This window comes from Sinohyriopsis cumingii, chromosome 4, assembly GCF_028554795.1.
Source record: "Sinohyriopsis cumingii isolate HCF-2022 chromosome 4, ASM2855479v2, whole genome shotgun sequence".
NCBI classification, from domain to species: domain Eukaryota; kingdom Metazoa; phylum Mollusca; class Bivalvia; order Unionida; family Unionidae; genus Sinohyriopsis; species Sinohyriopsis cumingii.
This window is the reverse complement of record NC_142964.1, coordinates 97,981,793-98,042,740: the sequence shown is the minus strand read 5'-3', so window position 1 is coordinate 98,042,740 and position 60,948 is coordinate 97,981,793. Positions and strand designations below refer to the sequence as shown.

At 35.4% G+C, this 60,948-nt stretch overlaps 3 protein-coding genes across 5 annotated transcripts in view; 1 reads left to right on the top strand and 2 right to left on the bottom strand.

Moving 5' to 3' along the window:
- Nucleotides 1–5,825: 5,825 nt before the first annotated feature.
- LOC149801739 (proline-rich protein PRCC-like) lies at nucleotides 5,826–28,183 on the top strand. The gene is made up of 7 exons (XM_089956052.1): nucleotides 5,826–6,146; nucleotides 10,060–10,229; nucleotides 15,019–15,072; nucleotides 16,540–17,202; nucleotides 23,771–23,830; nucleotides 26,884–27,084; nucleotides 28,022–28,183. The coding sequence occupies exons 1-7, from the start codon at nucleotides 5,906–5,908 to the stop codon at nucleotides 28,106–28,108; spliced, it is 1,476 nt and encodes a 491-aa protein (XP_089812178.1). The 5' UTR covers nucleotides 5,826–5,905; the 3' UTR covers nucleotides 28,109–28,183.
- Nucleotides 28,184–37,486: 9,303 nt separating this feature from the next.
- LOC149801738 (uncharacterized) lies at nucleotides 37,487–48,471 on the bottom strand. Of its 3 annotated transcripts, none has more exons than XM_089956051.1 (2): nucleotides 47,976–48,471; nucleotides 37,487–42,285 (listed from the first exon to the last, which is right to left on the bottom strand). In XM_089956051.1, the coding sequence occupies exons 1-2, from the start codon at nucleotides 47,994–47,996 to the stop codon at nucleotides 40,360–40,362; spliced, it is 1,947 nt and encodes a 648-aa protein (XP_089812177.1). In that variant the 5' UTR covers nucleotides 47,997–48,471; the 3' UTR covers nucleotides 37,487–40,359. The 3 variants fall into 3 exon arrangements, with proteins under 3 accessions (XP_089812177.1, XP_089812175.1, XP_089812176.1); XM_089956049.1 differs by having other exon boundaries at nucleotides 47,318–48,468; XM_089956050.1 differs by lacking the exon at nucleotides 47,976–48,471 and adding an exon at nucleotides 44,492–46,781.
- A 10,587-nt stretch (nucleotides 48,472–59,058) lies between these two features.
- LOC149801737 (uncharacterized) overlaps nucleotides 59,059–60,948 on the bottom strand; it is a 10,309-nt gene continuing 8,419 nt past the window's right edge. The window contains exon 2 of the mRNA XM_089956048.1: nucleotides 59,059–60,948. This exon is cut by the window's right edge and continues 4,997 nt beyond it. The gene's annotated coding sequence lies outside the window, so the exon portion shown is untranslated.

Below are 60,948 nucleotides of genomic sequence, written 5' to 3'. Positions count from 1 at the left end.
CAATCTCCGTAACGTTCGATGTCCTCTTGGCTCCACGTCTTGTCGATGGGGTCTAAGACCCATCGAGCGAAATCGGCTAGCATGTTCGGTCCCCGAAAGATTTTTTCACGTCCTCCAGGAATCTAGCTGCAGTGAGGGCAATGACTGAAGATAGGTTCTTGAATACACTTTTCGCACGCTCGATGAGACACGCAAAAATTAGGAATGTGAATGCTGGTCTCTTGCATGCATTCGAAATCAAAAAAGATGAAATTGCCTTCTTCTTGTGACCGTCCTCTTTCTCTGGTGCGGGCTGGTATTTCTGCACATAGCATTCGTGTTCCAAGTCCACGATGTGGTGACAAATGTGACATTTTTTCTTTCCTGAACATATGTGTGTCTTGGCATTATTGGTACGTAGGCCATGTCCACACGTAGGGCACAATCTCAGCAGTTGACAAGCACATTTCTGCTGTGAACCTTGCGTCTTCAGATGTTGTTGGTAACAGGCAGGGCTGACAAACGTGCGCAGACAAGCAGGACAATGTACTCTTTCTTGTCCTTCACTCAGACAGGGTGGAGAGGCCAAACATCCTGAGCATTTCCATCCGCAATGTTTGTGTTGCTCTCGATTATTATAACCATAGTCACATTTCTCACAGTAATATTTGTATCCCAGGAATCCAGTGATGGTGGTAATGGTATCGAAATGGTCATCGTGATAATAAAGGTGAATGTATTTTCCATCCTTAAAGTCTTGGCCTCGAAACAACAGAGGCCGCACTTCTTGAGGGTGCACTTTCAAGGTGTAGAATGGAGCTAGGACATCTTGCAATGTTTGCATTTCAGGAATACCGCAGGCTGTGTCTTTGGACAGGCCAGCTTGTTGTAACAGGAGTTCTGCTTCACTTCGTTGTTTGGCTTGGTTCGATTTCTGAATGTTCTCCCAGGCTCTTTTCCATTCTACCGTGTCGTTCTTGTTGGCATAGGTTCGTCCCACCACGATAGCCCTGGCTAAACACATCTGGTCTTGAGGGTTGTGAATTCGGACGAGGCTCGTTTTGATGATGTGAAGGTTGTTCACCAATAACACCTTATGGCGTTGTCCGGTCCCTTGAGGAGGAGAGACGTGGGTCATGTCCAGTGTGGCTTTTCCATCGGTGATGTCAAACTGGTCGTTGGATTGTTGTACGTGTTGAATCTTGTCCATGACTTTGGAAGCAGTCAATTCTGCAGGGGTGCTAAACTCGATCCAAACAGGGGATTTCAAACCGTCGTGTTGTATGGAAAGTCTCAAGCGATCGTCTTCTTTGGGTTGACATTGTCGCTTGAGTGCGGTGAGCAAAGAATCCCACACCCCAGTGATGAACCCTTCTGCTTTCTCTAACGGTATGTCGGACTTGAAATCTTTAAACTTCACTGAGTATTTGTAAGCTGTGGTTCTAAATTTTCTAGAGAAGCACTTTTCCGTCTCTCGAAAGGAATAGTACTTTTCAGGGTTGACTAAGGGTGGTGAACTTTGTGTAGAGGGTTCGGATTCTGGTTCACTCATGTCCTCTTCAAAATCACTGACATGAATTTGTGCCAAGACTTCAGCCCTGGTACGAGGCGATAGATCACGTTTCTGCCTCTTACTTTCTTCTTCTTTCTTCTCAAATGAATTGGATTGTTTCATCTTGAGTGTAAAACGTCAAATGACTCAAGTTTAAAAACCATAGACTAATTTATAGTCATGGCAGACCAGCGTATATAAAAGGGTGTGTGTCTTGTCCTTTCACTATTCATTTCACTCTCAAACCGAGCACAACGATGGAAGAGACTAGCCAAATTGAACGTTTCATCAGAGATTTGCGAGGGGTCATTAGAAAATTTTCTTCAGACCAGCTGACGGACTATTCTCCTTCCTTTCGAGATGAAAGTGAAGATACTTGCTATATCTGTCAAAAGAAAGGGCATTGGTCTTCAGAGTGTCCAGACCGTCAAAAAAGAAAAACAGGGGCTAGAAAAGACAAAAGTCAAGATACCTGTTATTATTGTCAAGAAAAAGGACATTGGTCTCCAGATTGCCCAAACAAGAAACAAGAGGAGTCAAAAGAAAAAGAGGGATTCTTCAGAAGAAGAGAGGGATTCTTCAGAAGAAGAAAGCAGACAGGTGAAGAAAAAGAAACAGAAGAAAAGAAGGGAAGAAAGTGAGGAGGAAGAAGAGGAAAAGACTGTGACGGTGAAGAAATTGAAAAAACAGAGAGAGTAAACAATGAGATAGAAGTCTATGAACTTTTTAAAGTGTTGTGTTGTGAATTGTGAATTGGAGTGTAACTACTGAGAAAAGAATACATTAATTATATAAGGTAAGTGTCTTTGAGTTTTGATTTTAAAATAAGAAGCTACACTCACGCACTGATATACACGTACTATAGGGGTAAAATGTTTATTTTTTTTTGTTGAATTATTGGCAATTGAAAGTGTATCTCTTTTCGAGAGACTGGGTGAGTTTAAGCAATCAACTTTAACTGCCTTAAGCCTTTGCCACGGCCACGGCCTACTTCTGGACTGCGTACTGTTGATGATGATGATTTGGTTGAAATCACTAAGGGTGGTACGGTAGGCTTAGTCACAGGGTTGACGTGTTTAGCTCGGGAAGGTCGTATTCTCTTCGGTCGTAATAAAGAAGTCTGATACATTTGTTTCAGACTTCTTAACTCCGCTAAAATGTCCAACAGTACCATGACGGTTTGACTTTCACCCTCTTGTTTCTTTGCTGCTACTTCTTGTTGTTGTTTTTTTCTTACCTCTTCTTCTTGCTGCTGTTGCTGTAGGAGAAAAGCTTGTTCCGCTTCCTTTTGTCGTTGTATAAATTTCTCCAATTCTTCTTTCTGTCTCTGTCTAAAATTCTCCACTTGCGGTAATGAAGAGGGAGATGAAGGTTCCAGAACAAATTCTTGCGAGGTAAGAAAATCCACAAAATCCCAATTTACCTCTTCTGAAAGTAAGTCCGGGTCCCTTGGGCGGTCTCCACTGCTGGTGCACCCCAATGGATCGTTTTCTGAGTTTCCGTCATGTTGAATCACTGTTGCATAGTTTGACTGCACACAGGCGCTAGCGAATCTATATAGACCACGTGACGTCACAGACTGCTCTCTTCGGATTGGATGCGGGCTGACTGAATTTTGCAACGTGTGTTTGGATTGGTCAATGAACTCAATCCGTTTCAATCCTTCCTCTACCTATAAATAAGCGCAGTTCACTGCATTGATTCACCTGTTCTCGTCGCCTCAAGATGTGGACCACAGTTGAATTATCCACCCTTGTGTCTTCAATGATGTTTAGGACGGACATGCTAATGTATGTCTGATCCAAGTGGACCGTTGTCCACAGGACAAACACCAGTCTGTGGATATGTAGGATCTACGTAGAAAGACAAGGTTGCCTCAAGAGGACTCTGATTTATGGCCCTACACTAAGACGCAGCTTGAGGACAAGAAGATGCCACAGATGCCCTTTATGTTAAGGGCATATTAACATAAATCCAAAGGCCCTTTTCAGGGCCACTCATAGGTCTCGAAAAGAGATTGACTTTCCATTGCCAACCCTCTTTATTTTTTATTTTATTTTATTTTTTATTTAAAAATCCCATGTTTCAATTGCCTTTGTCCCTAGAATGGATATTTTTTTCTCCCATTGTTCAAATGCCTTTGTCCCTAGAATGGATATTTCCTTTCTCCCATGTTAAATTCCCTTGTCCCCAGAGTGGATACCTTTTTTTTTCCCCATGTTAAATTTATATAGTCCCCAGAGTGGATATTGCTTCCCATGTTAAATTTACGTAGTCCCCAGAGTGGATATTACCTTTTTAACATGGAACTCCCCTAGTCCCTAGACCGTCCCACCTTACTACTAATGTCAGTATCGATTTTAATATACAATACCCATTTCTGCACCCATCTATTTTACTTATAATAATTGATAAAAAGGTCTGCAAGAGAATTTACGAAACACTCATTTGCAAAAGAGATAAACCAGCCTCAACAGAAGGGAATTCTGAATTTTACAATTTAAATTTAAATGAGAATGAATTAAATAAGATTTCTTCCATGCCACACAATATAACCAGATGTTATAGACTTAAACGGTTTAAAACTAAGATTTTAAACAGAATTTGGCAGGAAACAGTTTTGTAACAAAATTTGTACCAAATTAAAAAAATTATACTCTTTTTAAAACTCTGTGGAAGTTTCATCTCATTTCTTAAGGGAAGTGTGTGTCCAAAAACAATCAGTCTTGACAAAGGCTTTATAATGTGGGACATGTTCAAAAACAGAATAAATCTTGTTGGGTTTAATGATTGTGGTGAGTGTCCAAAAACAGAATCAATCTCGATCAGATTTAATGATTTGGGGTGGGGGGGGGGATGTCCAAAAGCTTACTTAATTTTAATTGGATAAAGAGTGAGTGCAGTAGTCAGTACAACTTTTTTTATGCACCAAAGAGAGAATTTCTGCTTATTATGATAGATTAAAAAACATGGCTGATGATGGGATTCACTTATTTATATTACAGTTGAAATTATGTATTTTTAAGTGAAGATTTAATTAATCAATGACCAGCTATGTCTAATTTTAAGAAAGAGTTAAATTGAACTTTGTTAGAAAAGTATTCTAAATACACAATGGAAAATTTTTGATACACAAAAGCGACTATATAAAAAACCATTTTATAAACTGAACATTCACTTATCTCTATTGCTGCTCAATTTAAAGCAAGGTATATGTTTGAGTGCATTAATATGTTAAGTATACATGCCTGTGTATAATAATGCTCTCTGAGGCTGGCCCACCTGTTAGCATGTTTCTATATAGATACAATCCCTGTATTCTAGCCATTCACATTGTCCTGTAGTACCAAGTCTTGGGAGATTTCAAGATTAAGATGTTTATATGCATATATATATATATATATATATATATATATATATATATATATATATATATATATTTGGGTGTGTGTATACAGATATTTACACCATCCAGTACTACTGTTTGCTATCTCAACACAGGCACAAAATGCCTGTATGATGATAATATTGGAACCAGTGTTTTGCTATTCAGATGAATAAAGAATTTAAAAATTCACTTGCTAATATTTATGTTTTTTTTTAAACCATGGACTAGAATTTCCATTTCGATAATTATACGTCACTAAGCAATCATTTTTTTTTAAAATTTCTCTTTAAAATGTGATTTGTGGCAGTAACTTTTTTTTAATGCGAAATCAAATAAAAAATCGCAAATAAATGTCTTCGGTAGATCAAATTATGCCAATGTCTTTTTCGACTTACAAAAATGGTACTAACAGCTGCCTCGCTTGGCGCTCAACATTAAGAGGTTAGTGTTAGGATTGGTCGGCCTGGTGTCAGGATAATGTGACTGGGTGGGACATCATGCTACATGTCTGCGACGTGATGCCCCAGTGCTAGATATCACTATAAACTGTCACACTGCAGACATCGTTGCGATATGACTGAAAAAGTGTTAAAGCTACGTTAAAAATCCAAATCACACACACACACACACACACACACACGTCTTTTTCATAGGTACAGCTTTTCCGTATGAGATGTGGTGCCGGTGATTCGTTTGACATAATTAGTTTAATCAATTTCTGTTGTACCGCTTATATCAGTACATATCGGGACGATTTTCGAAATTAATTTGTAAGCGTATATGATTAAAACTTTTTTGAAAAATGAAATTACGATGCATTTATTCAGCTCTTCTGATCGCTGTTCACTTAAATATAATATCCTTCGTTTGTGGTCCAAACCTAAACAAAAATGTTTTCAAGGATGTACGCGATCCTTAAAGTAGTTATTATTTAGGCTAATACAATCTGAAAAGCCAACATTCTCAGATAAGAAAAGGACACTCAGATGTCTTTAGTCGCATATGATGCAAGCGATGAGAGTGAGTCGGAGGAATTAACTGAAAATTCTCCGTTAACTACTGATAAGAGACAGGTTTTGGAGAGCCATAGTGCTGAAAGGAAAGATGTTTGTTCCTTTAAGCAGGACTCGGTTTCCACGTCTCCGATTTCAGACAGCGATTCCGACTCGGAGGAAAGAAAAGAATCGAGAGACGTATCTACAGAATCAACATCGTCTCTTCTTCTTGGTATGAATAGCAACACTTCGAGGTGCAAGAAAAAAAACAAACAACAAACAAGCAAGAAAACAAGGCAGACTTTCCAGCATTTTTCGTACTTTTATGTTGTCAGACTACCCCTTTTTCCAAATTGGCCATTACTATCAGTACCTTTTTCAGTTTTATTTTAAAAATCGATTGAACACTGCATACATGCAAAACAAGTTCTGATAAGTTCTCTTTGATATGGAGCTGTGTGTTTAGAAAGACCTAGTCCTACAATGTATGACGTATCACGTTATGTTTTAGTCCTACGTATTACTGCCCAAATAACGGCCTTATATAGCGTCTTCTGATGTCGGGTGACATCGGAAAGAGTAGTCAAAGTTTTAGGAATATCTCACACACTTAGCAGCCCTTATCAACACTCTTCCACAAATTGATGTGTAATTAATATACTTACTGTGCTGTTTTTTTCCAAGTGGAATCAAAGTCCGACTCTAGCAAATGGATTTATTTTCATGTTCCATTGACATACATCTGAATTTGTTGAAATGCTACAGTAATCTGGGTATGCCGAAGTATGTTCAGGTGGGGGGAAATGTTTCTTGAACGAAACAAAACATTGCTTACAGTCCCAATAGGCATAATATATTTTTTATTCGTTTCGTTAAAGAATATTACTTCAGCTTAACCTGATTTTGGCATTCCTGGCTTCCATTGCTTTTCAGCCGACTTATGTAGGCCAACGAAACTTGAAAACAGGTCCATTTGCTTCTGTGAGAATTTTAATAGCTTAGGAAAAAGATGTCAGAGTTAGTAAAGTCTGACTAATAAATTATAACTTTAATGTGTAGAAAAGTGCTGATATGGGCTGCCAAGTGTGTGAGATATTCCTGAAAAGTTTGACTTTCATTACACCATCAGTCGACATCAAAACGTACTACACAGCGCTATCATTTTGGCAGTAAGACATCGACACACAAAACATAAAAATCAAGGACAAGGTCTTTCATTTTAGGACTAAGGAAGACCAACAAGTTCGCTGCCTTTTTTTCTGACAAGATTGGTGGTGGAGATAAATCCTGCCAAAAAAAGTCATTGTAATACGTCTCCCCTGATATTTATATTTTTGGGTGTGATGTGTTACTGCCTAAATAATGGCATTGTTTAGACTTCCCTGGTTGTCTGACAGAGGAGTGAGTAGTCCTACAATATCAAACACGTCTCCTGACAGTTGTGTTGTTTAGGTTGTCATCTTAATGCCTAAATAATGGCATTATGTAGAGTGTTCTGAGGTCAGCTAACATTGGAATGAGAAGTCAAATTTTCAGAAGTCGGGAGTGCAGAAATATATGCTTCACTGCTTTTTTCCGTATTTTCACAAGTACGAGACAAATCAGAAAACAACTTTGACCATACAATGCGTGTCACGAATTCCACAACATAGCATTGTCCCATACATTTCAGACCTACATAATTGCATTTGAAAGTCAAGTCTTAAATAACGTAATACTCGGGCTTTGCTTTCTATGAATTGTATATTTTTCTGAATATATTTGCCCAATGATTTATGAAAACAGGCAATCAAATAAACTGGTACTTCCCAGACATGGCGATGTCTGCCATTATTTCCCTGTTACTTGTTCACTTATAGTTTGAAACTAATTTTGTGATTAAATAGTGTACAAGAAGCAGTTAATATATCCAGACCATATCTGATCTTAAAACACAACAACACAAATTGCTATTTACATACTATTGTTAAAGTTTCAAAACACAAGTTTGTATGTTTTTATCATCAAAGGATAACACACAGAAATCAGGCAATGGTAGTTGTTGACTTACTCGGGAAAGGGTTAATGGTCAATCAGCTGTCAAAATACATGCCTCTGAATGAACAAGAGTTTGTCAGCATAATTAATATCAAAACTAGGCCTAGCTACTGATGATTTAATGAATACATTTTGCTACAACACAACAATAGAACTAACCTGGCTACGGTGAGGGGGCATCACAAAAAGTATGTTTGGTCAATGTACCTCTACAAAAGAATCACAGGGAGAAGTCGTTTTTGCTTTCCTAATAGAAGAAGGTGAAGTTTATATTTTTTAGGCAACTTAGTCACCCACTTTGCCTGGTAGTGTGACTCCTGCAGAATAAGTAAAGTCAGACTAAAGCAACATGACTTTAATTTGTGGAAAAGCATCAATATGTGCTGTGATTTTTGTGCAATATTCCTGCAAATTTGGCCTCTCATTCCCCAGTAGAACACACTATAGAACACCATTATTTAGGCAGTAAGCTGTCGCACCCCAAAAAGATGAATATCACAGAAGATATCTTACATGGTATGACTAGTGGTGGAGAAGAACTGTATGTTGACATAATCCATTTTGGAGGGTCCACTTGTTATGCATGTGGATTATTGTGCCATTTGGTGCTAATTAATAAATTTATTTAGAGTGACTTTTTTTATCAACATGGAAAGTATAAATCCCTTGTCTATTGATTCATAGAATTAAATTCTTAAGAGCACTGATTGTTTAGTATTAACCCCTGTAAAAAAAGATTACCTTTGTATTCATTGGCTGTTGACCTTGGATGTGAATTGCCAATACATAAAGGATGGCAAGTGCAAGGCATCTCAACCGTCCAACACATTAGTTAGTTCCTGTTGATAAAGACGTTGCTAGATGGTTGTGCATATCTACAGGACATCCTCATTCTTATCCCATAGTTTCAAGTCTCTATTGGGGATGGTTAAGAAATCATTTCATAGCACTTTGTATGCATAAATAGGACAGGCAGGGTCACATAATACCATCCTTTGCTTCACAGAATGTTGATAATCTTTCTCAGGACTTAAGGAATTTCATACAAGATGAGCACAAATTTAAGAATTTGTTATTCATATGTTACAACTTTATAATTTTATTCAGTAAGTCCAAAATAATATTGTGACATGACATTGAATTTAAAGTATATTATTTAAACATGCTACATTATGCTTTTCTCTGTTAAGATGCTACATGATGTCTTGTAAGACATCTTTAAATAATATGATACATATCTAATATAAGAAGATAATGTAATTGTTGGGTCACAAAATATAGCTGTCTCATGGGTATTAAATTCGATTCATCTGTCTTGCATTTAGGCACACATACCACTTGATTGAAGGTCTGAAATAACTGGCATTGCTAGTAAGTGGCCATGTATATCCTGAACATTATTCTCCTGCCCCTTTACCTTGATATTTGCTACCAAATGTTGTTCCGATTCACCTCTCGGAACAGCTGAAATGTTGTCTCCAATGCACCACCAGTGTCGGACAAGCCCTCACAAGCAATTCAGAAAGGGACATGAACTTTGAAAAGTTCCTGGTCCTCCAGGTTTGCATTTTTTTGATAAGATTCTAAAATTTAGAGCTGGTCACTTAATAATATTACTGTCCAACAAATATTAAGGTTGGGTAATTAAGCTGGTAGCCCACCATGCAATACATACAGCACCACTGGAAATGGCATGTAACATGAAACTGTTAACTTTAGGACTTCCTTCATTGTTATGAGTGATTAATAATTGTTCCCTTTCATAAATTATTTTAAAGTTGTATACTTTTGAAAATAATGTAATGGTCATGATTCTATTATCATATTGTACTACCAGAATTCAACATACAGTATGTTAGGCATAGAATTCTGATAGATCCTGAGTAATGTACAAAAGATTTGTCAAACACAGTAATAGGAGTTGAGCTTGATTAGGCTTAAGGTTTAACCAAGATGAGTACGATGTTAAAAAGTTTGATAAGTTACAGTAAAATACCAGATATGCATCAAATTTGAGTTTGGTGAAGAAAAGATACTTAACATTGAGTATGTACTTTTCTGTAATTTTGAAGTTGAGTTTTATTATTTTTATGTGTTTTCATTTCTAGGCCTTCCTGAGCCCAAAAGGCCTGAGCACAATGAGAAATTGGCTGTAGAAGAAGATGAATTGGAGGATGAAGTGAAACCAAAGGCATCACAGATGGCCGATGTGCCAAAGCCACCGTCAAAGAAAGTTCATATGCCTGTCAAGATTACCATACCTGCCCTACCAACTTGTGTTAGTGTTTTAGTTGTCATTATAAACATGACATATTTTAGGATTTTGAAAGGGAAAGTCCATTGACATAACTCCTCCAGATCTGAGAAACCAGAATATAGAAAATTATAGACACTCCAGGACCAGAAATGGAAGGTCCTGGAAGCAGGGTCTCTTCACCAGCATTGTACCTAAAATCTGAAGTATAGGGGACACTGTGTCCTTACCCTCCAGATTTGGGGAATGTCCATCACTTCAAAGGAACAAAGGAAAATTGTAGAATATAATACTGTTGTTGTGCTAATAAACATAATCTTATTTGCTTCAACAGTTTAGCCACCTTAACTTTGTGGTCTGCACTATACTGTCTTATTTTCCTTGTATATTTATGTTATTGTAATAAACATTTTATCATGTACTTAGGTAACTCCTGAAAAACTTACTGTGTTTGAATATTAGGTTTACCTGAAATGAGCTACACCATGGAGTTTTCCATTCTGGCTCTTGTTCTCATTTGACTTAAGTGTTCACTCTTTATCTGCCAGCATTTATTATAGTAAATACCTTTGTTTTCCTGACTACTTTTCTCTCTTGAATTGAATAAATCAATAATTAAATGACACATTTTTATTTAGTATAAATTTAGTCAATGTTGTTATTAATTCAGCCCCAAAATAATTAAATTTTTTCCTGTCTAAAGTGTGACTTTAACCTTGAACATATGCTGTGTTTGTAGCTGTCAACCAGCAATGAATGTTTTCATTGCCAGAAACAGCTCTCCCCCAACTTACATGATAGTTGTGTTCCCAATAGTGGTCTTGTAACTTGAAATTACATAACTCCAAATTTTTGGTTTCACTGCCTTTGATTTTAATTGAAAAATACATAATTTAGTTACATCACTTAAGTCAAAATGATGTAAGTTGGCAGATACCTGTACATTGTTTTAAAATAATTATTGCTATCTCATAGTTTTTATCACCTTTAATGACTTTGGCAGTCACTAGTGCCAGCATGGATGTTAATTGACATCCACTAGAGAAAAGTATTGTGGTTTTTAGATTTTTCCTGACGAAAAAGCTTACCCATGGGGGGGCATATGGGAAACCTCTGAGCCCATGTTCAGCGTGCAACACTGACTAACTTTAGAGGGATCTGTTGAAACCCAAATTGACCTGCTTTAATCAAACTAAAATGGGCAAAAACCTGTGAAAAACAGGGTAATTGTAATGTCCATGGAAACAAGACAATAGCGATGGTCCACATTTGTGTTTGATTTGGGAGAAAGAGTCGCCCTGGATTCTGTCATTTCACCTACACATGCCACAAAGTTAAATTCATATCACCTTGCAGAGCTCAGAAAAACCACTTGTCATTTCATCCTGACAGGTGAAAATTGGCTGGGCTGAGTAAAACTTTACTATTTGCCAATCCTCAGTGGGGGCTGAGTAGATGTAGATTCATACCTTGAGAATAAATATGAGTGCATTTTCTACCATTAACAAGTGCTGAAGTTCAACATCGCTTAACATTTGGCATGCCTCAGTTATAAATAGCCTTTTCCTAATTTGCTTGCAAGTTGTCAGCTAAGAACAGGTCACAAAGGAATGACTTAACTTTGTTTTACATACTTATCCAGTATAAGCTTGATATAGGTAATTATTATGAACATATTATGTTGCTCTCAATTCTTAATGGTGTTCACATTTTATACTGACACTTTTGAGAAATTGAGGCCATTTTGATATGGAGAAAGTTTCACTTTCAACAAGCTATCACACATGGGGTACAGTTGCCCCAGGTATAATGTATATTCAGAACTGAAGCTTTTCTTATGTCGAATGGAAGATGCTAACATATCAGTGTAGTGTGTAATTACTTGTCACAAGAAAAATGTTGCTATCTTTGATTCAAAATAAGTATTTTAAGTGTCTAATCTGATTCCTGTATCTTTACTTTGGGGTGTTAGTGTATAAAATATGATGCACAGTCTTGAAACATGCTGTTGTATTCTATTTATAAAGCAGATAATGTGGAGATAATAGCTGGTTGGTTGAAATCTAGCTGGGTAATGATCTAGAAATGTTCCTTGGTCAATTAGCAATCCTCCCTCTTTATGGTACTCGTTTGTAGCTTTCTAGACTGGAGGTTTGACCAAAATGGATAATTTAGTACAAAAGTTGGTGGAAATTGAGACAGTTGGAATTCTTCTTTCAAATGCAAGTGACTGAAAGTTTTCTTGTTAAAAGTAATTACATACTTATAGAAATATTAGTTGTTGTCTTTACTTGCGTGTGGAAATGTATTAAAATGCTGCACAGTCTTAAAAATACTGGTGATCTAAGCATAATAATGATCAGACGAAAATCATAAAATTTTGACATTTTCTGTCTATTGACTTCTTTCATATCTAACTCACAAAAATGTGTGATAGCTTGCTGAAAAGAAAAGTTACAATGCCTAGACAACTGAAAGGTTTCACTTTAAATGCCCATAAGAAAGAGCAATTTGTGCAACTGCAATTTTCTTGCGTTACAAGCATTGTGTCTTATGTGTTTATCTAATGAGCTGTGTATTAGAATATAATATTTTCATGGATTTTATTTATCTTAGTATCAAGTAGGTAGGTACCTGAAGTTATTTTGTAAAAGCAGTGTAGAGGGTAAGTGCAGTCTACTGAATAAAATGAGTACAGGGATGAATACCTTTTGCAACTCACTTGTCCCTAGGATGAATGCATGGGAAATTTGTGATGAGCTCTGTCTTGCCACCTCCTCCCATTTCTTCTTTTCTTTCAGTGCAATGCATTATAAAAGTAAAGCATCCTCTTTTATGTCAGTTTTTCCTTCAAACGTTATGATGGTATGGTTCATAAAAGAAGTTTATGCTCAGAAATTTTTGGTACTAATTTTATGATTGTAAATGCCAGAAATTAAAATTGCCATAGAAAAATGAATTTTTTGTGGCCCAATTGGAAGTGAATTATTACTGAGTGGACTTATTCAGGTCCATTAATAATAAAATTAATCATTTTGTAGAGTGTTGCTTCCTATAATTGTATAAAAAAAAAAGAGGTTTTGTACTGTGGAAACAGCAGCAGAATTTGACTGTAACCAATTTTCAGGATTGTTGACTTTGCAAAGAAAGTACATTTGTTGACCTGATTCATGTTACAACTTGTAAGAAGATAACAGCACTATAATTTTATTACGTAGTTTTAGAATTTTATAAAATCAGTTTATTGTCACAATTGTTATATCTTGTTTCTTATGATATGTTAGCAGCAACCAGAGAAATAGCTGCCAGCATCAAGAAGTGTTTATTTTACAACATTAATTATGCTGTCTATTTACAATTGCCTGATATCATACAAAACACCATTTGTTTTATTGATTGGCAGAAGAAATAGAAGTTTGCCTATATGCAACATTTGCATCTGTGTGAACAATAGTTTGTGTATGGAATTTTTGTATAGTACAGATGGATGATTGAATAAATAGTTATGAGTTGATGAATGATTTTAATTTACATTCAGTTCATGCCAAAATGATTTGAGCATTGCAATTTTAGATAACACTTTCTGAACCTGAAGCATGGATGATTTTATGACAGTAATTCTTTCAGGAAAAAAAAAGAGGAATTATTGTGTACAATGGATATGAATGAAGACATCTGTAAAGGGATTATAAAATTGCCATGATAAAACATGTACCTCACTGTCCCCAGTCCACAGAATGATGAAGTGCAAGTGGGTTTGACATCACATTTATTCGAAAAATAAAACATTAATAGTAATGGCTTATTTTTAAGAGTAACAGATAATGGATAAAATTGAAAGAGTAACAGATAATGGATAAAAATGACCCAGCTTACATTAATTGTTGTAGATGATGTAACAAGATTGTGGGTGATCCCATGCATGTTAGATAAAAAAAAATGCCTCCATATATGTAGCAAGGATAACAAACTTTAAAATGCTGAATATGTATGTAAAGTATTCACTTGGCTTAAATCTTTCAAGTTGATGATTATTGCACTGTGTTTCATAATCCTCAGTAAAAAAGCAAAAATGGTATGCTGTTAAAATCTCTTAGTCATGAATGCTTACAGCTTTCATAAATGATCTTAAGTAAGAAAGGTTTTTGGTGTCTCTGTTATCACCCAATCACAACATCGGTTGGATATTTTCAGTGATGTTGAGAAAACTGTCATACTAGGATCCCATTGGTGACTTACATTAAATTTGTTTCTGAACTAAAAAATTAATTTCTACACAGTAACTATGATAAATCATCTCATTTCATAATCATGTTTGAGAATTAAGTGACTCGAGCAACTTACAACAACTGTGAAAGTTTGAGATGTAACAAGAATGTTATTACACCAAATTCAGTACCATATATCTATATTTAGTAATGTACTACACTTTAAAACAAATATAACTTACTGTGAAATTGTGAATTCACTACTTTTAGTGGATTTTGTGCTTGTCATAACCACATATTTAAAGACCAGCAAACAACAATCCATTTGTAGAAACAGTATTACCCTAACTCCAATTTACAGCTTTATCTATTGATGAAAACTGATTTTTGTTCTAAAACCACAAAAATTTAGACCTATGAAAGGAAAAGAACTTAAAATATTCTTTGCAAATTAGGGATATGCATTGCCAGTTTATTTTCAAGGATTGCAAGAAATACAAGAATGCTGTAATCGTTGCCACCATTTTAATTACTAATACTTTTGTTAGAGTTTTCACTGTGCTCTATATCCATACTTTGTATTCATTGACATTTGTACTCTATAGGACTCAGATGAGGAAACAGATGAACCAGTCAAGAAGAAATTTAAACCTTCCAATGTAAGTACAGTCTATCATTAAATCATAAAGGACCACACATATTAATTCTCACCATATCTTGCCTGCTGAGGCTGCTAATTTTGTTGGATTATTAAAATATGGTATGGTTTTGAGAGGGATAGAGTGCAGGGAAGTTTGCCCATTTTTATGGGTCTGCAAGTAATTTGTAATCAAAAACACTATTTCTCCTTTAAAATCAATGTCTGCATTGTTTCAGTAGTTTTATATCAAACTTAGTTTGCTTCTTTACGTAAATGAAACTGCTGACTAAATTGTTTTGTCATTAATAGCTTGCCATTTAGACCATTTCTAAAAATAGGCCAATTTGACGGAGGTCCTCACTGAACTGGACTAGTTTTCATCATCCACCTCTGTGGCACCATAATTTATTTATCTGAGTGATTTTTAAAAATTTCAGTAAGTGTATTTCCATTTACAGTTTTTGATGTCTAATATGAAGATTTGCCATTGATTTAGAAATGATGCCACAACTTGTTTCAGTTGCTGTCCTCAAAACTGGATCTCAAAAGAACATTAGATCAGCATTATCAGCGGAATAAATGCCATTGCTTACACATAACTTTTTTCTTATTTAATTTTTCAAAAGTGTATATTTGTTTTGCTGTTGATACTATGTACATCTAATAAAACAGTTGTGATTATTTCCCATTATTAGTCTCCTATTATGCATGCATAGACTTGATGTTTACTTATCCCAGCAAAGTAATGTAATCAAGATTGATTCATTCCAGTTCAGGTTTGCTCTTGGAATAAATGCATTTAGAAGTCAATAAATGCATTTAGAAGTCAGTAAATGCAATTAGAAGTCAATAAATGCATTTAGAAGTCAATAAATGCAATTAGAAGTCAATAAATGCATTTAGATGTCAATATTGGTTTTTGATCTTCAACCTGCTTTGAAAGTAACTGAAGGCAAAGAAAACACAGAAGTAGTTCAGATTTTTGAATTTATGCTTTTTGTGAAATGGCTGGTGATAGGAACCAGTATACAGTACAAAGCAAATTTTCTGATCCTATGTCAGTATCAGGTACCTTTCATCTTGTGGTACAAAAAATGATATATAGCCAATGTGATAAGCTGTTAACTATATATATAAGTCTAGTCTTTTGATTGTGTAGTGAAGTGTATAGCTTGGAGCATATGAAGTTGGGAACCATACTAATGGATGCAGTTCATCATGGGAATTCATGCTTTGTCTAACATGGAGGATGCTGGTTACAGTAACTGCAGTTTCATGACCACCAGATGTGTGATGCAGTTGTTAGTGAAACAGAATGATTATAAATAATGCAAGATATATCAGCCAAGTGAGCAAACAACAGCAACTGTGGAAAGCTAAAACATTTTCACAAATTTGGCATTCTTTGCTTGAGAACTTATTGTTGCTCATTCCTGTACTTGAATCATTAGTGCAGGTTTTCATCTACATTTCTTTACTTTTTCAGACAAAATGTGGCCTGACAGACCTTTTACCCATGCCAGTCCATGCTGCCAAAAAAGAAGCTAATAGAGTTTTGCTTCCATACAGCCTAACCAAGAAGCAACAACCACAGGAGAACACTCCAAAAATGGCATCTCTATCTGTTCCCAAAACATCATCATCATCAGCAGCAGCAAAGTCAACCATGTCAGCTCCAATGAAAGCATTGGTTACTGCAACATATAACAGTGACAGTGATGAGGAGGATGGGGAACATGGTAAAAATGTTGGTTCATCAAATTTCTTTTCCCTTGATTCGGGTGAAAGGGTTCAGCAGAGTTTGGCATCATTTGCACCTATTGTCACTCCATTGTCATCAGCCTCAGAACACATATGGACAGACATTAGTGATGTGTCCACTGTTCCTCTTCCTCCATCATTATGTACACGGACTCCAATAAATCTTCCAGCTCCTAAAATGGACATGTCCTCAGCAATGGATGACAGCGACATACCAATATTACCTGCAAAACAACCTGATGCAGATGCCCCACTTAATTTTAATGCTTCTTTCTTACAGAGATCAGGACATATTTCAGCAAATTACAGGCCATCATCAAATTATGCTGACATGGAGGTTTCAGGACAGGATGACACAGAGGTGTATAATTCTGGTACAAATGATCAGGTATTGTATTTTTCTCATTATAGAAAATGTACTGTATATATTTACTTTTAGGTCAAGTCATGCTGTAAACATCATAGACTTGAATAAGCCAGTACACATAGCGCTGACAGATTAGGGTCTGTGTTGTTGATTGTAGATCTGGGTCTGTGTGGTTAACATTGTTTCATGGCTTGTATGTGCTGTGTAATCGTTAGGCTTCTTGGTGTTTCAAAGAGCAGTTTATTCACCAGTTGCAAATGGGATAGGGTAATTGCACAGGTAACTCACACTGCTTAGAATTTAGCCGCTCCAAACCTACAAAATAAAATGATGAATGACACCACTTGTGAATAAATAGTATTTTTTGCACAAACCTTCACACTTCCCACCTCATCTTTAGATGCACAAAAGTCATAGCATTATCCCCAATTACACCACCCAGAAAGTTTTCCCAGTTTACACCATTCAGAACTGATTACAGTCATATATTCCTGATAGTTTAAAAATATTAGGAACATTCTAATGTCCTCTATTTGTCCACCCAGTCTTTTTAAATGTCACCAAACTTCTAAATATAGAAAAATTAACTTTGAAGTTTATAATTGATCATTGTTCGTTCTTAGTTGATTCATCCAATTAAGATTTATTTTCTTCCAATTGATACAGTTCAGCCTATGTCTAGAAGATGCCTTTTCTGATTTAGCATCAGCTGAAATTTATGCTAGACATGTAATTCAATTGCCATCAAAGAGAAACATTAAGATTCAGATGCTTTCCTTTAACACACAATCATACACAGTCTCAAGTGGTGATCATGTGCCATTAATGAAGGAAAGAATGCACACACTCAACTTTTGGCTGAAGAAAAAAAATCACCAATTGCCAGAGTTTTACAGAGTTAGGTAGTGGCATGAAGCAGAGACTAAATCAAATAGGCTAGTGGGCGCTTACAGATATACAGACAGTACTATAGATTATCAACACGTAAAATGTTTGCTTACAGTTTGACCTAAACACAACATATAAGAATGAACGTGAATACCACACACATGTTGTTCCATGTTTAAAACAAGTGTACTTGTCCAATCCTATTAAAAATAGATTTCATTTATAATATGTAGGTTTCAGTACATATCCAGTCCTATAAAGCATACTTTGCCTGCAGCTCAATAAACGGGCAATATATACTGTAATGTTTACTTCTTAAGGTGATTATTGTTGATTATAACTTGTGTATTATAATAAAACATAAAGTTTGATTACTTTCCATATTATACTAACATATGATTTTTTTCTTCTTCACATTTAGGTAGTCAAGCTCTTCATTGAATACATTTTCTCATCATATTAAGATGAGGGACTGTAAGCCTGCTATTTCCTGAATCCAGCCCTGCAGTCTGATTAAAACCCGAACTCCACTCCACGTGAAGATCTGATGATGACCACTTAAAGGTCATGTTCTGGAGACCTTTGAATTAGCCAATGGAAATGCAGCTTTCAAAAATCTGAAAGTGAATCAAATCATTCAGTACACATTCATGCTCTTCATCCACACTGCTTAGTCTCCAAATGTGAAGATACAAGACTTCATCTGATTTGTTGATAAAATTAGCAATTATGGTAATAAATAGGTTACCAGAACCTAAGTGGTCATTGTCAGATCTTCATGTATAACAGTGGAGATCTGATTTTAATCGGATTGCCAGCACTACGAACAGATGAAATTAGTCAAATACCTCATTATATTACACCTCTGAATCAAGCCTTCATGGAAAGATTCAAAATGTCTTTCCATGTGTATGTGTGTGTGTATAGAGAGAGAGAGAGAGAGAGAAAAATACATATACGAAGGGAAGCAACTCTTTCGGGTTAACTCCCCAACTCTACCCACTAGGTTGCTACCATTATAGGATGCACATTACTAATGGCATGGAAAAATGGGAACCAGCCTGGAAATGGGTGAACATAAAATAGAGTATATTTGGGTTAGGCTGACCAGGATTAGTTAATAATGTAAGTTATGTTGTAGGAAGAAGAATCTTTTGAGAGCTTATCCTAGTTGTAAGTGGGAAAAAAATAGAGACATTGTTTTATTGATGGAATTTCAGTCCTTTAGCAGTCTTGAGTTTGGAACACTCATTACTAAAATTAGCACCTGACTCTTTGGTGCAGAATTGAAAGCACATGTTTCAAACACATGCTGGTCCAGAAAATGCCACGGCTCATATCCTTTACTCAACATAGAAGCTGACATCCAGGTTTCATCTATACTGATAAATATAGGTTTGATCATGAGCACTCAAAAATTTTAAGTTATTGAATTTTTAATATCATGGTGTTTTCATAGGTTTACTATGGGAACTGAATTAGTACTGTGTGTCCTATACACAGATTTGCCAGTTATTACTTTCACTGCCATGTGCTAGGCTGTACTCCTGACAGTCCAGTTCCATTCTTTATAATGTATAACTTAAATTTAATCATCTGTATTTTGTTTTCAGTGATACAGTTAGTCAAAATGTTTTATATGGTGCATACAACATTAAGTAAAATCCAGTGAATTTACCACTGGGGCTAAGCCTAGGACCCTGCCAACAAGGCATGATGGCTCACAAACAAATCTTTTACCTTGTCTGTGCATGAAAATATTAAGAAAGGAAACCGGGTGTGAAGATTTGCAATTTGACCAATTCTGTTTGGATGGATGGTCCATACCAACCATACTGCACCAGCCTGCCAGACTGCAAAGCATGTATTGTCTTTGGTATGCTGTTTCGATTGCTGACTGACTGGCTCATGCATAAAAATGAGCTATATATGATTACAGTGGTCAAGAGTCTGTTAGTACTGATTGGCAAACAAGCCATCAAGACAGACTGCATAGCCATCTGGCCACACTGACAATACCACACCAGCCAGATGGACCACAAGGCACATACTGTCTTCTGACCAACTGGTCCATCTGTAAGAACATACTAACAAACTGTTTACATTTACACGTCAGAACTATATTATTTCCTACTAGTGGATCAGTTGACTGATCGACTGGACAGCCTGCTGGTGGGCACCAGACTCCCTGCAGTTCCGATCATATTGGATAAACGTATTTCCATAAAGCAAAGTCATTTCGGAGGGGCTTTAGATTTGGTTTATCCAGGTCTGTCAGACTCACTAGTCTTGATTTCATGGATGCCTACTTTCATATCCCTATTCACCCAGCAATGCAAAAGTTTCTTTTCATTGCTTACCACAACATAGTTTACTACTTTTGAGTCCTTCCCTTCACTCTAAATATCAGCCCCTGGGTCTTCACCAGAATTATGGATTGTGATTTCACCTTCTTCTGGTCAGCATCTTTTTGGCAGTGGTGGCATATCAGGACTAAATGGTTTGTTCTGTTCTCTCCAGAAATGATCTTCTATTTCATTTAAAGTATCTCAGTTTCTAGTGAACTGGGAAAAATCTGACCTTCACCCGTGTCAGTGTTCTGTCCATCTGGATATGGAGTTTAAAACAAATCTCAATCTTGTTTGTCTCTGTCATATCCACATCACACAGATCATCGCTGTCATATCCACATCATACAGATCATCTGTCACGTCCACATCATACAGATCATCTGTCATGTCCACATTGTTCAGATAATCTCTGTCATGTCCACATGGTACAGATCATCTCTGTCAGATAGGGGCCCCAATTGGCTGAGTGGTCTAATGCACTTCCCTTTCCAGATCACTGTCATCTCACCTCTATCTGCGTTAGAGTCTCATGCTTGGCTAACATGGGTACATGAGAAAGTTTACCAGTAGCTTCTTGTGGGTCAGTGGTTCTTTCTGGGGTTTTCCTGTGTTCTTCCTCCCGCCATGTATAGCCTATCTTGTGCTGAAAAATGGCGTTATACCCTACAACAACAACAACATCTCTGTCATGTCTGTGTGGTACAGATTATCTCTGTCATGTCAACATGGTACAGATCATCTCATATGTGAGAAAGCTTGCCAGTTGCTTCTCGTGGGTCGGTGGGTTGGCTTTTGCGTACACTTCACCCATACTGTCTTAGTACCAGATTAATATGCAGTTCTTGGACAGAATTGCAAGACAGTTCTGATAGCCCCTCTCAGATGGGACAAGTCCAGGGTCAACGATCTGCTCAAGCTCTTGGTAGACCCACCCAGAAAGATGATGGCCAAAACTGAATCTTCCCAGACAACGAAAGTCAGAGGTATTTCACCCTCTGCCCAGACTGTCTTCTGCTTCATGTGTTTCTCTATGTCATTACAGCCTTATGGGAGGACGAATTCAGACTGATGGAGGAAGAAGGACCTCCATACTGAAGGCTTATGAGGGAAAGTGGTTTGTTTTCAAGGATTGGTGTAGAATCAGTACCATCATGCCTTTTAGAACCTTGATCCCTCAACTGGCTGACTTTTTTTGTTTGGCTTTACAAGTAGTAAACATTGGTACCAGTTACCATCAAAGGCGACTGCTGACTGATATCTGACATTTTCAGGCACCATGGCTGAGTAGATATCAGTTAGGATAAAAATCTGTCAGACCTGCTAACCATTTTTTTAAAAATAGACCAAAATTTCTCACCCAGTTTCCAAAATATCCTTTCTTATGCTTTTTGATAAGTTGATAGCAGTGGCCATGCAACTTCCTGTCACCATTGACATGAAGTGCACAGAGAGAAGTCATGGTAACCACACATGACTCTTTCTCCCAGTGAAGGTAGGAAAGCAGGATATCACATCTCAAGATCTGCCTTTATGGCTTAAGTGGATTAAATGCTCAATGTACTCTGAAATCTTAAAAGATCAGAGTCACGTCATTAGAATTTTAATGAAATTAGAGTGATCTCTGCAAGCCTTGCATTTGAATGCATTGTTTTGAGCTGAGACATCACAGAAGCTGTTGTATGGCACAAAGAGTCAACCTTCTCGGGATTTCGCTTTGCAGAGACATCAGGCCTAATTAAACCAACAGTCTCTTAGCTTCAGTGGATTCGCCAGAGAATTTTGGTGGTAAGAAGACTTAAATAATCATCCTCTTAACCTGTCACATATCATGTGACCATAGGTTGTGTTGCTTTAAGCAGCAGAATGGGTTATTGTTCACATAGGGAATATAACCTTTCTTTCCTAGAAGTTTACCCAAGGTATAGATAGGCTGCTTGGCATTCCTTCCACCTATTACCTATTCTCCTAATTTTGATGTGATTGAGGAATGTATTCAAAGGAGAAAGCATATTTTATAGTAAATTCACATGAATTTAGTTTTGCAAAATTTCCCCTAAATTCCTTTTTTCTTCTTCAGTTTTCTGAATGGTAAATGGACAATTTGAATAAATTGTACCTTTTGAACTACATTTTTGTGTTAAAATTTGTATATTGTTTATCAGCATTTCTTGTGGATAGTAGTATTTAGTAGTGTAGTGTTTTTTGTTGTTGTATGGTAATGCTTTTGAAAATGTTCATTTTGTTCTTTTTATCATTTATGTAGAAGTTTAAACCAGAAGAGTTATCACTTTTGTCTGAGCTTTTTTTCTCAAGATTGATGAAGCATCTACTGAAGAAGCCTCCTCTCACAAATAGATTCCTAGCATCTTTTGAATGTCTCAATGCCATGAAGATAAACAAATATCAAAGTGAATCTGTGATAGCAGTCCAAGAGGTGATCAGGCAAAACACTGACTTGACGGCATATATTTTATTAGTTTAGTTGCTAATATGAATGTATTGTAATGGTTCTTTATCAATATCATTAAACTAGATAATTATGCATGATACACGTACAGTAATATAATGGAACTCATAAGATCTCCCCCACCCCCCAGTGTGATATAAATTATCATGTAGAAAATTAGTAATAAAATTTCACTTTTCTCCATCAGAGATAGATAGTCTTAAGATGATAGACTTTCACCATTTCACCTTCTGTGAGCCATAGCCCTTGTTATAACCCCTCAAACCCCCTGGACCATCTTTGCTACTTTTTGAACTTTCCATGCTGTTTTGTTTCTTATTGAAACCCCTTGGTTGGGGGTATTGACTGTTGGTTATGTTCTACAATTGAGGGTTGTGGTTGGGCACAGTGGAGATGGGAGGGATTGGGACAATGGAGATGGGAGGGGTTGGGACACTGGAGATGGGAGGGGTTTGGAAATGTATATAAAGAGCTTGTATTTGGAGTTAAAAGATGTCAGAGTTGTTTTGGTTCAGTTTTTATATTGCTCACACTAGCATGCATTTATAGTTAGATCTTTTCAAAATGGTATCACTTCCATCTCAGTTCTGTATATGTGGGCTTGGCCAAAGTTGGAATTTGAGAAAGCTTACCTGTAGCTTCCCCTGGGTGGGTGGTTCTTGCTGGGTTCTTCTGCCATGAATAGAAACCATATGCTGAAAAATGGCATCAAACCTACAACAACAACAAAACCTGGTTGATAATGCAAATTGCATTCCAGATGAAAATTAAAACCTAACATAATGCCATGATATTAAAATAAGTAACACAACTCTAGTATTAATTGCCAATTATCCTATACCTCTTGTACAAATTAATAAACTTGTGTCTTAATCTTTTCCAGTATGAATCATTGTTGATGACAGATACCCTTGATCCAGTGCAGCTGATGCAGGATGAAGAGGTTTGTATATGGACTTTATCTTGCATAAGAATGAGTTCTTTATATCACATAGAGGCTTTTATTTTGTGAAATCAGTGATACAGTTGACTATATTTTGTTCAAAACCCCATATGATATGCATTTTTTCAGTGAAAGAATAGCAAAAATTGTGTTACAAATTTGCAAAATTTATAGTTTAAAAGAAATTAATTGATAACTCATCATGTTGTAGTAATCACCAGTTTTCGATCAAATTTCATAAAGGATATTCTGTCATTACTCAAGTGCCATATTTCTTTTACCATCTTATTTGAATTGGAAAATCATAAATTTGAAATTCGTACCATGTATTCTTTGAATGCTTTCAGAAATTGAAGAACAGGATGTCTATGTTTCAAATCTTAAAAGAATGAATCCCAGCTGAAAGCTGGAAATAAAATGTGAAATAAAGTTTAATGAAATAAACTTGGAATACCCAGATTAGCAGAGACATGTTTAGAAAGAATGGTACCTGAATTTTGCTCCATATTCAGCATTTGTTTTCGTATAGTACTTATTCATCCAGAATTGAGGATGATCACTTGGGAAATGCTGGAGTAATTAACTTCCTTATGAAATTAATATTTTGAAATAATTACATGTCCAAGCATTACAAAATCACTTAAAGATTGATCTATTTGATGCACATTTTCTTACATGTCTCTTAGCTGAATATCTATTCTATGGATCATACCTTGATGTATACTGATAACTGTCATTCAGACTGCATTGTCTATTTAGGAAACAAGGATTGACCGAGAAGTTGCTAATGCATAAAAAAAACAACATTTTTCATATGCAGTTTATCAATTAATCCTTTGTTCAGTCTGACCATAGAAATAACTGAGGTGATTCAAATAGATTGGCATTGATAGAATGAACATTTGCAGTCTGACCATAGAAATAACTGAGGTGATTCAAATAGATTGGCACTGATAGAATGAACATTTGCAGTCTGACCATAGAAATAACTGAGGTGATTCAAATAGATTGGCATTGATAGAATGAACATTTGCAGTCTGACTATAGAAATAACTGAGGTGATTCAGATAGATTGGCATTGATAGAAGGAACATTTGCAGTCTGACCATAGAAATAACTGAGGTGATTCAAATAGATTGGCATTGATAGAATGAACATTTGATGTACAAAAGAAAAATGATAGTAAGAATGTCCTATAGACTAATTTATTGACTGTTGGTTCACAGGTCATTCTGATATCATTTTTTTTTTATATTTATGTGCAGATCTGGATGTGTACTGCTTATAGCAGGGTGAACAATTGTATACCATAAAACCATATAATCACGTTTGCTGCATTGGAACTTGGTATTGTTTTTCAAGACTTGGAGTATATTGATTATGGAAGGTATTTCAGCTTTTTATGTATGCCAGCCTAAAGGCACACAATATCCTTACGTTTATTTTCATTTCCACAGAATAATCTCTAGCATTTACCACAAATTACATGCAGTTGAGATACAGAAGAAATGTATTGATTTCAGGGTAAAAAGGTCAAATATCAAGGTCACTGACTAAAGAAAATGGTTTCTGCATGACATTAATTCTACATCATAGACTTTGACCAAACTTTGTGGTGTCAAAGGTTAGGTTACTGTGGCTTGAAGAAAATGGTTCCCGCACAATAACTTTAACTCTGCTATGAAACCTTGAATAAACTTTGTGGATGGCTTTCACTTTCTCAAAAATAATTTCAGTTGTAGACTGTGTACCTTCACTTGTGTTTGTATATGGCTTAACAAATTGGATAAGAAAGAAGCCCAGTAATTTACAGGTGAAAAGCTGAGGTAAAGGTGCTGCTTAGAAAATGGGTTGTGCACAATCTTTTTTTCTAAAGTAAGTTACTAGGCCAAACTTTGTTGATGGCTTGCATTTAAGGTTTTAAAAAAAACTTATAAATTTTGGTGTCTAAACATCAAAGTTCAAAGTTATAGCAAGATTTCTGCACAGTAATTACATGTATTTCAAGTTTAAGTCAAGGGCACTGAGACCCATTGGTAGTTTTCAGAGTTAGCCATACACTACTAGTACCTATATAGAGGATTATTAAAGAGGGGTGGGCATATTTTGTGCTATTCGTGGTACACTTGTTATGTAGGTGTAACTAAAATCCTTATAAGAAAGCAAAATCCCACCCAGGCACATTATCTTGACACCAGGCTAACCAGTCCTAGCACTAACCTCATAATACCGAGTACCAAGTGAGGCAGCTGCTAGTACCATTTTTTTTCTAAGTCTTTAGTATGACTTGGCAGGGGTTCAAACCTGCAACCTCCCTCATCTGAGGTGGTTGCTCTAACCACTTAGGCCACCAGAGCAGTCAGTGTGTGGTGTATTAGTAATTTCAAAAAGTCAAGTTCTTAGTGGGATTAAGTTCATATGATTGGTATTGAAGGATTTTTTTGGGAAGCAATGTTGAGAGACATGTAAGGGAGGCAACTTGCAGTAGTACTAATACCTCCAGCCTGTCTATGCATTTGAGTGTGAAACATGTACCATGATCATTAGATTAAAAGAATTAGGTTACCAGGGTCAGATCCAGAAATATCATTTAGTATCATTGGGCCCATAGGGCAAAGCCAGAGGAAGCCCACTTTTTAAGCATATCCAGGGCATAATATTAACCGACTAACTATAAAGAAAGAAAACTTACTCAAGGAAACATTCTAGTTGTTTCTGACTTATTTATGTGTGGTGGAGAATTTTAGCTTCACCCCCCCCCCCACCCCCCCTTCCTCCTTTCTGGTTACCATCTCCTTATTTTGGTAACATGTATATTAGTGGATCAATATATATACTGCTTGCTTGAAATTAAAAGTTAAATAGCAAACATCTTACTCTGTTTATACACTTTGCAATGGCAGATTTTGATCTGTGATTTTTTTAGTGAAATAAGTAAACTTAACAGCATAGTTCTCAATCTCTTGGCAAACTTTGCAGTGGCAGATCTTGAGCTGTGCTGTTAAAAATTTGGTGTGTAATTTATCTGAGATTAATTTTTTGGTTCTTCACAGTTCCTAAAGCTGCAAGGCAAGAAGACCAGAGGAAAAGAAGAGATTAATATTGTGGATGTGAATGCTGATGACTTTGTTGCCAGCACAGAAGAGCTGACAAAAAGCCTTACAGAGGAGACAGATCATAAGTCACAAAAAAATAAAGACTTGCCATCCTCTCAGCAGCGCCGCAAGCATCAGATCACTTATCTGGCCTTCCAGGTAACCATACAAATCTGTCATGTACCGGAGGTGTTTTTTCAGACACAAGAGAGGTGTTTTTTCAGACACAAGATCATGCAGTCTGCCAAAATAGGCTATGAGTTTGATAAATTTGTTGGAATTTTTTTAAACCCTTAATTCATCTAGCCTAAATGTTTGATCTGTGATGCAGATAAAATGCCATTTAATTTCACTTTTACAAGAGTTAAAAAAGTACTTCATTTGGTAGTTTTTGTGCACTCATTTTTTTTCTAATCACTGTATTGTCTAAGATTTGATCATTATTGAAACATTCCACTTTGATTAACTTGGATGTTTTGCATACTTTTGTTAGCTGAGACGTTAGCATTATTTGTCATTAATGTAAATTAAATCATGAAATTCAGAGAATATCACTTCCTTGGGAGAGTTGTTTCAATACAGTTACAATTGCCTTAGCTGGTGATAGTTGAAATCATCCTGATTTCATACATCAAATGTTATGTCCCGTGCAAGATGCAGGGTGGGCATAATACAGTGGGAGAGGGAATGCTTACTTCCTGGAATCTTAATGTGCAGGATTTTTCATTAGTGTATCTGTTTCATTTTATAACTTGGTATTGTCATATTCTTCCTTTCACTGATCCTTGTAGACTGTGCCTGTTTAATACCAAACATTTTAAATATTAGAGCTAAAAATAGCAGTTACTGTGAATTCACTGTCTTTCATACATACGGTTTTGTGAATTTTGTGGTTTCTGCTAACCACAAAATTTAAGACCCAACAATGATCTTTTATTAGAAACAATAGTACTTCTTCCAAATTTGATGAACCAGTGGACATGTCATTTTAGAAAAATCAAAAAATGTTTCAATATCCAAATTTCAGTTTAAATCAGTAATAATCTTTAAGAATAATGCCATCTGTCTTACAATTTTTTTATTTCTTTACTTCCAGGCTAAAGAGCGAGAGCTGGAATTGAAAAACCAGTGGGCCCAGAATAGGCAAACCAAACGCCAGACACAGTCAAAATATGGCTTCTAGATTTTCATATGTTATTCGTTACTAACAGTATATAAACTGTAAAAGTAGATGGAGCAGTAAAGTATGTAAAGCAAACATCTTGTTATATTTGTAATTGCAAAAGAACTGAGACCTTTTTTATTTGGCTTTCTGGGGGCCTCAAGTGGCCGAGTGGTCTAACGCACTCTCCGTTATGGATCACTGCCATCTCACCTCTGTCTGCATGGGTTCAAGTCTCGGATTCAGCCAATGTGGGTATGTGAGAAAGCCTGCCAGTAGCTTCTCGTGGGTCGTTGATTCTTTCTGGGGTTTTCCCAGGTTCATCCTCCACCATTAATAATGGCCACCATGTATAGCCTATCGTGTGCTGAAAAATGGCATTAAACCCTACAACAACAACAACAATTTGGCTTTCCCAACTTTGCAAGTTATAAGTATACAAAAGTTTAATTTCTTATTTCATGTTTGTGAAAGACAGGTTTATTTATTACTGACATTAAAGTACAATGATGTGCTTCACCACTGAAATGAAAATATAATAAAAAAACTTAACTTCATTGATATGCACCATTGTAACCTGGATTATCAGTCTATGCAGACTTTGGCATGAATTTGACAACTCTCTTTAGCAATTCATGCCTCATGCCAAAAAAATCCACAATTCTCAATCAGCTTAAATCATGAGTAAAATAAATTTTATCCCATTAAGTGTTAGTCAAAATAGCAGCAGTGGTCATATCCATAAAGGTCCTGTATTGCTGGTTGCGATGTTAATAATAAAACTATATCAAATTGTTACAGTTTGGCCTGTAGCAAACATTGTAAAGTATATAATCTATATTTAGAACAGAAGTTTTACAAATACTTGTGAAGAGGGGGCCCCGAGTGGCCGAGTGGTCTAAAGCGCTCATCATTCCGGATCACTGCCATCTCACCTCTATATGCGTGGGTTCGAGTCCAAGGCTTGGCTAGCGTGGGTACGTGGGAAAGCCTGCTAGTAGCTTCTTGTGGGTCGGTGGTTCTTCCTCGGGTTTGCCAGGGTTCTTCATCCACCAGTTATACTGGCCGCCATGTATAGCCTATCTTGTGCTGAAAAATGGCGTTAAACCCTAGAACAACAACAACAACAACAACTTGTGAAGAAAGTCGGGGCCCAACTGATTTTTTTCTTTTTATGGCACATCTACATACTGGTAGCAACTGTGATTTTTTTTATAAACAAACACCAAATGAAGACAGCTTTTTCGAGAGTAGGAATTTTTCAGATATTGAAGGATTAGCATGTATCGTAATTTGCTTGAGTTCATATTTTTCCATGCATGTGCCAACCACCACTAATTGTTGAAGCGTTGGTTTTTAGTTTTCTTGTTGAATATAACTTGCCTTTCTCGGTTGGAGATCAGCAGCAGTGACAGTGAAAGAGTATTTCCTATTGTAAGGAAAAATAAGACAAACTTTAGTGCCTCCTTAGAAGCCTGAACTATTTTGAAAACAAATTTACCATAGCACAGTTGAGGAAGTTCAAGTCTGCCACAGCATCATATCATGATAAATAGCGTGAAGTTTGTGTATGTCAGTGAATTTGGCAGCATATAAATTTGTAATCAGTGTAAATAATATGTTTTGTTTTATTTTGGGATTTTCATTTAATGCAGTACTGACCAACAGAGTGGAAGAGCCCGTGTAATGGTTCAAGTTTTTACTAATTGTGTTCAAAATTCACTAATTTTTAGGGGCCCTGAGTGGCCGAGTGGTCTAAAGCGCTCTCCGTTCTGGATCACTGCCATCTCACCTCTGTCTGCGTGGGTTCGAGTCCAAGGCTCTGCTAGCGTGGGTACGTGGGAAAGCCTGCTAGTAGCTTCTCGTGGGTCGGTGGTTCTTCCCTGGGTTTTCCAGGGTTCTTCCTCCACCAGTTATACTGGCCGCCATATATAGCCTATCTTGTGCTGAAAAATGGCATTAAACACTAGAACAACAAGAACAACACTAATTTTTATCCCTCTTTTCACTAATTGCGAGTCTGGAGGGTTGGCAGCTCTGGTCTATGCAGACGACATGCCTGTCACCTAATTGTACAGATTTGTGTTATAAAGGTCATCAGATGTGCGTTACATGATTAAAAGTAGTTATACTCACACAAAAAGAATAAATAAATTATAAAGTGTACAGAAGAAATAATAAGTTAGTTACTCAAAATAGAAGTATACAATGCTGTTACTTCCCCTTTGCTATGATTTCCCACATATAGAGGATGCCAACCAGAAATGATGTACCTTTGTCCCCACAAGATGAAGTACATGCTTCTTGTTGTTGAAAAATAAAACACTATAAACTATGGATAGGGAACATTTAGATGAAACTATTGACAACAATTTACTGTTCAGCCTTTTATCGATATGCATGCATGATGCATTGTGTTGCTTTCAAAAACTGTTCCATTGTTTCAATTTATTTCCCAAATTCCCATTAATACAGGTAAAAAGGAATCAGTGCCGACTTCCCTATGTCGGCCAACTTTGTAAAAGAAGGAAACACTTAAAAGAATGCAAAGGAACCAAAGTTGGTTTCCTGATGTTGGCCAACTTCATAAAAAATAACCTTTGTATTTGATATCCTGTCTATAAATTTTAGGAATGAGTTTATTGCTTGCTGCCAGTTGTGTTTATTCAAAACCCGGGCTTTTATTTGTTTGCCACATGTAATCATAATTTTTTATATAAACATTCATTTATGTTCATAGGGTAAATACTAAACATGAATAACTTGCTTTAATAATGCTTTTGTGACAAAAAGATTATTATTTGCACTCATAGTGAATGTATTTTCAAAAAATGATTTTTATTTGTGAGATACTGTTGTATAGTTAACCTTGATACAATGCAGTCTTGGTCATTTTGCACCTTATAATATATCATGCATGGCTGGCAGGTGCCTTCAAGGAGTCGGGTGATATTACTGTCTCAATTGCAATTTTGCTATCTGACATAAGTGATACACACTCCAGTAAGAATGCATACTCTAGCTGGCATCTGATACATCTATGGAGTTTATGGATATATTTTTTTCTTTAATAAATCTTGCATGATGAAAACAGAAGGAATAAATGATAACAATGTAAGGTTAGTTTCTTTCATTTTATTTTCAAATAAGTGTTTTGTTTATCTATTTTATTGTACCATGCAGTGTTGTGTAGGGGGGCACAAGTTCAACAAAAAATAATTTTGTTTCTTATGTCTTCGGACATGTACCTTGAGAGAAAAAAAGTTTCACAAGTTCTGGGACAGGAAAATTTTTTATTTTATCATGTCTTGATATATATGGTAAATAAGGTGTGTGTGGATATATATATATATATATATATATATATATATATATATATATATATATATATATATATAACTGATTCTTCAGACTTGTACACCTATAAATGATAATCCTTTTGAGTTCATATTGGTTATAATAATGCTGAGAGTTTGATCAAAGTTTACACTCTGCACGTACAAAAGTATTGTGATTATTTTAAACATTAATATTTTACATCTGCAGTAACATTACTGTAATCCTTTATTTGATATATTTTACTTACACTCTTTCTATCCCTTTTCTTATATGCACCATAGACCTTTCTAATGGATTTAGGACTTTCCCATCCCTCACCCTATTCAATCCCACAGCTTCAGTCTTGTTTTTGTGTGGTAAACAGGGTCGTTTGGAAAAGAACCCTTTTGTTTGGTTACATTCATATGCAACACAGTGCACCATATTTGCTGTACAAAAGCATGTTCATAAGATTTATCACATAGACATTGACATGGGGAAATTTAACACTTGAATGGCTAGGTTGAATAGAAGGGATAAATGTATGTCATATCTGTTTTTGGCACATAGAACTCCAAATTGTTTATGGAGATTGCAGAATAATTTTTTCATTTAAAAAAGTGGATTTTTAAGTCTAATTAAACATTTGTATGGTGTGCATACATAACAAATGCTTCCTTTTTATGACTATAATATCACTTGATTGTACAATATAGGTGGCCAGTGACCTTTAACTTTTTGGTGACAATTTCTCCACAGATTGAGATTTTATGTTTTTTATCTTGCTAATGATGCTTCTGACAATGTGGAATTTGATATTTGATTTGAGAGATATTAGAAAGGATGGAAGATTTTTAAAATTTGTAAAATTGCAAACCACTGAATCATTTTATTTTGCTGTTGAAAAATTCAAGGAAATCATTAAAATCGGCTGCACATGCTCCTTGTCATAAGAATGCAAGATATAATGGAATGTATTTTGATCCTTGATGCTTACAGAATGTTCACTTATTTAGTTGTTGTTGTTCTTTGGTTTAATGCCATTTTTCAGCACAAGATAGGCTATGCATGGCAGCCAGTATAACTGGTGGAGGAAGAACCCTGGAAAACCCAGGGAAGAACCATCGACCCACGAGAAGCTACTGGCAGGCTTTCCCACGTACCCACGCTAGCTGATCCTTGGACTCGAACCCATGCAGACAGAGGTGATATAGCAGTGATCTGGAACATTAGACCACTCGGCCGCTCGGGGCCCCCTCATTTATTTAGTGAAAAATTCAGGCTGAAAATCAAACGATAATATATTATAAATCTGAATGTGAGGAATACAGTCTGAGCAATTTAGTGAAACCAGCGATCGAATATATATTTATCTGGAAAGTGTTTTTCATGTGCTATAACCAGATAGTAATTAGGTTTAACTGTATGCTTGATTTATTTTCATATGTTCTGTTAATGCGAGACATGTATATAAGACCCTTTTTTGTATTACAATCCATAGTTCTCTTTTCTAGATAAAGACGGTAGAGCTCTTTAGTTAATTACCTCTATCCCTTAGCAGTTTGGTTGCCACAAGATAATTTTACTAGAAATTGTAGGTGTTTAGCCTAACAAGGGTATGCAACTTTATAGTGACAAGACCTCAGAAAAGTTGGTTTTTTTTGCATGATATAGCCCATTAAACTGATGATAACGCTGTCAGAAACCCAACAACTTTCTTTAGAAGAGTTATGGCCCATTGATTTTCTGCCCTGCAAAATTTCATTTATGCAACTTTACAAAGGAAAGTAGGATTTGAACCATATTTTTTTGTGAAGATATATATTGTCGAGAGCTTTAGTGAGTTTAATTCCATCATTCAGCATTTACAGAAGTTATGTCTCTTGATTACACTGGTCAACAGTGAAATCATTACTGACTTGAAAAGGCCCTAATCTGTAGTATTTTGGTGTGCCGAACACGAATATAACCGTGAAAAATTTGTATTGGCTCTCGTTTTGAAGATATTCATATACCTCATTTTCTATGTTTCACTGTGTAAATTTCTCCAGTAGGACTGCAGCAACATCCGGAATAATGATGTAACATTGCATAATACCATCATGCTCACATCATCCACAGTTGATTACATCATTTTCTGATGCAATGCAATACTAATGCCTTGCAGCTGCTGAAGTAAGTTGACGTCAGCAGTGTACTATACATGTGTAGGCCTATTATACTAATGCCAGGCGGCTGCTGAAGCTGACGTAAGCAGTGTACTATATAAAGCCCAATCAGATAGGTTCAGCATTTAAAATATTTTAGACGTTGTGCGAGACAGTTCAAGCTACTGTTACATAAAACTTATTATTTTATCCATTTACGTACAATAAAGAACAGTAATGCCTCGAAAGTGTGTTAATACCGCGGACAATTTTTGCTATATTTGTGGGGAAGTGACATTTGCCAACCAGAAGAAAAGTATCAATTCTCAAGTGAAGAAGGCATATCATCTTTACTTCGGATGCAAGTTGGTGACCAAGACAAGCCTTGGGCTCCGCATATATGCTGTGCTACATGTACAACACAGCTTTCACAGTGGTTGAATTGCAAAAGGTCATCAATGCCGTTTGCAGTCCCAATGGTGTGGAGAGCGCCAAGCAACCACCTAAATGACTGTTACTTCTGCTTGGTTCCTCCTCTTTCCGGCGGAATAACGAAGCGAAAGAAGTCGAGAATAGTCTACCCAAACATTCCGTCTGCATTGAGACCAGTTCCACATGGTGAGGGACTTCCTATTCCAGAACCTCCAGCAGAATATTCTCTTGATTCATCTGACGAAGACAAAGGTGAGTCGACCTGTTCTTCTCCTGGTCCATCAGCATGCAGTGATCCAGATTTTCACTGTGGTGCATCATCAACCCCACACAGAATAACACAGGAAGAACTAAATGACCTGATTCGTGATTTGGACTTATCAAAGAACAAGGCAGAGTTGCTAGGATCAAGACTCCAACAATGGAATCTTCTAGAAGAAGATGTCACAATTACTGCATATCGAAAGCGCCACCAGCAATTGGAGCCTTTCTTCAGAAAGGAAAGTAATCTGATATTCTGTTCCGATATTGAGGGCCTCATGAATGCTTTAAAAATCACTCATGACCCACAAGAATGGAGACTATTTGTGGACTCTTCGAAACTGAGTCTCAAGGCTGTGCTTTTGCACAATGGAAACATTCTTCCATCTATTCCAGTAGCGTATGCTGTCCACATGAAAGAGACATACGATAACTTAAGGCAGCTACTGAATTCCATTGAGTATAACAAGTACAGCTGGCACCTCTGTGGTGATTTGAAGGTAGTTGCCCTTTTAATGGGACTGCAGCAAGGATATACAAAATACATGTGTTTCTTATGCGAGTGGGATAGCCGAGCAAGGGAAATGCACTACATGAGGAAGGAATGGACTCACAGGCAGAATGTAGCCATTGGAGAGAAGAATATCCAACACCCAGCTCTGGTTGAGGCTCAGAAAATCTTGCTACCACCCCTTCACATCAAACTAGGTTTGATGAAGAACTTCGTGAAAGCCATTGACCGGACTTTGCCAGCATTCCGATACCTGCATGAAAAATTCCCTCGACTCAGCGAAGCAAAGATTAAAGAGGGAGTTTTTGTGGGTCCTCAGATTCGAGAGCTTTTCAAAGATGACCGGTTCAACAACTTGCTGGAAGGTGACGCGAAACAAGCATGGAATGCTTTTCGCCTAGTTTCTACAAACTTCCTCGGAAATGTTAGGGCAGAAAACTATAAGGAACTAGTAGAAGACATGTTGATGAAGTATAAGAAACTTGGCTGCAATATGTCTCTAAAGATTCACTTCCTTCATTCCCATTTGGATTTCTTTCCTAGCAACTGTGGTATTGTTAGTGATGAACACGGCGAACGTTTTCATCAAGATATCGCAACAATGGAACAAAGATACCAGGGAAAATGGTCCACTACAATGCTGGCTGACTACTGCTGGACACTCCTCAGAGATGTTCCCGAACAGCTGTACAAGAGACAGGCGAAGAAATCTAAGATGTAGTCAATGACTTGATTTTTTATAGGTAGGCTATTACAGTTGACCTTTTACTATTGGAATGCATTTCGTTATGTAAACATTAATTTCTTGCAGATTACAAAAAAACTAGAGCCAATTTTGCAATTTGACTGTCATATTCGTGTTCAGCACATAAAAATTGATAAGAATTGACTAATTTTATTTCAGTAACATGACTTTTGTAAAAATTTGTTGTCCAGTGTTACCTGTCTTCTTGACTTTGGCTACAAAACATAAGCATTAAGAGAAATTAGCCTCCTAATTTCCCATCCTCCAAACTTGGGTTTCAGCAATGTAACATTTCTATAATTCTTGGATTGCAACCAAATTTAGCATGCACCTTTGTAACAATTAGAACTTTATCTGTAGTGTTGCATGACATTTACATGAATTTGGGCTCCTATTTCCTATCCTGCATATTTATGCCGATGAGATTAGAATGTTTCAGCATTCCACATTATTAATGAGAAATATATTTTATGTAGCATTACTTTGCTAATGTTTTTTGGAAGTCAACAAAATTTGGTATGCAGCTTTGATTTGAAAAGACACTGAATAAGTTTCATTATCAGCATCCCATATTATTATTTAGAGTTAAGGTCTTTGATTGTCCATCCTCCAAAAGCTAATCATTTAGAGGAATTGTACGGCCCCTGAATGCCTACTTTACCTGGTTTGATGTCACAAATTCCTCCATTTTTAAGTACTGCCAAGCAAATTTTACTAACCAGGACAATAAATGATTCATTCAGTGATCTAGTTTTTATTCCTTATTCAAGTGAAGAGCTACTTTCGAAGATCAGAATTTAAACATATCCACAAAAGATGGTTTATTTTCATAATGCAAGTTGAGATTTCAAGTGCTTGCATCTTTATGCAAGTGCTGACATTTCTGTAACTGATGAACACTGCTTATTTCAATTTCTGTTGGCATACTTTATTGTTCTGGAAGATTTCATAGTCCGCCCTAGAGGGAAAACTAAGGCTTAATACTTTTATTTGTTTTAGCACATTTTATGCATGAAAGCAGACACAGGGTTTTCAGCAGAATTTTAAAAGTTGGATTCCAGGACCCTTTTCAACAAAAAGTTGCATTGAAGTCCAAGAAATAAGCCCCAAAAAGGAGACTTTGATTTTAACTAGTGGCAGTCAAAAACAGTAAGTCAGCAAACTGCCACAAACCTTGATTCTGTCATTCCATTTACTTTGATTGGAAATAAACAGTCATTGCCATCTCTTACTTTTTATCACCTTAGCAATTTTGGCCATTGTTAGTGCCAGCATAGACGTGGATGGGCATCCACTTACAAAAAGTTGTAGGTATATTTTTAATTTTATTTCCTGACAAAACAGTGTGCCCAGGAAGGAGTAGAGGGTCAAGATTTGGGGTACATAGGACAACAAATTGGGGGAAAACTGCAAACCAGCACTCAGTATACAATATTGTATGGTATACAATACGATGCAGGTGTTCAAAACATCATGGTAAAATACAATGGGTTAGAGTATGCCAAGTGATACTATCAAAACAAGGTGTCAAAGTGCACCCAGGTGCAATCTGTCATTTGTTCAAAATGTTAGGAACAGACATTGTTATGTCTTTAAATCCTTATCTACTAAGGTCTGGCTTATTTAACTTGACCTAATATCCTGAACTCTCTTTCATAACCCGCACACTTCATGACTGATACTTGCTTTATAGCTACTGATCAAAGTAAAGTGAAGTTTGTCAAAAAATATTTATGTACTTATGACATGGTTGGCTGTTGAATCCAGGATTTTTATAATGTTGTACTTTTTCAAGGATTTCAGTGTCCTGGAGAATTATGTGACAGTGATTAGCACACCAGTGTGATAGGTAGCTATGCTAGTTACTCTGAGTAGTTGTTGTTTAATGGATGCTTAGCATACACAGCATTGAAAGGTAAGTGCCTATTGGACTAGGATTTGTACTTTTCAAGCCAGAACTGACAAATGAAACACAAATCCAGACGTAGAAGAATTATTTTATTCATATTTCTGTTTAAATCTTTATCTGAATTAAGAAAATGAAATAATAACATTCATCATTATTGCATGCGTAAGTTGGAAATATTTGTTTGAACGGACAATGCTGAATATGACTTCTCTTTCCTTTTGCTATTTTTAAACAGAACTGACTTCTGTGGCTATGTTTGAACAGGCTATCAGTTAAAACTGATTAAACAAAATTGATGGGATCTGTGGTTCTTTTTGTAAAAAAAAAAATTAATATTTTAGTTTATTCCTAACAAGATTCAAACAAGTAAATAATTGCTTTTCTTTGCCAGTAGATTTATTGTTTGGAATGATAGAATAATTTGTGTATCCTCAGAGGTGGTTTTGGATGACTTGGTGGTGTACTTGTCAGTATGTCTTGTCTGGGAAGAAAAATATACCTGAGCAATGAAATGCAGAATGAGGTTCCTCTATCATTTCAAAATCACTAATCACTAATTCAAAATCACTAATTTGTTCAAAAAATCAAGTACATTAACAGCCAGCCAGTCACAGATCAGGTCAGCCTGGTTTTTCAAGAATTTGTCTCCTGAAGTCAAATCACATTGTGTTTACTTGGATTAAAAGTACAGATCAATAGCTTGAAATTACATACTGTGTTTACAAATGATGTCATCATAAAGAACAGACTCACAATCACAAAGAATATTAGTATTTAATATGTTACAGTGGTCCCCCTCATGAACAGCCCCACTAACCAGTGGCCACCGACTCTTTACAGCCAGAATCCCTTGGCACAATGAGTGTGTCCAAAAGTACCCCTCAAGAAAGGCCACCCCGCTAACGTGACCAGCGGACAACATAGTGCAAAAATGTAAAATTTACCCCTCACAAGCAGTCACATTTTATTTTAATATATGTCCAGAACCAACATTTAATTATGGTAAGGTAAGTAATCTGATTATCTTTCCCGATGTCTGTTTTCCACTGTCAGGTTTGCGTTACTGAAGGAAGTGTTGGCTGAAGTACATGTACCACTAAGGTTATTATTACATATTATATCATTAATGCCATTTACAGGAAATGGGGTCAGCAATGTTTGATAGAGCTTTAGGCTTCACAAGCAGATTATTATTTTCTAAATTGACGATTATGACTGGACATAATTGTCATGATCACAACATGGTCAGATAGAAATGGGGTCAGCAGTGTTTTGATAGAGCTTTGGGCTTAACACAGCAGATTTCTTTGTTTTTTTAAATGATGATTATGACCGGATGTAATTGTCTAGATCATAACATGTTCAGATAGGCGTAATATAGATTTTGTGGATTAACACACACACAGAAATTAACCTTGAACAAAATGGACCAGACAAAGACCAAAAAATCCCATGACAGTACATGTATCACTTCTATTATAACAAGGCATTTCATTTACCAAAGTTTTGTCTGAAAAATTAAATTGCAGTACTATACAATTAGCAACACAGGAATAAATCATTGCAAAACTTTAACATGTCATCACGTAAACGAAGAAATAATACTTCAGAAGAAAAAGTATAAGTTATTCGACTTGACAACAGAGTTCACATGCTGAAATATTTTGTTGAGGGAATCGAATAAACAAGATTTTAAAAGATAAGGAGAATATTCTGTAGCAGTGGGAAAATGGAGTAAATGGAAAGACAATTAACATATGTACATAGATTTAAATAATGTTTTTGAATGGCTTTGTAATGTGCATGCCAACAATACCCCACTCACATTTCACGACTAAGAATAAGAACTATTAATTTATGTCACCTTGAAATAACTGTTTTTAAGAAAAGAAGAAATTATAATGGTTAATGCTACTTTTAAATGAAGATAAGAACTGCTTGAAGTTACAAGTAGCTTTCCCACTATATACACATACACATCTCACAAATAAAGTCCCCCTCTGGAATGGCCACCCATCTTATAAGACCACTTTCCTGGTGCAGAAGGGGTGGTTGTATAAGAGGGGAACCACTGTAATTAGTAAACTACCCTTACAATCTATTATCATGAAAATTAACACACATAATATAGATAAAAATGACACTACAGAAGAAACAGGGTTACATATAACAAGGTCTGCGCATAATCATGTCTGTGGATTCATCCAGACGAGTGCTTTCATGCAGTCTGTTAACTTGGCCTCTCTGTCTCTCCTGATAAAATATTTCAGATGTTTAGAAGAAGAAATAAATTGGCAACAAAATCAGCATTTTTTTTTAAACATTAGTTCACGTATTAAATTTTAATACATATAAAATTCCTTCATTTTATGCAATTTATTACCAGTTTTTTGTGTTCTTTGTCATTTTTTGGTATAGAAACTTGGTGTACACGCCGTTTCCATGGGAACATTGCTCTGCACATTAAGTAGACCAATGCCAATACTGTTTGCATGTAATCACCGGAAGAACAGATACCACAGACCCAGATCTGCCTGCACATTAAAAGGTGGAATATCGGGGTCTACACTGTTAACTTGTAATCACTGGAAAAACAACACCATAGACCCTAATCTGCCTGCCAGTTACGCATGGGCATATGTTCTCTGCCACTGCTCACAGTTGTCTGTGATGTTCTCAGTTAGGTGCACACAAACAAATATGAAAGATGTATGCAAGTAGTGTTTGTATGCTAGCCATCACTTGTCTTTTTAGGGTTTTCCTTCCATATAAAGACTCACAGGAAAGATTTCAACTTTCCAGAGTCCTATGTTATTACAAACTTGTCCTCAAGAGGGAGGCAGGCAGTTGGTTTAGAAGCTGTCAATGTGCTTTCACCATTTATCTTCTCACTCATCTAAAACACATTCAGTGACAGATTACAGCATGTTGTAACCTTTTCAGTGTGATCTAACTCGATACATCTTCAAGCATTGAACTTACTGTGAGTGAATCATTATTCGGAATTTCCTTCAGTATAAAGAACTGCAGAAAAGATTTCAACTTGCCTGAGTCCTGGGTTACTACAAACTTGTCCTCTATAGGGTGGAAGGCAGTTGCTCTTGGAAGCTGCCAATCGGTTAGAATCTGAATGTTTTCACCATCTATCTTCTTGCTAATCCAAAAGACATTAAATGATCCATTACCACATGCTATAATATTTTCATTGTGATCTAAGGCAATACCAGCTGGGGCAATGAACTTGCTGTCAGTGAACCATGAATCTTGTTTGCCCTCCAAGTTGGTATGACTGATCTGATACCGCCTACCATCCGAAATATAAATGGTGTTGTTTTTGGTCACAGAAAGATACCTTGGTTTATAGCACAATAATCCAGATGAAAGTTCATCTTTCTCTATCAGTCCAATTTCATCTCCATTAGAAGAAAAGATGTGTAAGGCTGCCTTGTTATTGTTCTCACACGACACAACAAGCCTCTCATCTGAAAGGAAGCCTACTCCATAGCAAGCTCCTGGGGTATGAAATTCAGACCTTAGTTTCAAATTTGGCACCAGTACAAGAATACAGATAGTGCATGCTTCTGGAAGTGTTACTGCTCCTAGTTGGTCTGTGTCATTTGAGCTGACAGCTATTCCCCATGGCTTGGCTGACATAGCCAAGTCTCCCATATAGTGGCAATCTGCAGAGAAATGTTTAACTCTCATATTTTCATTATCTACCACCAGTAGCTCTCCGTTGTGGAGAAAGACACAATCAGTCAGCCAACATGGCCTTTTGTCTGATGGAATTTGAGCATCCACTTCAAGTACCTTTTCAACATACTGGTGTGACTGTTGGAGTTTTTCTGTGTTTTTGTCTTCACGATTTTTAGTGAACTTTCTTCCAGGGTCAAGAAGAAATGAGGTTTTCAGTACATCTCCTTGTTCCTCCATCTGTTTGACTGCATCTATCATTTTTTCTACTTGGTCTTCAACTGCAAACTGTATGCATACATTTCTCTTTTTAGTTGTGGTCTCAATTTCTTCCTCAATTTTTCCACACTCTTTTTGAATCTCCAGAAACATATGAACAGATTTTGTCCGATGCTGACCATGAACTTCCGCTTGTAATCTTGTATTTGTTCCAGCCACAGCTTCTTTCAGGAATTCAAATCTTTTCATGTCGGCTTCCATTTCATGTTTTATGTCAGTATGTATCTCCTCTAAGTTTTTCTTGACCTTGCATTCCAAGTTTTCCATCAATTCTTGTAGAATGCCCTTCAAGGACAGCACCTGTGTCAAAATTGTCTCTTTTCGATCATCAATACAGTCAAGAGTGTTCAGCCTGTCCTGGACCAGCTCCATTATCCTTTCATTGCATGCTGCAAGTCTGCTTCTAAGGCCTCCTGAGCAAAAACTATCATTGTTTCCGGAAAACAGGGCATCAGCCTGAATCAGACTGCAAGACTTGTGGACTGTACATGAACAAATTATACAGCACATGGCCTTGTGATCATTACAGAAGATGTTGGCCAGCTCCATGGAATGAAATGTACATTTCTCTCCCAGCATCCAATCACTGCTTCTTTTATCAGCATTATTGTGGGATTCCTCATCAGATGCATCTTTACTTAGCCTACACTGGCTCCAAGTCTCTAAATTATGACCTTTCCGTACCAAACGATGTATATATACACATTTACTACACAAGGCTTGTACGCAGTCTTCACAAAACCCACTTGCAACTACTTGCTTGCCTACTTCCAAGCAAAAGTCACAGCTCTTAGGGCCAGTATCATTTCTCTCTGATTTGTCGATGAGGGATGCAATCGTGAGGTTATTTGGAAACTGATCTGCCCAGGTCCATGTTGGGCATTCAGGCTCAGGAGGTTTTATCTGCAAAAGATTAGAATGGTGATGGCTTTTATTATGCTATGATATTTTCTTGTAAAAGTTGGTCAAATTCTGTTTAGTGGTTTTGGCAAAAAAGTCATTGAAAAGTTTTCTATTTTAAGAAATGGCTGCCTTTTTCTTTGCAGATCATGATAATTTGTACAAATGCTTTATGTCAGGATGCTATGTGCCAAGCTTAGCTGAAATTGGTACAGTAGAGTTTGAGAAGAAGCTGAAATTGGTACAGTAGAGTTTGAGAAGAAGCTGAAACTGGTACAGTAGAGTTTGAGACGAAGCTGAAATTGGTACAGTAGAGTTTGAGAAGAAGCTGAAATTGGTACAGTAGAGTTTGAGAAGAAGCTGAAACTGGTACAGTAGAGTTTGAGAAAAAGCTGAAATTGGTACAGTAGAGTTTGAGAAGAAGCTGAAATTGGTACAGTAGAGTTTGAGAAGAAGCTGAAATTGGTACAGTAGAGTTTGAGAAGAAGCTGAAATTGGTACAGTAGAGTTTGAGACAAAGCTGAAATTGGTACAGTAGAGTTTGAGAAGAAGCTGAAATTGGTACAGTAGAGTTTGAGACAAAGCTGAAATTGGTACAGTAGAGTTTGAGAAAAAGCTGAAACTGGTACAGTCGAGTTTGAGAAGAAGCTGAAATTGGTACAGTAGAGTTTGAGAAAAAGCTGAAATTGGTACAGTAGAGTTTGAGACGAAGCTGAAACTGGTACAGTAGAGTTTGAGAAGAAGCTGAAATTGGTACAGTAGAGTTTGAGAAGAAGCTGAAATTGGTACAGTAGAGTTTGAAAAGAAGCTGAAACTGGTACAGTAGAGTTTGAGAAGAAGCTGAAATTGGTACAGTAGAGTTTGAGAAGAAGCTGAAACTGGTACAGTAGAGTTTGAGACGAAGCTGAAATTGGTACAGTAGAGTTTGAGAAGAAGCTGAAATTGGTACAGTAGAGTTTGAGAAGAAGCTGAAACTGGTACAGTAGAGTTTGAGAAAAAGCTGAAATTGGTACAGTAGAGTTTGAGAAGAAGCTGAAATTGGTACAGTAGAGTTTGAGAAGAAGCTGAAACTGGTACAGTAGAGTTTGAGAAAAAGCTGAAATTGGTACAGTAGAGTTTGAGAAGAAGCTGAAACTGGTAGAGTAGAGTTTGAGAAGAAGCTGAAATTGGTACAGTAGAGTTTGAGAAGAAGCTGAAATTGGTACAGTAGAGTTTGAGAAGAAGCTGAAACTGGTACAGTAGAGTTTGAGACGAAGCTGAAATTGGTACAGTAGAGTTTGAGAAGAAGCTGAAATTGGTACAGTAGAGTTTGAGAAGAAGCTGAAACTGGTACAGTAGAGTTTGAGAAAAAGCTGAAATTGGTACAGTGGAGTTTGAGAAGAAGCTGAAACTGGTAGAGTAGAGTTTGAGAAGAAGCTGAAATTGGTACAGTAGAGTTTGAGAAGAAGCTGAAATTGGTACAGTAGAGTTTGAGAAGAAGCTGAAACTGGTACAGTAGAGTTTGAGACAAAGCTGAAATTGGTACAGTAGAGTTTGAGAAGAAGCTGAAACTGGTACAGTAGAGTTTGAGAAGAAGCTGAAACTGGTACAGTAGAGTTTGAGAAAAAGCTGAAATTGGTACAGTAGAGTTTGAGAAGAAGCTGAAACTGGTACAGTAGAGTTTGAGACAAAGCTGAAATTGGTACAGTAGAGTTTGAGAAGAAGCTGAAATTGGTACAGTAGAGTTTGAGAAGAAGCTGAAATTGGTACAGTAGAGTTTGAGAAGAAGCTGAAATAAACTTCTATTTTTAGTAATGAGGACATGTCTGAAAGTGGACCCACATCATTTGTATGAACTTGAGGTTTGATCTTATTCGGTATTTCGTGAGAAGAAACCAATTGAGGCTTACTGCTCTTTTAATTAATGGTAGTCATATCTGACAGCAATTAAGTATTCTTTGTACTTCGTGTAGGGATGTTGTCTGCCAAATTATTCAAAATGGGATAAAGGGCTTTGAGATGAAGTTTGCAATAACAATAGTTGATGGATAAGGCCCATTCAGTGATACCATAAGCTTACTTGGCCTTACATCCAAGTGAGTGGAGAAATGCTTGACATGATTTAATCAACTTCAACTGAACAAATTCTGGAATAATGAACATTCAATATTGGATAAATGATGCTGATGTACAATGAAATATACTCGATGGCACAAAATAATAAACAAACCTTGAAACGTTTTCTTAACATATGTGATTAATATTGTTGGAAGAAATTTGCACAGAAAGCATGTTGCCTGTCCACCTTTCTTGATCAACTGTTCTTGTCTTTGGCTTTAAGGCAGATGTCAGCCAGGTTACTTGGGAAGATAACGAAAACAGTTTTTAAGATTTGTAGTTTACTTCATTTAATGGGGCAGAAAGACACACAAAACATGACATGTTAAGCAGTTTATATGATTTAGTTTATATTTCATTCAATTACTGTACATTATTGATAGGCTGAATATGCACAGTAGCCAAATACAATATTATGATTTATCAACTTATCAAAGATAATGAACCATCCCTGCTCTGAAATACTCCAAGCTGCACTTGGTATCTGGATATCATTCGAATGTGTAAAAAATATTTGGCTCCAGTGGCATAAATGAACAAGTTATAATGTAAATTACTAAGTCATATTTTCTCTTTGTAATATAGGAATTGCATCAAAGTATACACTTTTAAAATGCCTCATATTTATTGGTTTTTGTGATGTCAAGAACTACTGTTTGCTGTCTCCCTTATGATGATGGCTTCATTCATTACTGGTATACCGATACTGCCAGAAAAATCAAGTCACTATAGTTAATAACTATGAGTTGTAAAGTTTGAAAAGTACCTTTACAACATATTATGTAAGCTACATATGGAGAGCTGGGCACACACATTATTCAATTTCACCCTAAGAATGGGCACAGCCAATGAGTTCCGTCAAATCTGGATAATCTCTGTTCCTGTTTTCTGTATGGCTTGTATTATCGGTCAGGTCAATTTTCAAGAACCACCCATTCCCTTTTGCTTATGCAAGCAATCATAACATGTTACATACATTTTAGTTTGCCTCATAAGATACAAAATTTTTACTTTTTTCAACAAACAACTACAGTTAGTAACTTTAAAATTTTAGGATTACCAGGATAATATTACTGTTAGAGGTAACTCATTATTAATGCATGGAATAGTGGAATAGAACAATGTTGCTAAAGACAAAAGCGAAAGGAACAATAGAGAGATGGAAGAAATCTGGATAGAATGGAAGGGCTGATGGCAGATGTACAAAAAAATGAAAGGAATGATGTCATATATTGATGTACTCTCCAGGGAATGACAGACAGTAACTACTCTTGAATCAACTGATTCATTTTTATATTTAATTTTGTTTGTTTCAGTAACTGTGCCAGTGATAGTATGAGGAAATATAGTTAGAATTTTTCCATGTTCTGTGATTTTTAACTTCCTTGCTGGCTAAAGGGGTTGCATAAGGTATGTGACAGTTGGCTAAAGGCTTTGTGTTTAGTTAGTAATTAGACGGTTGAGTCAGCTAGTCACTTCAAAGGTATTTAAGCTCTTTGTTCGCTAAGAAGACCAGATTTCTGCACTCACAGTTACATATGAAAAGAATTGTGCCCAAACACCTCATAACCTCAAATGAGGTGTACCTGCCAACTGGAATTTTGAGGAATTTAAAAATCTACCAGTAGGAGCTAATCTCTCAGACAGACAAGGGGACAATGAAATATCTAGCAATGCCTGTATAAAATTAATCCGTGGTTTCCTGACTTTTGAAAAGGGTGGATTGTAGTTAAACTACAAGGAAGTATAAGAAAGACTTCTGGGGGAAAGACCACTCAGAGCAAATGAGACTCATGAAAAAGTGGAGAGGAACTGAACTGGGAAAGAAAAAATAAAGTATGGCACCTGTTAACAGTCCAATTAATGTATTAATTACGAGTGAAATGTAATGGAAGATTTATATCCAGAAATTACTTGAATAGTTTTATTTATTATTAATATTAAATAAATTGTTATATATTTTACCTTGAGTTGTGAATGTTTTTATGGCTATTTTATTTTTGCTGATGCTTATAAGTGGTAAAGATTGCTTAGTCATTTTCCTATTTGTAGCCCATATTATATAACCATTTCCATTTAGCAGATAATTCATTATAAAAGGCAGTGTCATGTGCTTCTATTTTTAAGGTTAGACTGTGCTAGAATCCATTTTTAAGGCAAAACTTCATGTTACAATTTTTTTAAAAGGATAAACTGTTAGAATTCATTTCTAAGGCACGATTGCATGTTACAATTTTTTATAAGGCTAGACTGCATGTCACAATTCTTCCTTGCTCTTCTTGAATTAACTGATTGTAATTTTCAAATGGTAACAAAAGTAGTACCAAATAAAGTTGTCACATGAAAAGTTCTCAAATTCTTCATATTGTTTTCATCAATCATGGATTATTTAATGCATCTGCCTCTCTCTGTTTCATCTCACTTCTAAATGTATTTGTTTTAATATATTATTACTATGGTATGTTAGGGGTTGGCTGCTTTTCATTAATGAGATGCATTTATAAGGTATCAATGGGGTGAAGTATTGCTTTATGGTTTAAACTGACTCTTGCATCCCTGCCCCTTCTATCTGTATTTAGTGTCACTGATCGTGCCAAGGTGAAAGTTTACTAAATGGTTGGACCTTAATTGTACAGGAACATTCAAAATCTGTTAAGTCAGAGTACAATATTTGGGCTCCACTTCCAAAATTATTTCTAATTATGCAATATAAAAAGGTCTCAATATCAAGGAAATGTCAGCGTCCATGATATAAGTTTATAATATAGTCAGTAGTGGAAAGTAAGTTTCTTCACTTGACGTCTGCATAAGGTTAATAGTCCAAATTTTCAAATCAGTCGATAGAGGACTGTGTTCCTCCGACGAAGGGAGGTAACTGCCTTAAGCGCTCTTTAGTTCATTCGTATATTATTAAATTACATTAATCTTTAATATTTACCTGTTTATCACACCTGTCAACTGGACATGTGAATTCATTCTTGGCTGGGACCTGCCTAGGAGGGTCGCTGCTCGAGAGGTATTCACTTATGTCGTATCCTTGCATTGGGACACATATAGTTATATGACTGTTCAAGCACCGACAACATACTGTGTGGCCACATGTCAAAACTTTTGGACTTTTGTATTTTTCGGCACACACTGGGCAATTAAGTTTCATGATGAGATGAGAATGTACAATTCTTTATCCAGAATTCTCCTTGGAATTGACAGCAAGCTGTTCTTATTCCGAAAGTGAAAGTAGACGGTGGGGTTTTGATCTTTGACCGGAAGTTTTTTCAGGTAAAAATAAAATAAGTTATAACCAGACTAATTCGCAACCTTAAAAGTTTAGTTGTTTTTCGAGCTTTACCGTGTAGGAATAATATTCAAAACTGGCTTAGTAAATCGACATATAGCAGTGGCGCTTACTTAACGACGAAGGTGCAGAGCGCAATTTGAGACCGATCGTACGAACACAGGAGTCTGACGTTTTATCAATAAAGTACGATGATATCGCTGACAACACGAAATCATCTTATCGGTAATATAAATTAACACAAGGAGTGCAAAAGACTGAAAACTACACATATCCATTCAAAATACAGTAATGTACCAACGCATATCTCTCGGTCGGCCATCGTGTGAATCTAATCCGGCGGTTTAATCTTTATTTTCACCATTACGGTCAAAGTCTTTCTACAGGACCCTATCAGGCGGAAGTATCTGCCACGGGATGAATAACACTTTGAAAGTAATTTTACAAATAAAATGTTTAACTTGCCTTTTATTTCAGATTGTGTCATATGATAATTTTATATAAATTTCCTGAACAGAAATATCTTGTTAAAATTAGGATAGTAGAAATGACGTTGGTCACGTCATCACACTTCCACTTCTAACACATTAACCCCTGGAGGTTTGTGTAATTTTCGCCTAAAAATCGAGTAGGAAACACATTTTGAAAGCTATTTCTGAACAGATCCGAAAATACCAAATCCCAGGTGATCTTTCAATAACATACCGCCTAGTTGTGTTAGAAACATCGTTTTTCATTGGCTATTTGGCTCGCGCATGAGCAGAAGGGTAAAAGTTGGAGTTCTTTTCTTTCTTTTTCTTTTAGCTAAACGGTGTCATTATTTTTGTATCAAGACCACTCTTTATTTCCAAATGCCCATCTTATCCTACTTTTTGCAACGGTTCATCTGTCTGTTTGCAGTTCATACCGGTTTGCTTAGAGCCCAGACCAAAAAGTCTAAAATCCAGACACAAAATCGGATTCCGACCACTGGCTAATTTTGGGTAGAAAAACAATTGGGTCCAAAAAATGAGTTTTTTTAATAAAAAAAAATCTGTATTTTGTAGTGCAACTAGATATTCCAGATTATTTAGTATCATTGTAGAGCTACATCAGTCTACCTTTCTATAATACCACCCACGTTAGTGTATCATGCATGACCATGACGCTACAGAGCTCGGCAGTAGGCTACTACCTCCTGCCACGTTAACTCGTCGATAGGGGTTAATGTGTTAAGGACACAAAGTACTAATGATATGGAAAAATGGGAACCAGCCCTGAAAAGGTTGAACATAAAATAGAGAATATATGGGTTTGGCTGACCAGCATTGGTTAATAATGTAAGTTATGTTTTAGGAAAAAGATTCTTTTGAGAGCTTATCCTAGTTGTAAGTGAAGAAAAATAGAGACATTGTTTTCTTGATGGAATTTCAGTCCTTTAACAGTCCTGAGTTTGGAACACTCATTACTATAATTAGCACCTGACTCTTTGTTGCGGAATTGAAAGCACGTTTCAAGCACATGCAGGTCCAGAAAATGCCGCGGCTCATATCCTTTTCACTACACAGAATCTGACATCCAGGTTTCATCTATACTGATAAATATAGGTTTGATCATGATCACTCAAAACTTTTAAGTGATTGAATTTGTAATATGGTATTTGCATAGGTTTACTATGGGAACTGAATTAGTACCGTGAGTCCTTTAAGGACACACAGTACTAATTATACGGAAGAACTGTGAACCAGTCTAGAAATAGTATATTCGGGTTTGGTGGTCCATAATTGGTTAATAATGAAAATTAAAATTTTAGTAAAAATATTTTTTGAGAGCTTATCCTATCTGTAATTTTTAAAAAAATACAGACAAAATTCTATTGATGCAATTTTGGTATTTCTACAGGCTTGACTTAGGAGTACTTAATAATGAAAGTAGCACCTGATTCATCTGGTGCAGAATCAATAACGTGTTTCATGCACATGTAGATTAAAAAAATGCCGCGGGTCATATTGTGTTCTCCACACAGAAGCTTGCACCAAGGATAGTTGTGCATGGAGAAATATAAGTCGATCCTCAGCATCCAGACATTTTAAGTTATTGAATTTTGAATATGATGGTGTTTCCATATGTTTACCATGGGAGTTGAATTAGTACCGTGACTTTTTAAAGCCGAAGCCGATGCTGGATTCGGTAGTATTAAAAGATAACGCAAACTCTACTCCGTGAGGGGTTAAGCTTTGCCGAATTTTGCATACGTAATAAATGGATGGCCCCTTAATGCAGGGTAGAGTCTGGTGAAATCAATGTCCATCCACAATATCTACGAAAAATACATGAATGCCACCTTGTTTATATAGTTCATTCATAAAACTCATCATTAAGTGTTATGAATGAAATAATTTCAAATGTGTTTTAAGACATATTTGTATATTTGGAGTATGCAAAACTGTTCCTGTAATTTTATTTACATATCATTACTTACAATTAATTATAATTTTTAAATGGTGTGTGATACACAGTTTCAAATTATCAACTGTGTGGCTAAGTGTGTGGCCAGGATCTACCCATGATTCAAGTATTCAGAGATAGTGTTCAGTGTTATAGTTTTGAATATGGTAAGATTGGTAAAGTTTTTAAATATCAGATTAATAAAACATATATAGATTGTTAAACTACTAAATATTTAATGATAAAAAATGTATATATTATATAAGTTTCAACCTGAGTAAGAAAATACAGAATTCATGTATAAACATAGAAGAATCGTAACTTTGTTAGCAAACAGAAACAGGTGATAAAATATATTTATCTGCATATTTATAGGAATCCAGGGATAGTACTTTCCGTTCTGTCTGGTGTATATTTATAATTCACCTAAGTGGTTAGACTGTCCGCCTTGGATACAGGAGATCGCGGGTTCGAACCACAGCCGAGTCACACCAAAGATTTATATAAACAAATGGTACTAGCAACTGCCTCACTTGGCGCTCAGCATTAAGAGGTTAGAGTTAGGACTGGTCGGCCTGGTGCTAGGAGAATGTGACTGGGTGGGGACATAATGCCACATGAATGCAGCATGATGCCTCAGTGCTAAACATCACCATAGTCTGCCACACTACATACATCGCAGCGATATGACTTAAAATTTGGAAAGCTACATTAAAAGTCTGAATCTCTCTCTCTCTCTCTCTCTCTCTCAGACACACACACACACACACTTAAACAGATAAGACTACTTTGGGCGATAGTTTTGTTCCTATTTAGAAGTACGTATGTAAAAGGTATGACATTATCAGTTATTTTTGGTATTGTAATATATACTGTAAAGTGCATACTTCATCAATTATCAAGTTTATTATAATTTTCTCTGATTTGTATTGGTAACTGTAGCAGCTGGGTCTGTCACCTTCCCATAGACTATTCCGTTTCTGATATATTAGATGCACAAGGTGGTAATTTCTACTGATCCATAGTCTTTAGTTTGATACAACTTAATTTTTTTCTTTCACTTTCAAACAATTATAAGTTATATTCCAGAATTAAAATTTCTTTTGTAAAATTAACCCATGTGACAATTAAAACATTGATATAAAAGGAATTCTATTTTTCTTCACTATTTCCCATCATCAACTCCTTCTGTAGTTACATTAATATTTTGTATATATATAATTTCTATTTAGATTCTTTTGTGTATTTTCAATATTGTGGAAGATTTATTTATAATCAAATATATTTTGTCATGTCTATATTGGCCATAATATGGCATCACAATAGTTTGTGTTTGAATTGATATATCCATTTCCTCAAGTAGAATTCCATTTGGAATGTATAATTATCAGCACCACATGATATAATACTAATTTCAACTCACAACATGAACGATACTCTGTGGCTTTACGTGGATACGTTGATGGCTTTACTCTTTCTTTCATATGATAATTGTGATTGTACATGTGTGAAAGGTATTGGCGTTCATTTATTTCCAATATTTATTTGAACTGCTACATAAGACAACTTTCATCAAACTCAAAACTGGATATATTTAGGAATTTAATATACTTCTAAATACAAATAAATACAGGATTCTAGTGTTGTTATTTTTTTTTTACATGTTGATGCTCTTTGTGCCAAACAAAGCAGTTCTTGTTTTTGAGCAATTAAATCATGCACTACTACTACTATTTTGTCTCTGTTATTTCACCTAGGTGACCTTGGTTTATCTAGCTTTATCACTTGCTCAATTTCAAACTACTTTGATTAAATTATGTATTCAATCTTAAGAATCATCTTTGTATCATCGTTTATATTTTCTCATAATGGCACACTGTTAGGAAACTGTAAACTCATTATAGAACAGATTACATATTCATACTATTGTGACTCTATGGTCTTAAAATAAGTAACAGAAAAGAGCGAAAACCAACAAGTTTTTTTAAAAGTATAACAAATAATTAATTTACCTAAAATACAAAGTGATACTGTAAAAGTAACGTACGGTATTGTGAATTCAATCCCAAACTAATCCTAGAATTTCTAACACAAGTCCAAATGATTAAAGTTCTGAATAAACTTTAGCGGAATTCCAAGAAATAACCCAACTCTGGAAATGTTGATGTGCCTGTGTTGGCCTTTGTCATGACGATGTACCAACATTCTTTTATTCGATCACAATCATATATCCAAAAATATATCCTTATCTGAAGATCCAAGGTTCTATGTCGAAGAATTTTATTTCTGAGCTCTTTGTATTTCCTGATAAGAATAACTTGAATTAAAGCATTGGAATAAATAAATTCCAGCCTCAATGAAATATTGGACACAACAAGAATACAACTGATTCTGCTCAGATCTTTCAGCACGTTCTAGATAAACAAGATTATATTGTCCTCTGCATGACATCAGCATTTTCTAAATAAAACATTTACCTAATGGAAAATTTCATTTAGGAACATTCCAAATGTTAAAAAAGACAAAATCTAAGTTAGAATTAGAAGGTATGTTGCTAAAATTATAATATAAAATGTGGTAAACAACAGGTAGACGCAGCATTTCATAGGAAATTTCCAGAGCTTTGGACTCGGATTGAGATAAACATGTTTAAACAACTAAAATCAAACATACAGGTCAGGTACAAAATAAAATTGATTTTGAGCATCATGTCCAAAATACAAATATCCATATAGCATATTATTATTTAAAAATAATTAACAAATAATGCAAACTAAACATAGATAACAATATATTTATTTATATACATGCACATTCAAGGAATGAAAATCTTTCTTGTTCACATAATCCTTTTCATTTGCTGTGGGTACAGTGATTTTGATGAAAATTCTGTCAGTACATCCTGTGATAGTAGGAAGTCCTTCTCAATTAAAGAAATTAAATAAGGCTAAATAATCATATGTAATTGTCCTCACAATGCCATATAACTGATGCTATATGAAAGATAAACAAGTGATACATGTGAGTTGTGGTTTAAAACATACATGTTCCACCGTCATGACACTGTTCAGGAAAGCCAAGCAAGAGACCAGTTGAAACAAGTGTTTCTGTTTCATAACACTGTTCAGGGGAGTCATGAAAGAGATGAGTTGAAAACCGAGGTATCTCTGTTTCATAACACTGTTCAGAGGAGTCAAGCAAGAGATCAGTTAAAATCATTAGTGTTCTTTCATAACACTTTCAGGGGAGTCAAGCAGTTTTAAAACTGAGGGAGCCGTATGATGATTAGTTTTCGAACTTAAAAAAGTAGAAATGGTGCATGTCAGATGTGAAATAATGTATGCAATGCTCTTTGATTATATTTTATGTTATTTTAATGAGTTACTGTCAAAACGTACCCAAGTCAAAACGTACCTTGACCGAAACATATCCAAGTCGAAACACACTCATTTAAAAACGTACCTATGCTCGCTGATACGTACTCAAGTCGAAACATATTCACAAGTCAAAAATTTCAAAATACCGAAATTTAACTGATATCTGCGATTTTTTTTTACGAAAATATATTATTTGCATTTCACAAACCGAATTATATTATCACAGGCAAAAAGTAAACCACACTAATTTGGGCTAATTGATAATTTTTACAGACGGGCTACAAGAGGATTGACGCCCGGTTCCGGTAGGTGAAACTTGCCTTACAAGTGTCTAATTTTGCAATCATAACATTTTTCTAAATGAATCTGGGAAAATCTTGTTAATACAATTCAACATTTGATTGGTTTTAAATGTTTAGCTTTAAAACAAAAATAGCAGGCTAGAAGGATTTTCATCTGTATCAAAGACAAAGGTCTAAAAAGATATATATATATATATATATATATATATATATATATATATATATATATATATATATATATATATATATATATATAAAATGAGTAAATCACCTATTCGAATAAGTCAGATAGTGTTGTTTGATTGGTTGAATGTATGTGATGACGTCTGTTTGAAATTATCAATTATGTGTTGACCCGATGCTCTATGCAGCTGATCAGCTTGAATCATCAGTGATCATTTTCTTCTACGTCACCTTTTGTTAAAAAATGCTAGTGATCTAAGGAGTAATACAAATTTATTTAGCTGCATTAAAATTCACTTTTTCCTACAAAATTACATTTTTACATTAATCATATCAGTGCATAACAACAAAATGAACTGGTAAATATGATTACACACCTAATTCAAATAAACTTTGGCAATTTTTTTTTTTTTTATCATGAGCAGCGATTACATGATGTCAGTATCATAACAGTTTGAGGGAATGCTAATTATCATTTGAACAGGTCACTGACCGACAATTATTTTGCAATAGGTGATCTTGCAGATGTATGAACGACAAGCAAATTGTTATATGAATCTGCTCTGGCGCAATAGTGCCTACCGACTAGTGGACTGGACCTATATGTTGATACACATGTAAAATCCCACCCAAATCATATTTAATTTGTGGTGCTTTCTCTGTTCTTAGCCTTTTCAACAATTTTTGATCATGATCAGTTAATTGTCACGTTAACGAGCCGCGTATACATGATGTCAGTATCATACCTTCTACAAGTGCACTGCTTTGCGAGAAAAGTAATTATCATTACAAAGCGCGCATGCAAATTTCGATGTTAGCCGAGAAAAATAGATCTCCAAGCATAGCATGCCTGTTATGTACAAATATGTACTTTCTTTACTGGTATACTCCCCTAGAATTCGACTAAGTTCAATTCATCATACAGAGCAGGGATCGTGTCATATGCGCAACATACTAAATCTAGGAGTATTTTTGGAAATTCTGTGTTTTGTGTTTGTTTTTCTGGGGTTTTAAATTTTTTTTAAAACGCAGCTTTGACAATTCTGAGTCATATCACTACGATGTCTGCAGCATGGCAGTTTATAGTATTATCTAGCACTGGGGCATCGTACGACAGACATGTGACATCATGTCCCACCCAGTCATATTATCCTGACACTAGTCGAACAACACTAACCTCTTAATGCTTGTACCATTCTTTAAAAAGTCTTTAGTACGACTCGGCCGGGGTTCGAACCACGACTTCCCGCATCCGCTCTAACCACTTATGCCTGTATTTGTTTAGTACATCAAAAGAAATATAAATTAAAATTTTGTTGCGTTGTCATGTCACTATTCACATCCAGAAATGTATATTTGATATGCATTGTTTATCTGTTGTATTAAGATATTCATTGCACAATACTTGTATATGAATTTATTTTGATTTTAATGATTTTAAAATATTCCACTAAATATTATTCACTGCAAAGTGAAGTGTCCACAAATGTTGTTTATTCTTCAGTGTTTGCTAGCAACTAAAATTCTTCCTTTTTCCTTCAAATCAGAATAGCCTGTGTTTCTTATATTTTCTGTTCTACTGTATAAACACTTTTTGTTTGATGCAATACAGGTTTTGATTTGAATTAGCCTTTTTATATGCGAAACAATTTAAAAGTACTCAAAGTTATCTGTCTATCTATCCATTTGTCTGCTTCTCTCTCTCTCTCTCTCTCTCTCTCTCTCTCTCTCTCTCTATATATATATATATATATATATATATATATATATATATATATATATATATATATATATATATATATATATATATATATATCCAATTTCGCTTTTTTATTTTCTCCGTATCTAACTATCTACCTACCTATCCATCCATCCATCCAATCTGGCTTTTGTTTTCCTTACAGGTGGATTTGATTTGCAAATTACAACTTTAAGAGTATAGTGTTGAGTTATTCAAAATTTTAAAGGCCAAGGTATTGTCACTATAGGTCTCTAACTTAGAATGATTGGAAATCCAAATTATTGCATGCTTTCTTGAGAAATTGCATGGGCGCTTGTTCCAATTTGGAATAGCTGTTATTGTGCAACAACTTGGAATTTCAAATTAATTGGTGTGTGTGTGTGTGTGTGTGTGTTCTGTACTTTGAAATTACATTAAGTATAAGAATAAAGACTTTTTACTTTTGTAAATTCTAAGTTCTACTCTGCTATCTAATTATTTCATAATAGTTTTCAAAATTTTATATCTTTACTTAAAATCTTAATATTTATTTAATCTGATAGTTTTCTTTTCATGGCATTTTTTAAATAATTGTATTTGAAATATGTTTGAAAAAATATTTGTTTTGAAATATATGTTTGAAAAAATATTTGTACTTGAAAATATATGTTTGAGAAATATGTCATAAAATAATATAGTCAAATTTTGATTTATTTCGTATATTTATTTATTTGTTCATTTAACCATTAATATATTTCTTTGTATAATATTTGTAATTAGTTTGATTTTGTGTTGCTGGATAAGACTGAATCAAAACATTTTGTTTAAGAATGTTGCACAGAACTATTTGCAAAATAGCCAGTCGATGAGGAAACTTTTTATCTGATGGTAGGGAAACATTTCACAGTAATGAAGCTTACACGTAGCTGTTCAATGATGTCTTAAGAAAATTTTCTGACTTTAGTCCTAAAAGAATAGCTTGAATGTAGAAAAATCTAATTGGACCATTGCAAAGTTTCACCAATTTGAAACCTACTAAAAACTTTTGCCTGATGTCTTAAAGAGAGTCGTTTCATGAAAAGTATATCTGGAATGTATTAAACATCTAAAAGCAGGGGTCTCAAAGTCAAACCACACTGAGGGCGCATGAGATATTTTCAGTGGCACAAGGGCAGCACCGCCTTTGTTATTTCTCATGATACCTTGTGAAACCAATCATTCTGCATGCCGTATACAGCTTGGTGGGCCATGTGTTTGAGAGCCCTCATCTAAAGGGATTGTTACTATCCCCCGAAGATTTATATTTCACAATCATGAATTTGTTTTCCAAATTGTTGCATGATGCCTACATGTCATTTTTTGAAATTTAATAATTTAAAGACCATTGTAAAGGTATGAAAGGCATTCAAGAGATTTGATGCAGATAAATAATATATGGAAGATATAAAAGGTCTAAAGGAATTTTTAAAATTGCCCTTTAGAGTTCTATTTCACTGTTATGGAGGTTATTCCAACTTGCTGCATTATGCTTTCATACCATATGGGAATCTAGTCCTAAAAAAGACTACTTATTTTAAAGGTAAGTGAGGTACTCCTAAGGTACTTGTACTATTGCCCCAACAGACTTATATTTCACAGTTATGAGGGTTAATCAAATTTGTTGCACACCATGTTTGGAAATTTAATAATGTTAAAACCATTATAAAGGTATGAAAGGTCTTCAAGGGAGTTGTTGCAACAAAAAAAGAATATTTTGAAGATATTAAAATTCTAAGGATCTTGTTACTTTTGTCCCACAGAACTTGTTGGGGTTATTCCAAGTTGTTGCATGATGCTTGCATGCAACATTTTGGAATTTAGTCCTGGAAAGATTGATTTAAAGGTAGAAAAGGTCTTGAGGGGAGATGAAGCACAAATGGAATATTTGGAACATAGTAAAAATCTAAAAGGACTGTTACTGTTGCCCCCTAGAGTTATATGTCACAGACTAGATTTTTATTCCAAGTTGTTGCATTATGTTGGCATACCTTTTCTTAAATTTAGTTCTAAAAAGATTATTTTCAAGGTAGGAGAGACCTAGAGGGGAGATGTTGCATAACATGAATAGTAGGAAGATGTTAAATCTCTAAAGTGAATTTTACTGTTGCCCTGGAGACTTGTATTTAACACTTATGGGGTTATTCCAATTGATGTTGAATGATGAATACAAGCCATTTGTTAAAAAATTAATAATTTAAAATACTATTGTAAAACTAGGAAAAGTCTTCAAGGTAGTTGTTGCAGAAAAAAAATATCTTTAAGGTATTAAAGGTCTGCATGTCTTCTTGTTATTAGCTAATGAGTTATATTTCTCTATGGAGATTATTCCAAGTTGCTGCATGCCATATTTTGGAATTTAGTCCTAGGAAGATGGACTCAGAGGTAGGAAACACAGGCACTTGATTCTGGGGAAACTAATGTGTACACTCACCATATAACACATGGTTATATGGTGAGTGTACACATTAGTTTCCCCAGAATCAAGTGCCTGTGGTAGGAAAGGTCCAGAAGGGAATTGTTGCATAAAATGGATATTGGAAGATATTAAACATCTCTGGGGACTAGTAGGGTTATATTTCACTGCTATGAGGATTATTCCAAGTTGTTGCATGATGTTTGCATGCCATTTTGGGAACTTTAGTCTTAGAAAGGCATTTAAATGTTGGAAAGGTCTTGAAGATAGTCTAGTATCAGCATAGATAATAAATTATGCATGCAGACATAAAAAGAGACTGAAAAAGAAATTCGTGTTGTTGTAGATATCTTCCTTACATGATTTTACAACAAATGATTATAGCATCTTCATGGTAGTACAGTACCTATTATTACAAAGGTTTATTCATGGTAGTACAGTACTTATTATTACAATGGTTTATTCATAGTAGTACAGTACCTATAATTACAAAGGTTTGTTCATGGTAGTAAAGTACCTATTATTACAAAGGTTTATTCATAACAGTACAGTACCTATTATTACAAAGGTTTATTCATGGTAGTACAGTACCTATAATTACACAGATTTATTCATGGTAGTACAGTACCTATAATTACAAAGTTTTATTCATGGTAGTACACTACCTATTATTACAAAGGTTTATTCATGGTAGTACAGTACCTATTATTACAAAGGTTTATTCATGGCAGTACAGTACCTATTATTACAAAAGTTTATTCATGGTAGTACAGTACCTATAATTACAAAGGTTTATTCATGGCAGTACAGTACCTATTATTACAAAGGTTTACAGCTGAGAAATATCTAAAAGAAATCTTATGCTGGATTAAAAGTATTGTCATTTAATATGTGGTACAAATGATAAAATAACAATTATGTCATGATTTTAAGAATTTTATTTGTATATTACAAATACACATTAATTCTGGATGATGACCTCATCCTCAGGATGGGAGATGCCTTCAACATCTGCTATCATGCTTATCAGTACCTTGAAGCTGATGAAGAAATAAAAGCTGCTTTAAAATATTTTATCAGACTTGATAATGGCATCTAAGGTGTTCAAGTACTTCATTCAATATATATCCATATACATGCCAAGATGTACTGTTCGGACTCTATGGACTTGAAGTCAGTAACAGAAAAAGTGGAAAACCAATGGTTTCATAAAATTAAAAAAAGTAATTTATTTCCCTATAATACAAAGTGAAAGTTTAAAAAGAACCTACAGTATTGTGAATCAAAGTCCAAATGGTCCAAAACATTATATCACAAGTCCAAAAATATAGAGCATTCCAAACTAATTCTGTGTGTTCTGAATGAATTCCAATCTTGAAAGTTCTGATGTATCAACAACCTAGAATACTGTTGATGTGCTAACAGTCTTGACGTATCACAATGATTTAACCCAAAATGTCTCTACATGTATTCACAATAATTCCAAAATAGTGATTTAGTTTGAAAGTATTACTGAGCACTTTGTAATACCAGTGACTTTTTAAAAAAATCCTCTCAAATTAAAACTGAACACAACTGAAGTTAAAGATAGGAATTATGAATTTTTCTTTACTTCTCCCTATACAAAAACTGTAAACATAATTGTTACGTGTTTAGGCTCTTACAAAAGTAACAAGAAAAGAGGAAGACAACAAGCTTTGTAAAATTTAACAAATAATTTATTTCCCTAGAAAAACAAAATAAAAATGAGAAAAAGAACTAAGGTTTTACAAATCAAATCCAAAAATAATCCAAGAATTAAAAAACAGAAGTCCTGGTAATAAATAGTCCTAATAAAACTAATGTCTTGATGAAATCCAAAATGGAAGGTGATTATGTATGCTGTGGTCAGTGTCATACTGATGTGTCAACAGTTCTTTGTTGAATCACAGAAAATAATATTCCAGTTTTTGAATTCTGTGTAAATTTCAATACATGTCTTTGTCCAAGAATTAATTTAGAGCACTAGTATTTCCAGGGAAAACAAATTTGAAACCAAATAAATTGAAGAAAACAAAATAATTAGTCCAAAACTGGTCACAACATAAAACAACTTGACTTCTCAATTGTTAAGGCACTACTGACAATTCTTTTTCAAAATTTTAGTAATAAATCTAACTATAACACAAAATAGATTACTGAATGTAGGTCAAGAGTTCATCCTTCTGGCAAAACCAAACGTTTGTAACAATAAACATGTTATTTTCACATACTCCAGATATGGCCTTGATTCAAATTTACGAATCTTACTCTGAGAAAGAATGCAATTTTAAAAAAAAGTTGTTTTACTAAAACCCTTACTGGTTCTGAATCAAGGTCAGGAACTAGGTCAGCATTAGATACAAAGTTTCTATTCTTAGTTGTTTACTTTGAAAAATAAAAATATCAGTCAGAACTGAACTCTATTCCAGTAAACAAAGTAACATAACAATAGCATGTAATGGAATTACTCCAGGGTTTGTTATAATGAATGAAAATTTTAATTTATTCTTGTTAACTTAAGTCGCTACTGGGATTTTCTGCCTTTAATATCCTCTTTGACATAGTCAAGAAATGGGTATAGACTCTACCTTCATCAATTCATACCCTTTCTGCTGAGCCTGTTAGTACAAACAAATACAAGCAATGATTGCCAAGTGTTGTTATTAAGTTAGTTTATTGTCTGCATCCTTATTTATCTTTTTTTATCTAATAAATCTTACTTTACTTAAACAGATAAACCACTTTGGTGGTCTAAGTGGATAGAGCTTCTGCCTGAGATGTTGGAGGTTGTG

Excerpts from the sequence above, each read along its gene's own strand:
- LOC149801739 (XM_089956052.1), top strand. The coding sequence starts at position 5,906 with ATGTCTTTAGTCGCATATGATGCAAGCGATGAGAGTGAGTCGGAGGAA. Across the intron at positions 10,230-15,018 it reads TACCTGCCCTACCAACTTGT|GACTCAGATGAGGAAACAGA; the intron begins GTTAGTGTTTTA and ends TGTACTCTATAG. Across the intron at positions 15,073-16,539 it reads AGAAATTTAAACCTTCCAAT|ACAAAATGTGGCCTGACAGA; the intron begins GTAAGTACAGTC and ends TTACTTTTTCAG.
- LOC149801738 (XM_089956049.1), bottom strand. The coding sequence starts at position 47,536 with ATGAAACTTAATTGCCCAGTGTGTGCCGAAAAATACAAAAGTCCAAAA. Across the intron at positions 42,286-47,317 it reads TTGACAGGTGTGATAAACAG|ATAAAACCTCCTGAGCCTGA; the intron begins GTAAATATTAAA and ends AATCTTTTGCAG.